Here is a 71,423-nt window from a genome sequence, read left to right on the forward strand (position 1 = left end):
TTGCTTGTAATAGACTGTACAGTATCAGTCATTTCCCTTTCTATTACTACCTTCTTCAGATGTTTCAAAAGGTTCTTTGTTCCCCTATGAATGCCTTCATGTTATTGCTGCAGTGGGACTACAATCTGTCCCTCTGGTGTAATAGTCCATTCACTTTCATGCTGATGCCTATATAACTTAGGTCAAAGTTACAAGGTGCTTATATAGCTTGAGTTAAAAGATATCAATATAACCTGATATATCTATATAGCCTGATGTCAATATAATCTAAATCATGACTTTTTATATATCTATATGACCTGATACCTATATAATCTGAATCATAGCTTTCTATACCTATATAATCTGATATAAATAACTTTCTATACAATGTAATGGCTAGTATATGGTTACGTAGTTGCTTAATACTGAATAGAGAAAAAAGAAGAAAGAAACTCACCAGGTGGATAGCTTTAGAGATAGATAAGTATAGTACTAATGAGAAATTGGCAAATGTAAAGCCAATTAGCCACAAAATAAATTATTTAGACCAGTTAGGACCAGACAGACCCAGGAACACCGTAACTGTGCATGCTCAGAAGGCAAAGTTGAAAAGTTCAGATGTGAAGATGACCTTGGAAGCCTTCATCAAAGAGCCCTGATGACCCCCAGATTGGGGAGGCACAAACGCAGTGCAAAAGAACTATCTAATAACCATGAGATCATACTATGTAAATTAGTTCCAGTGCATATGTGTTGATGTTGTAGTGACATAGTAACACTAAGCAATACTTACTGTATAAATATACCACAGCACTTGACAAAGGTGAGTTAGGTGGAGATATTCCCCTCACCTCCAGCACTGCAATAAAAAAATGCCTGCTCTATAGACACCAGTCTATGAGGCTTTATTTCCAACCTATCTTTCGGGCATCAATGCTTTGGGGTAAACCTTGACAGATCAATTTCCTTCTGTGGCACTACTGTTAAGATGCCCTTTTTTGCATGCCCCCCATCTCCTTATTATTTCATCAGCAAAATGATTCTCTAATTTGGGAGTTGTTTCCCCATTCTTATGAACTTTGCAATGCATAAAAGCTGCTTGTCTAGACTTCCAAATACACTGTAGCAGTGCATGGACCTGTTCAGTATGTTTCATTCCATTATCTTGAACACTTGGCAGTCCACTTTCCTTCCAAATGACTTCATGGACATACACAACATTAAATGCTCGCTGGTGGAGTGGAAGGAAGACGGTCAGAGCTCCTATCTACCGTCCTCCCTGCCATCCCAGGGCCGAGAGCCAAGTTCCCTGCTGTCAAACACCGCTCTGCTGCTCTCCCACTTCATCCTACTACCTCCAGACACTCTGCCGAGCACCACGACCGACACCGTGAGGGAGGAGTTACTCCTCCATCCCTCTCACCCCTGGGCCGCTGCTGCCATCACTCCAGCACTCTTCGACTGCGCAGGACCTGCCCTGCCCCCACAGCACCGGTAACTGAGCAGAGGGAGAGAGGGCCTGTGGCCAAAAAGGAACTGGAACTGAGCTATACTGATACCGAAATAATGAGAAAAAGGACTAATGTAGATATAGTAGTAGTCATGCTAAGGCTTAGAAAACTGCAGTTCTCGGACAGGCCCTGGGAACCAGCCCTGGGAATGAGCTGGGGACTGTGAAAACAATAATTAAAGATAATTAAAGAATTTAATAGAGCATATAGAACATTTAGAAACTTTCAAGATAAGGCTAAAGTATAATAATAAATAAAGGGTTCTGGTGATGGGAAAACATGCAAGGGGGATTAAAGGGGGGTAGCCTATAGTTTTGAATAGACAAGCATGCAGAATTTATGACTTTTAGGAATGATATCTACAAGATTTATGTATCTGTATTGTCTTGAAGAATGTGTACCTCTGCACGTAGACTACTTTGTAAAAAGGTATAAAAACCTGACGAAAAAGGGAACTGTGGGATCCTGACTTTGGACGCTAGTCCGCAGGTTCCCCGGGCCCTGAATAAAGCACCGCATAAACTGACACTCTGTTAGTTTGTGTTCTGTTTGGGGCATCGGGCAACAATACTGTTCTGTTTTGCTGTCAATTTTTATAGCTGTTGTTGTTTCTGCTGTTTTGCCTTGTTAGATATATTAGTAAAGAACTGTTATTCCTAACCCCATATCTCCTGCCTGAAAGCCTCTGATTTGAAACGATAATAATTAGAAGGGAGGGGGTTGCACTCTGCATCTCTGAAAATGGGTTCTCGCCTTTCCTTCAGCAAATACCTGTCTTTCAAACCAAGACACCTTTCTTATTAACAGGCATACAGGAGAAGGTATCCTTAAAATTTAGTATAGTACACCCTCTTATGTTATCTGCTATTGTCTCCCCTCTGCAAAATTTGAATTGACTCTTCTTAGGAGAATTTGACAAATAGAGAAACTGATGATCCTCAGTGTTTTCCCAATTCATACTTCAAAGGCTGGAAGAAAGGTCTTATCTCACTCCTGTGGCACTATCTACTTTAACAGTATCGTGACTCAGTTTCCCTTCTAAGGTGTTCATTAAAACAGGACTCTGTTTGCTTATAGCCTGTCTTAAGGGAGCCTGAAATGCAGCTTCCTCCTCTTCCTCTCGGATGTTTCTTGTAAGAGGCACACTGATTTTGCCTGACCAGGCACATGCCCAATTACCGGACCCCGCCTTTTCCTCTTGGGTAACAAAGACGAGAGGAGCAGATAGCATAGCCCCATTCCCATAGACCCAGGCGGCAGGGCTGGGGCGGCTGCTCTGACCAGAGCGCAGACGAGAACCGCCCACTGCCCCGTGCTCGCCGCTCCCTACAGGTAAAGCGTCTTCGAGCTCAGACCCAGAAGTGCTGTGCGGGGAGGGACACACTGTGGGGACATGTCGCTGGGGGTTTTTGGGGGTTCCCCGTGGGTCCCCAAGACTGCTTCGGCAGTCCTCAGAGACGGAGCACATTCTCAAGCCTTGCCCAGATAAAATTTGGCTCGCAGGGAGCTCTCAAAGCAGCAGGGTGAAGAGATCGGAATATGTAGAAAGGCACAAATCCATAGTTTATTCTATGAAGGCATCCAATCTAGCATATTCAACGGTTAGGGTTTTACAGGGGATTTTATATCTTTTGAGGGTTTTACATTTCACACCAGTTACCAAGGGAATTCTACATTCTAACCAATCCCCAAGGGATTTTACATTCAAAGCTGGCCTATGGATACTAAGAGAAAATTAACCACTAATACTGGAGATAGATAAGAGGGTCTACCAAGGGAAGGGAGCTGGATTCCTTTTTGTATTCATCATTTCACAAGCCATTTATCTTTAAGCTAAGGTTTTCCAAGGGGCCTGTTCCAGGGATACAGAGGAACTTTCTTCTTTATGAATGTTTTCTGCTCCCTCCACAACTCCTCTCTCTGTATTTACTAAAAAGGCGCCTCCAGCAACTTTCTTAAAACATGGAACAAAGCATGCAAATATAACTAATACAATAACAACTAAGATTAAAATCCATAAAAGTCCCTTGACCAGAGATGCGGCACACCCCATCAGTCCTGAGAGGAATGTTGAATTTGTCTTTACAAATGAGTTGTGGATCAGCCTGTAGATAAGGCTAGCACTGAGAGATAAAAGAAACAATGGGATGGATTCCACTGATTGATGAATGGAAAGCGATATTTGCCTTTACAAACAAACTGTAGGGCTGCTGATAAATGAAATTGGATATCGAAAGATGAAAGAAGCAACGGGGGGAAAACTATGAATTCTATAAGAATTAAAAATTAAAAGGGAGGGTTATACATTAGAGGGGAATTTCAGGTATCAGGCGTTCCGGGAACTCTGTGCCTCTCAAGTACCTAAGCCAATGGGGAAAGAGAGAGGGAAATGCGGCCGGGAAAATAGGATAAAAAGGAGGCTACGTCCTCCAAAAATTTGAGAGATCCCAGGGGAATGTCCCATGGCCTCTCCCTTTATTCGAATAAAGCAAAGAGGACTCCTCTGTCTCCTTTTTGGACATAAACCTCTGGTGTTTGTGGATTAATTTTCCTGACAGTCCCCATTGTCTAAAAAGGTTGTTGAGCCAGTCCGGGGTGGTTTCTACTTTGAAATCCTTCAACAGGACCTTCAGTGTCGCTGGCTGGGTTTTTGGGGTCCCTTTGGGATCCCTGAGACTGCTTCTGCAGCCCTCAGTGACAGAGCACGTTCCTGAGCCTTGCCCAGATAGAATTTTGGCTCGCGGTGAGCTCTCAGACCAGCAGGGAAAAGAAACCAGCATATGCAGAGAGGCACAAATCCATAGTTTATTCTATGAAGGCATCCTATCTAGCATATACCCATGGCTATTGTTTTACAGGGGTTTTTATATCTTTTGAGGGTTTTACAATTTGCACCAATTACCAAGGGAATTCTACTTTCTAACCAATCCCTGAGGGATTTTACATTCGAAGCTGGCCTATGGATACTAAAAGAGAATGAACCACTAATATTGAAGATAGAAAAGAGGGTCTTCCAAGGGGGGGGGGGAAGCTGGATTCCTTTTGTATTCGCCATTTATCTCTAAGCTATGGTTTTCCAAGGAGCTTGTTCTGAGGATGCAGGGAGACTTTCTTCTTTATGAATGTTTTCTGCTCCCTCCACACTTCAGTTTCTGGATGTTTGCTTGGATGGAGGTTGAACGTGAGGAGAGATTGAAGCAGCACATTCCCTCAAAGTCTTCACAGCCATGTCTGTGGGCGAGCAGCAGGATGTCGATTGCAGCTCGGTTTTGCAGGGATGCGTGTCTCATGGTTTCTTCATCCTTTAAAAGATCTATCAAAGCAGCAGATGTGACATTGGTTTGCTTACTGAGCCAACACCCCAAATAAGTAATTTCACCAAGGGCCTTTGCTGCAGTCACCCACGGAAAGAACAGGGAGACAGCAGCTATTGTGGGTTTGTTCCAATTGTGCAATTTATGGTCACAACTCTCATCAAATTCAGGATAAGATCTTTTTTCGAATTTTGATTCACTCTCCTTTTTCCAATTATGTAATGTTATGAATGATGTTCTATTTTTTCCAATTTATCAAGCAACAAGATTAAATTTAATAGTAAGTTTTTAATAGTAACAAAATGAATACAATCAAAGTATTGGAGATGACAATTAAAATATTGGAGATGACATAATTAAAGTGCATATATTTAAGAATATACAAAATTTGGCAGTAAGTAATTTAGTATAATTGAGGTTCGTATAAAGCATAAGCAAAACCGACCGGGGAGGAGCCCCCCTCCGACCGGGGATACAGGGAGTGGCTCGCCATTCCTCACGTATCAAAGCATCCAGGCTGACAATCCCACTTATATACTGTAGGCTACAGAAGTTTCTAGAAAGCTCCTCCTAGTTTCTATTCCTAAAATTTACGTAACTATACTGCACGGCGCATGCTCTACTAATGGGTTAGGGGGTGTCTCATCCTTTTGAGGGTCTTATTTCCGGTGAAGGCTCATCATCTTCATCAGTGACCGAGGTGTGACCTGCAGGTAGCGCAGGCGCCCTGTGTGACTGAGCAGATGTTTTCCATAACATGACTCTAATTAAGTCCCATGCTTGGAATCATTCCATTTTTGCCCATTTCAAGGTTGAAGCTGTATTTCTAGATGCTGCTTATCAGACCTACGTCCTTCTACTATTCTTATCTGACTTTCTTCCAACCTTCTTCTTCGACTCCCAACATCTGGAAGATGTCTTTTGTCCTGTCTCACCCATCTCCCCCCCTCACTCTGTAACAATTGTCTTCTATTGATCTAAATACAATTTTGTTAATATAGTTACAACTTAATTAGCACGAATCACATTTATCACAGTAATAAGGTGTGATAGGTTGACTTAGGAAGATGAAACTCAGAAGAGGTTCTTCCTAAGGGAATTTCCTCTGTGGGGGTTGGGATACCTGCAACAGCCAATTAGAGAAAGTTAGTTCGCTCCGTGAACACACATTTTGAGGAAGGTAATCCAGAACTGACCCTCTTAGTCTTTCCGGTGGCTGAGCAGGTAACATCAACCCGAGCTTCCCCCTCCCCCATGCGGGGGGGGGGGAGGGTCAGGAGGCCGCTTGGGCCCCGTTTGCCAACGAGGGGGACCCGATGGCCGGGGGGAGAAAAAGTTGTGTGATAAGACCTTCACGGCTTCCTCCTACACGGGCCTGCGGCTCTGGCGTGGGGGGAAGCCGACTCTTGCTGCTGCCGGATGGGCCGAGCCTGCCCGGGTGGCCATGAGCAGTGTGGGGCTGCAGCCCAGCCCCAGAAAGGCTGATTAACACCTCAGCTGCCCTCCCCAGCACGGCCTGAGCCTGGCCCAACTTTTGTAGTGGTGTTAAACTTTAACTCTTTAGTGTTCAGATAAGATTTGCAAAGCCTCCAGCCTTTCCTTTGAATATGAAAGGGAATAAGAAGATTTCTGAAGTCAGTGACGTAAGAGCTAAGTTTTAAAAATGGAAGGAGAATGAGAAGATGCTGAAATGGCTGAAAATCTTTTTGTGAAATTGTAGGAATGAACTGATGTACTGAATATTCCTATAAACCATGGAAAGAGACATGGGGGGATGGAAATGTTCCATTTAATAGATGATTTTACTAAAAAGCACCTGTGTTGAGAATTTCTGCCCTGAGAAAAGAAGGGGATTTCAGTTTTCTGAAGATGAAGCCTGAGCAGAGAGAAAGGAGACAGAGAGAATCTTTGCGGTTGAACATTTCATTCTTAAAAGTAATACCCCATGAGACAGACATGGCCCACATCTACAACTTTGGGACGGCTGTAGAGTTGGGAGGAGCGTCACGGTTGCAGGTTCCCGGGCAGATGCAAATCGTGAAAGATAAAACCACAAGAGAACTGTCTTTTTCCTTCTTGTGGGAAAAATCCCTACAACTTCAACAAGAAGAGGCTTCTCTCTCCAGAAGTGAACTGAGAAAGACTAAATTGGGCACTGACCTAAGTATTTGTTATATGTTTGTTTTGTTGTTATGAAGCTTGGGAGAGGGAGGGAAGGAGTGATCTGAAAAATCTTATTCTGAAATTTTTTTTTCCTCTCTTTTTGTTTGTGTAGTTAATAAATTTTCTTTTATACTCTCTCAAGTTTTAGGCCTGCCTTGCTCTTTTGCTCCTGGTTCTGTCTCACAAAAAAAAATTTTATTCAAATTGGCAACTCAAACTGAAGACATAAGGTAATGTTGGGGGTGAGGGTAGAAAGCTTGCCAAGGCTACAGGGTCCCCCTGAAGGCGAGAGGGGATTCCAGCCCAAACCAAATCACCACAGATAATAAACCTTCCACGGGGTAACGTTTTGGGGTGGATGGAGGATTCAGAGAGAGCATGAGTGGTGTAATTGCACCAATCTGGATAATTGTAGGCTTTGTTGATGGGTGATATGTCTTTGCTGTATGTGTTTCAAATTTGACTCAATCCAGGCCAATTTTGCTTTGGACTTTTGTAGTAAAATTTGACACAGTATGTTACTTTGGAGGACCCCAGCAAATCTAATTCTTGGGGTTCCTCAGGGGCATTTGGCAGTATTTTTGTCCAGTGGTCCCAAGTGTCAACTGGATTTGGTCTCTTACCAGTGGTGTGGAGAAGGTCTGAGTTCTGGACCGGACATTCGTCTGCTACAAAGGGAATTCCTACTAAACATTTGGAAAGTGGGTTATCAAGGTTGCCCATAGACAGGCACATGTTATCTTGTTTCCATGTCTTTGCTAAAGTCACCCAGACATTGTGTTTTGGTTGTGGACTGATCCAGCTGAAGGCATGTGGCACGGTGAAGAGGATCCAGGCAGCAGTGAGGACAGCATCAATGGAGATAATTTTCATCTTTGGACAAGGATGGGCCTTCTGATAGGGAATATAAGTAAAATCTGTTATTTTTATGATGGGGGGAGAGAGGGTTAGGGTTTTCCCCTTCATCTCCTTCCTTTGTCCCCTCCCCCCCCCCTTTTTTTATTTGCTCTAAGGACAGGGAAGTGAATACAGGATTAGAGGTTACAGTAAAATCATTGGTGGGGGGGACTAATACTAGGGTGTTTCAGTAGAGGTAGTAACATTTAACTAAAGGTCACCTTGTGGCCAGACTATGTCTGTCTTATGATTTGCCTGATGCAGCAGAGTGCTGCTTAGTTTTTTGTTTTGTCTGCTGTCTTGTGACAGCACGATCTTTTCTTTGATGTGCAGGTTTTCAGCGGCATCTTCTTCTCCAAGCGGCACTGGTTTGGTTTTGAGGAGGTCTTGTATTTGACTCTGGGGAGCTTTTGTTGTTGTCTGCTGGCGTAGGTTTTGCTGTGCCTAGGTATGGTGTTATGTTTTTTCCTGGGAACCATCTTGGTCCAGATGGCAGGGAGACGCAAGTGTACCCCCCTTCCCCAGGTAATTAATTGAAAAGGTCGAGAAACCTGATGTGTTTCAGGGTCTTTCACCAGCACTGGTGGTTTCTCAGTAAGCTTTGCTTGGGTTGGGTTTGCAAAGTGTGGGAGTATTGGGGGGTCAGGTTCTGACTCAGTTCCATTTAGGAAATTGATCATGTAGAGACCTTTGCAGAGTCTTTCCACCGGAGATAAAATTTCTGTGTCTCTCCACTGCTGGTGAAGGACTCTTTTGATGTTTTGATGAGTTCTCTCTACTATGGACTGTCCTGTGGAATTTCCCAGAATGTTCCGAATGTGTTCAATTTCCATTCACTGAGGAACTCTTGAAATTTTTGAGAGATGTAGGCGGGTCCATTGTCAGTTTTGATTTTTTTTGGAACTCCCAGAGTGGCAAATGCTAGGAGAAAATGCTTGATAATGTGAGTGGCTGTTTCTCCGGCATGAGCCGATGCAAAAACTGCTCCAGAGAATGTGTCAACAGACACGTGCACATACTTAGACTCTCCAAAAGGTGGGAAATGGGTGACATCAGATTGCCACAGCTGGCAGCTGTTCAGGCCTCTGGGATTGACTCCCGTGCCCATAGAGGGAACTTGGCCTTTCAGAATTTTTAACATTCTTATTTGGGCAGGTACATTTTGGTGAAAAAATGAATGTGACAGCTTTGCTTCAGCAAAAATGTTGGGGATGTTTGCAGTCTCGACTGGCATGGCCAGTGTGTCTGCTTTACTGTTTCCCTCTGTAATAAAACCTGGGAGGTCAGTGTGTGACTGTCCTAGGGTGATGTTATGGTGTTTCTATCTCCAATCGTGTGTCCTGATTATGTTTGGTATTATGTCCTGTGCTTCCAGGACTGACTCTGAGAGTGAAGCTTTGTTTTGTCTTGTTATCAGCTGGCTCACCTCCCCCATGGTCTATGTTTAGGAGAGGTTTTAGCTCGGCTTGCTTGCTTGCTTGCTTGCTTGCTTGCCTGCTTGCTTGCCTGCTTGCTCGCTTCTGCCTTTTTCTTTCCTTCGCTTTGCCCTTGCTTTCTGCTTATTAGTTAGTTCAGCTAGGCAGTCCAACTTTTTCCCTGGACTGTTTTCTCTTCCACCCCGTCCCCTCCCTCTCCTGGATACCATCTGAACCTGTTCCGGACGGGGACCTGGGAAACCCCAAGAAACACCGGGAGGCTACACTTTGTCACCTGCAGCAGTCATCCCCAGCGCCAGAGACTGATAACTGAGCGACCACTCGCCAGAGAGACTGAGTTTGTCATCCCTTCAGAACGGTGAAAGAGTTTTTTTGTCAGCTGGTGTTGTCTTTTTTCCCTGTGCTGGGGAGTGTCTTGCTTGTTAAATAAACAGGTTTTTTCTCCCACTCTTCTCTGAGGAAATTCTTCCCGAACCCGGTGGGGTGGGGGGGGGGAGGAGTCGTGGGGTTTGCTGTCTGGGGGCTCCTTCTGGAGGTTTTCCCCCAAATTTGCCCAAAACCAGGACAGTGACCTAACATGCATGATATGGTAAGGTAATTTTCTGTTGGAAATTAGGGTTATTAATGAAGAAATCAATTGGTGTAATTTTGGATTGGAGACTTCCTTGAGGAAAGCATGTTCTGCTCTCATAGCTATACCAGCTATGTAAGCAGAATCTGTGACTAGGTTAAAGGGTTTGTCTTTGAATTTTTCAAAGGCTCTAACAACTTCTGACAATTCCACAATTTGAGGAGATCCCTCCACAATTTTGACATCATATTCCCATTTGTCAGTTCTGGGGTTTTTCCAAGTCATGACAGACTTGCGAGAGGAACCTGAGCCATATGTAAAAACAACTAGAGCTTTGAGAGGTGATCTACTTTGAACAAGTCATGGGACCAGATTGAAGGTTGCATTTCGATGAAAATTTTGTGTTTTGGTATGTGAATAGAAATTTGGCCTGTATAGCTATCTAGTGCAAATTGAAGATTTTCATTGGTTTGGAGCAGATTTTCTAAATCTCCCATGGTCAGGGGCAGGTAAATGCATGTGAACTCACACCCTGAAAGAGAGTGGAGACAGGTTCTGGCCTTGTTTATCAAATGTGCCATGATTTCCTGAAACGTGGTAATTGTCTTTGTGGGCTGATTGCTTGTGAAAACCCATTCAAGTATCAACAAGTGGTCTGTGAGTTGAGGGTCCCATTGAAAAATCAGTCCATAGAAGCGAGGGGCTTTTCCTAAAATGATGAACTGGAAAGGCAAATTTGGCTGAAATCTGTGTGCTTGAAGTGAAGACAGGGTTTCCTGAACTTTGATGATGGATTGTTGGGCTTCCAGGGTGAGTGTGCGTGGAGAGTCCAGGTCTTCGTTGCCACGGGGGAGGTTGAACAGAGGGGTGAAGTCTTCGGTTGTGAGTCCCAGTAGGGGGCGAATGCAGTTGATGGATCCACACGGGCTGTGCAGGTCTCTTAGAGTCTTTGGGTCGTCTTGGATGGAGAGCTGCTGGGGTACAATGGCCCCCATCAAAAATCCCGACTTTGAACTCAGAGAGAAGCCCCCCATTGGGTTAGGGCATCTCTGCCCCATAGGGTGATGGGGGCTCTTACAATGAATGGTCGGATGGTTGCCAGTTTTCCTTCAGGTCCTTCAATGACGACGTTGCGTCTGCTTCTCATGGAAACGGCAACTCCCCCAATTCCAGCCAGCATGCCTGCTACAGGTTGAAGTTCCCAGTGTAGTGGCCATTCTGAGCGGGCAATGATGGTGACATCAGTGCTGCTGTCTATCATTCCTGGTTTCTGAATTTTTTCCCAGTAGCAGAAAAGTTTGCACTCTAGGATGGGTTTGTATGGAACCATAATTTTTGCCCACATTATTGTAGGATTGAGAGGGATCTGTTCCAAAGTGACCAAATTTCTGAGGTCATGTGGAACCATCACAAAAGCAGCAAAGAGAGCTTCTAAAAATTTTCTAAAAATCTGTGCTGATCTGCAGTGTTCTTTTGCAATTTTTGCCAATTCCGTTACTTTATTTGTGTCAATTGATTGCCATTCTGGTCTGTTTGAGGATCCTCCTCTGTGACCTCATTTATAAATCACAGGAAAGGCAGAGATTCTTTGGGCTAATTGCCAATTACCATCTTGAGTTGCTTGCAACTTTGCCTTGGCCCATACATCTGGTTCTTCTGAATCAGATGCATGTGAATCACTGCCGCTGTATTCAGAGGAAGAGTGGTGTCTTCTTCGGGCATGACGCTTTTTAGAACGCGAACAGGAATGTTGGAGGAGGGGGCTTGGGGGGGGAAGGGGTGTGAAAGTGCAGAAGGATGTGTTTGGGTGCACTGCATGGTTCGGCCACAGGGTGGCGCTGGCTCAGCAGCGATAGCAGTTGTGCAAGCCGCGCACCTTTGCTGGTCAGGGGCGCCTCACAGGCGGTGAAGTCGAAATCCGAGACGTGCTGGGGGATGGGTGCATGTGGGGCTGCCGCGCCGGGGGAGTCATCAGGAGGGCGCAGGTCGGGCTTCTTGGGATGGGCGCACAGTGGGATCGAGCTATCGGGGGGAAGAGGGGTTCTGGGGAGAGCAGGGATGTTTGTTGGGTGCATGGCTGGATTCGTGGATGGAACCGGGGCAGGAGAAGGACCAGAGGGACCTGCGGGGACCGAGGAAGCGTGAAGGGAAGGCGGTAAAACATTTTCGGGGCAGAAACGGGGACAGGGGAGACCTCAGGGGCTGGAGCTCCGGAGGAAGCATCCTGGGGTAGCATTAGGGAACGAGCCATTGTGGGAAAACGCAGGGTTATGTGGGGAGGTGTTGAGACTTGTTTGTGTAACTGGGGGAGTACTGCAGCCGAACAAAAGAGACAGTGCATTGCATGGGGGATGGGGTAGAGAGGGGTTAGAGGCGGTTACCAAGGGAACGGGTTCTGGGGCGGGGAAAATCGAGGTGGGAGGGAGGTTTGGGTCTGTGTGGGCTGAGCGGGGCTGGGCTATGGTGGCGGGCGGGTGAGTGACAGCTTGGGGGTGTGGAGAACTTGCTGTGTAAAGGGCGGAGTTTGGGAAGTCTGTAGCGAAGTTGGTTTCTATAGTTACATTATCAGATGGTGGGGGGAGGGCTGGCGCTGAAGAGAGAGAGAGATAGCAAGGGGCCCGTGGGGAGGGGGAATGTCGAGAGGGGGGAAGGGACGGGGGGAGTAAAGCTGGCGCAGAGGAAAAATTTTGGATCGCAGAGGGGGAAGGGGAAGAATTTTCAAGTTCAGGGGAATACGCGGTTGTGTGAACAAAGGGGTGCTCGGCTTGTGAGGGTGGAGGAGACCAGATGGGGGGGGCACTGGCTGTTTTATGGGGTTGGAGTTGGGAAGAGCTGTAGGTTGGGGAGGGCGGGAGGTGGTTAGGACGGTAAGCGTGCTTTGGGAAGGCAGGGAGTGATTTTGGGGTAGATCAGAGTGGGAACCTGGGGTGGTGGCTATGTGTTTGACTTGGGGGTTGGGTAGGAATGTTGGTGTCTATGGAGACGGCGCTTGTAGGGGCAGGGAGTGGGGGAGGGGGAAGGGTTTGTGTATTGTGTAAGGAGATAAGGGGCGAGTGGGGTGCGGAGAGGATAGGGGAAACATTTTTTTTTTAGTTTTCGTCTCGCTCTGATGATCTCTTGAAATAGAGGAATAAAGGCGGTTACAGAAAAATCAGCATTTGCTTGGCATTCATAAATTTTCGTGCCTACATTGTCCCAAAAGGAATCTAAAAGGGTAGTTTGGTTATTAAAGTTGGAAAAGTGAGTAGAAATACATTTTATAAATCTTTTTAGAACAGTCTTAGAACGAGAGCATTTTGCAAAAGAGACGTTATCAGGGGAGAAAGTTTGTTTTATTATATTATAAAGATCCCTTTCATTATGGGAGAAGGTATTTTTAGAGAGAAAATTTCCCATAATGAATCCCTTGCCAAACGAGCAGAAAAAAGAGAAAACAAAAGAAAACAAACAAACAAACAAAAAATACCCGAGGACCTAGTAGAGAGGGGGAGAAGCTTGACAATATTTACAATCGTCAGCTATCTTGGGTCTTTTGCAGCTCGTTCGGTGTCGGCAAGCTCCAGTCCCTAGGGGGAGAATCTCAGGATTGTTGAAGCCAATCGGGTGAAGTTAAGTCTTTTAAAACAAAGACTTAATTGCGGAATTTCTGTGACACTCGAAAATGGATTCAATCTTAGAGACGTCGTTTATCAAATGCACCGTTTGAGCGCCACTTGTTGCCGGTGGGTTCGGGGTCCCTCTGGGATCCCCAAGACTGCTAAGGCAGTCTTCAGAGACAGAGCAAGCTCCCAAGCCTGGCCCAGATAGAATTTGGCTTGCGGAGCGCTCTCAAGCCAACAGGGTGAAGAGATCGGAACATGAAGAAAGGCACAATTCCATAGTTTGTTCTATGAAGGTATCCAGTCTAGCATATTCAAAGGTTGGGGTTTTCCAGGGGTTTTTATATCTTTTGAGGGTTTTACATTTTGCACCAATTACTAAGGGAATTCTACCTTCTAACCAGTCCCCGAGGGATTTTACATTCAAAACTAGCCTATAGATACTAAAGGAAAATGAACCACTAATATTACAGATAGATAACAGGGCGTCCACTAATGAGAGTTTGAATTCCTTTTGGTATTCGTCATTTAACAAGCAGTTTATTATCTTTTAAGCTATGTTTTTCCAAGGGGCCTGTTCTGGGGACACAAAGGGTTTCTCTGCTTTGGGAATGTTTTCTGCTCCCTCCACAGAATTCTATTTAAAAGTTGCTGGCATGGAAGAATTCCTTCCAAGATATATCCGATCCAGTCTGGAGGGAGACTACCAGGTCCCCAGTTCTGTCTGGGTGTGCCAGAAAAATTGATGCCTTAAAGAACCTAAAAATGAAACAACACACTTTGAAGGTAATATTAGTATAAGAGGTAATATAAAGGCTGGTCTTTATTGGAAGCCTCCAAGGGGCAAATATGGAAAATGCCCAAATGCCCACCCCCGCATGGGGGTGAATACAGTTTTATAGGTTTAGCAAATTAGCATAATTAATAAAAATCACCAATTAGGAGCACAAGTGGTAAGGCAATTCCCCCCCTCCAGTTCAAGCCTCTTCTAAATCCTCCCCCCTCAGATAGAAACTAAACTTTGTTTATGAAAATGTGCCTTAAAGAACTGTTTTTTGGCCTTGATTCCCAGAATAAACAAAGATAGGATAGGGACCTTGTACCCCCCTGGGTTTGGAGCTCAGGAATATGTTTTGTCTTTCTGGCTAAGGAAAAGGTAGGGAAAAGTACTGGGACTAGCTACTAATACCACAGTCCAAGAAAGCTGAGTCTTCCAGCCAGTTTGAAGATTTTCCCATTCAAAGGCAAAATGCCCTGACTTTACTTATCAAGAGGTATGCAAAAGAAGGCATACTTCAAATCTATCACTGTAAACCATTGGTGATATTCCATAAGGGCTGTTAATAGGGCACAAGGATTGGTTACAATAGAGTGGATATCCTGAACTATTTAATTGATCACTTGTAGGTCTTGTACTAACCTGTACTTATCCATCTCAGGCTTTTTAACTGGCAAAATAGGAGTGTTATATTCTAATTCACATTCTATCAATAATCCAAATTCTCTGAAATTTTCTATTAGATTCGCCTTCTAGATTCGAATTTTAAAGGATATTGTTTCTGCCTTACCAGTTTTGATCCAGGTTTTAGAGTAATACTTACAGACTGATCTTGTTGGGAATGGCCTGGAGCTCTGTATGCCCAAAACAAGGGTGTTATTGCATTTTCTACTGCTTCCGGTATTCCTCCAGAATTGTCTGCTTCCCATGTTCCCTGCAACATAAAAGTTCTTGCATCGATAGCTTTAGTCTCGGGTACTAATAAGTGTATTTCTCCATCTTTAAATATAATCTGATCCCCAGATTTACTTAACAGGTCTCTTCTTAAAAGAGGAACCAGACACTCAGGCATATTTAAAAATTGATGTATTATCCACTGTTTGTCAAATTTAAAGTTAATTGGGTTAAAGAATGTTTGTTTCTCTGCTTTCTCTGTTGCATCAACAACATTTACAGTTTCTTGGCCTAATTTTCCCTGGTTGTAAGGGTCGGTCCGAAGTTCCCCTCGATTTTGCCTCCTGACCGTCGCAAGGAGACCTCGAGGACCCCCACCCAGGCTGACTCTGAACAATGGTTTCCTGGCCTGGCCAAGGTGGATGCTCGTGACTGTGTGCTGGTGTATTGTGTTCACTGGACTGTGCTGTTGTGGCACCAACCAGAGGTTGTGTTGTACCACCAACTGAGGACTGCCCGACCACACCTGTCTCCTGCAGCACCACACAATGGTCCATAAATCTTCCCACCTCTTGGCCAGAGGCCACTCGCTTTGGAGAAGGACTATAAAAGAGCGACCCTCTGGAAAAGACCCTTTGAGATCTCTCCACTGATGAAGACCCATTACCCCCTGGAGAAGACCCCTGAGATCTCCCCACGGACGAAGATTTGTCTATCGGATGACCCATGAGGACGCCTGTCTCGTCTGTTTGTAGCTACTTTCCCATCCCCTTCTTTCCTTCCTCTCTCCCTATACTTTGTTTCCTATACCTCTCCCCTCTACCGTAACTGAATTGTTGGCATTTGATGAAATGCATTGCTGTTGTCGAATAAACTGATTTTGTCCCCTGCATTTTGCCTGTTTGCACCTTTAAGATCAAAAGAACCATCACGACCCCCGCTCTGCATTAATAGCGGATCGTGACATTAAATTGGCGTCACGGACAGGATATTCTGGCAGACAGAAGGGATGCAAGGTTGTCTGTAGTCTGTAGCAGGGGAAGGAAGTCTTACTCCAGCCGCACCTAGCTGGCCACCTTGAAAGGGTGAGCCTGTCTAGAAAGCAAGGGGTTTTTTTCTGATTTCCTGCAGACTGCAGACACCTTGGTGTGGAGCATCCCCAGACTCGCTTGAGGGTTCTGTAGTCAGAATTTCACAAAAGATCTACTGGTGCAAAAGTGGTGTACCCCAGGGTCAATATTGGGTCCAATACAATTATATCTTCATTAATGATCTGTACAGTGGGGCAGAGTATGACCTCAGCAGGTTTACATATGATAAAGAATTCAGAGAAGCTGCTGATACATCAGAGTATATGTGCTACCATTCAGAGGGACCTCAAAAGAGTGGAGAAATGGGCTGACAGGCATCTCATCTTGCTGAGCAAAGGGAAATACAAAGTCCTGTACCTGGGAAGGAATAACCTCATGCACCATTCATGCAGGAGGCCAACTGGTTGGAAAGCCAACTGGCAGAAAAGGACCTGGGAATCCTGTTGAACAAGTTTAACATGAGCAAGCAATTAGCCCTTTTTACAAAGAAGGCCAACAGTCTCCCCAGGCTGCATTAGCAAGAGCATTATCAGCAGGTTGAGGAGGGTGATCCTTGCCCTCTACTTGACACTGGTGAGGCCACATCTGGAATACCGTGTCCAGTGTTGAGCTCCCCAGATCAGGAGGCTTTTTATCAATATGAATAAGTACCAGATGGAAGAGTACAAACAAGACAGACAGACTCTTCTCAGTGGTATTCAATTACAAGACAAAAGGCAGTGGGCACAAACTGAAATACAGGAATATTAGATATTCAAAACCTAACTGATTGTGGCCTTGAATAACCTGCTCTAGTTGACTTTGTTTTGAACAAAGTGGGGTTGGACTGGGTGATCTCCAGAGGTCCTTTCCAGCCTCAGGAATCACATGATTTTGTGAGAATAAAAGGTGCTTTCCTGAACCAAGTTCACTTATACACTGAGCAATCACCAGCCATATAGAACTTAAGAACAAGTGCCAAACTCCGCACCTGAGACAGGGTAATCCTGATTATATGTACAAATTGAGGTATGAGAGGCTGGAGAGCAGCTCCACAGAGAGGCATCTGGAGGTTTGGGTTGATGACAAGTTGAATATGAGTCAACAGTGTGTCCTGGCAGCCATTATGGGCCAACCAGGTCCTGGGGTGCATCAGGCACAGCGTTATGAGCCAGTCAAGGGAGGTGATTGTCCCCCTCTGCACTGCACTGGTGTGGTCCCACCTCAGATACTGTGTATAGTTTTGGGTCCCTCAATATAAGAAGGACATCAAACTATTTAGAGAATGTCCAGGGGAGGGTAGACAAGATGATGAAAGGTCTTGAGAGCAAGACTTGTGAAGAGTGGCTGAAGTCACTTGGTTTGTTCAGCTTAGAGAAGGCTACAACTTCCTCAAGGGGGGAAGGAGAGGGGGAGGTGCTGATCTCTCTGGTGACCAATGATAGGAGACAAGTGAAAATGGTATGAAGCTGCATCAAGGGAAGTTTAGACTGAACATTAGGAAAAGGCTCTTCACTGAGGGAGTGGTCAGTCACTGGAAAAGGTTCCCCAGGGAAGTGGTCATAGCACCAATCCTGTCAGAGTTCAAGTAGCATCTGGATGATGCTCTTAGTCATATGGTTTAGTGTTAGGTAGTCCAACAAGGAGCAGGAGTTGGACTTTAAGGATCCTTATGAGTCCCTTCCAACTCAAGATATTCTATGATTCTTCAATGACAGAGAATGTAACAGACTATCTCTTATTGTCATTGCCATTGATTAGAGAGAACCAGCAATACTTTGCTCAATTACAATTACATTGAACAGGATTTGAAAGAATGTGATCAACAAGTGGGACTACTGTCACTAATTCAAATAGGAAAACAAGCATGAACAATTCCTTGTTTTTCTGTCCTCCAGTAATAGAAATGAATAATGCTTGATTTCTACCAAGACACAATTAAGAACAAACAGCATTTCTGCAAGGAAGACCTAGCTGACAATTTCCTGGTTAATACTGTAGCAAACAATATTTGGAATTTGTCAGTAAATCATATAAAGTAATACTTTGTATTGTCCAAGCAGCAACTAGACTATCAAGCATATTATTGTCAACCTATGTACAACTGTAAGAGAGTCTACAAAGAGCTTTGTCTGAGAAACCTTCTGCGGGTACATGAAAATCTCAATGAATTTGCATCACTGTCAGCAGAAACAGCTAATCTCAGAGATTTATACCTGTCAAAGTATTTGCCTGCATGTCAAACTGCTTTTCCCCACTTGTCATATTATTTTTCTCAATCGCCAGTGTAAGGCCCCAGAGCTCTCTTGACAAGTCTCTTAAAAAGGCTCAAGATTCTTTTATGTACTGAGTCAGATGCACAGGAGAAAATACTTTGGCAAAAGCTTAAAATAACATTCAGTCAACATAAAGCATTTCACAAAACTTTAATTTAGAAAACTCTAAGCCCGTTCAACTTAGCAAACTCCAGACTATCCTAGTTTAAATTACTCAAACTTTGAGAAGAAGGAATTAGAAGAAAAAGAAAGACACAGACAAAAGATATAGAAAAGAACAAATATAGCTACTTCTCCTAGGTTCCAGCAGTATTCCAGCTGATAATAAATCCAAGGGAAGGTAGGGTCAAGACGTGCTTGTCTCGTGTTTTGGTTTAAGTACCCTTTGGCTTTGCTGGGCCCTTCCCCCAGGTAGGACTTAATGTCTGGTAGCCACTTAGGAGTAAGGTTAGGGTCTCCAGGGCCAGGGTGTGGAGCATTGCCTCTCATGTGCCAAAGATTGGTGATGTAGTGGATTGATCCTGGCTAGATGCCAGGCACCCACCAGAGCTGCTCCCCTCCACAGATGGACAGGGGAGAGAAAATAAAACGAAGGTGTCATGAGTTGAGATAACAACTGGGAGAGATCACTCATCAAATAGCATCATGGGCAAAACAGGCTCGAATTAAAAATATCAATTGAATTTATTGCTAACAAAATCAGAGCAGGAAAATGAGAAGTAAAAAAAACCTTTGTCTTGGTTTGAAAGACAGGTATGGTCTAAGGAAAGGCAAGATCCCCTTTCCTGAGATGCAGAATGCAACCTCCTCCCTTTTAATTATTTTAGGTCCAAATCAGAGGCCTTCAGGCAGGAGATGTGGGGATAAGAATAACAGTTCTTTACTGATATCTAACAAGGCAGAAAACAACAACAGCTATAAAAATTGACAACAGAACAGAACAGTATAACTCAGTTCCAGTCCCTTTTGGCCGCAGGCCGTCTCCCTGCCCTCAGTTACCGATGCTGTGGGGGCAGGGCAGGTCCCGCCCAGTTGAAGAGGGCTGGGTGATGGCAGCCGCGGCCCAGGGGTGAGAGGGAGTTTTCAGCCCGCTCCCGACCCCCGTCCCACCTTTCCTTTTTCCGGTTTCCCCCCCCCTCCCTGCGAGAGAACATTACCTTAAGGTGTAGCCACTTAGCATAACAATGAGAGAAAATCCACAGAAAGAAAAGGGAAGCATTCAACCCCCAACAACCTTAAAAACACCTTTGTCCTACCCCTCTTTCCTACCAGTGATAAGTGATAAACCAATACCCTAAACCAGCAAGAACTAATCTCAAGGTCTGGAATGTGCCCAAAGGGCTAAGACGCATGCTCCGGAGGCAAAGTTGAAAAGTTCAAGTGCGATGAAGAGTTTGGAAGAGACCCCAACGACCCCTGAATTGGGGAAGCACAAGCACGAGGACTTTTGGTTCATTTTGAGAGGAATGTTAAATTTGTCTTTACAAATGAGTTGTGGATCAGCCTATAGATAAGGCTAGCACTGAGAGATAAAAGAAACAATGGGATGGATTCCACTGATTGATGAATGGAAAGAGATATTTGCCTTTACAAACAAACTGTAGGGCTGCTGATAAATGAAATTGGATATCGAAAGATGAAAGAAGCAACGGGGGGAAAACTATGAATTCTATAAGAATTAAAAATTAAAAGGGAGGGTTATACATTAGAGGGGAATTTCAGGTATCAGGCGTTCCGGGAAGTCTGTGCCTCTCAAGTACCTAAGCCAATGGGGAAAGAGAGAGGGAAATGCGGCCGGGAAAATAGGATAAAAAGGAGGCTGCGTCCTCCGAAAATTTGAGAGATCCCAGGGGAATGTCCCATGGCCTCTCCCTTTATTCGAATAAAGCAAAAAGGACTCCTCTGTCTCCTTTTTGGACATAAACCTCTGGTGTTTGTGGATTAATTTTCCTGACAATTTGAATACGAAGCGAGAGTAGGTGGGGCTAGGACATTAATATATATTTGGCATATTGTGTAATCCTAGGCTTTTAGGGAATAAATAGAGCAGTAGTTTGAAGTTTCGGGGTGCATGCTTTGGGAGGAATTATCCCCTTGCACCTCAGCGCTACATAAATGCATACCTACTTTACAACTCTCTACTGGTTATAGTCTTTTCCGCGTGTCACAGTGATGCACGGAGGCAGGGAATTTGGGTTATGATCTGTTCATCACGTTTTTTCTCCTGCTGCTCAGGGAGGGGAGTTGTTCCCCTGCTGCACTGTGAGATCCCTCCCATGGGAGACAATTCTCCATGAACTTCAACGTGAGTCCATCTCAAAAGCAACAGGTCTCTGTGAACTGCTGCAACATGAGTCCATCGTATGGGCAACAGTCCTCCCCAAACTTCTGCCATGTGCATAATTTCCATGTGGGGCAGTCCTTCAAGGATAGGCTGCTCCAGCATGGGCTCCTCTCTTCACGGGCCTCCCAAGGGGTCACAGCCTCCTCTCAGGCATCCACCTGCTCCAGTGTGGGTCTCCTCCACAGGCTGCAGGTGGATCTTTGCATTCTCATGGACCTCCACGGGCTGCAGGGGGACAACCTACTTCATTATGGTCTTCACCACGGTCTGTAGAGGAATCTCAGTTCCAGTCCCTGGAGAACCTCCTCCCCATTCTCCACTGACCTTGGTGTCTGCACAGTAGTTCCTCTCACATATTCTCACCCCATTCTTCTCAGGCTACAATTACAACTGCATAATAACATTTTTTCTTTCTTCTTACATGTACCTGAAATGTTTCAAGACAGGAATCTCCTCCAGTCTCTCACAACCAGTTATTCTTTATGTGATGCTATAGCACCTGTTGCTTATCTCACTGTTATGCTCTATTAAACAAAAAAGACTGATAAACATGTTGTTCAAAGAAGAACTGCTCAGATGGTGGTAGGATGGTCTTATGACTGATATTCCTTTCAGTTGGTGTCTCGGTTTTGGAGACAAATTTCAGGAGGAAACGCCCTCGAATGAGTGTTTCCTCTAGAGGGAAAGGGCTTCAATAACTCCCTTTCCTTCTGCCAGTGAGGGAAATGGATGCCAGGACATAAAAGTGAAAAAAAGTAAAACTGTTTATTAACACCAAAAAAAAAAAAAAAAAGAGCAGGATGTGGGGTGTGCCCACAAGGCACAGAAAAGGATTGAATAAATGCTAGATATTACTTCTCAGAAACTTACCCACACACCCACAGCGGAACAGAAAAACCCTCAAAAATGCCTGAGGAAGAAAAAAAATGCACAGGGTGATCATGTGGCCCAGAAAACAAAATGGTGACTGGTCCCTTTTCTCTCTAGGGAGTTCACACAACAGCTGGGAGCAGAGTAGATGGGAAACCTGTTGATCCTCTGGCGTTGGTTTTCCTCCTCACGGCAGGCAAAACTGGTGGATGTTGATGTCCTTTCTTTTCCTGGCTTGGTCTTTCCCGAGGTTCAGACCAACTGGGGCCGCCTGGCAGGCTCCCCTGGCCAGAGAGAAGGAAAAAAAAAACAAACAAAAAACTGCCAAAAGAATTTGCCAGTGAAGAGCCTCCAGGCCAGGGGAAGGAAAAAAAAAACAAAAAACCAAAAACAAAACCTAGAAGCTTCTTGACTAAATTGACTAAAATTAATCCAGCAAAAGGCAACAAATTAACAATTGGTGTAGCCACCAACCATGCCGGAGAGACAGAGCTTGAACAGAGCCCCCACTTGGGCTTTCCAGGCTCCGGATCTGCCCTCTGGTCAATCCTAAAGATACCACAAACATTTTCTGGGCATAAAGAAGATGATCAGGGAAAAATGTATCATCATAAAATCACTCTAAGACATTCCACTCCTTATTCCATATTGTCAACTTAATGCCCAAATGAATAGATTTCAATTCTAAGCACACACATCTATACATATATACATATAATTATATACAAATAGTGGCAGTGATATTCAACAAACAGTGGTATATAGGCATTCTAACATTACAAGCAGTTCTTACACAAATTCAAATCTCCCTGAGGTACAAAATGTGTTCCCCAATCCTTCTGCATTACCCACCATGTGCAACAAGGTCCCTGAGCAAAGACAACCCCACAAATGGGTTTGTCTTAAGTCTAGGCATAATTGATCCAAACAATTTTCCACAAAAATCCCCTGATATGCACTACTAGAACCTTGTCTCCATCTGCTGTTTGCAAGGGCTCAGATTGGGCAGGGCCTGCTCAGTTTGTGGAGCCTCGGATGTTAACGGACCATGTGGCCTTTGCTAAATGGAATTCCCAGTCTTTGAAAGTCCTCCAGCCCAGTGCCTTCAAGGTGGTTTTAAAGCAGGCTGTTGCACTGTTTAACTCTCCCTGCAGTTGGTGCATGGTAGGGGATATGGTACACCCACTCAATGCTGTGTTCTCTAGCCCAGGTGTTTATTAGGCTGTTCTTGAAATTAGTCCCCTTGTCTGACTCAGTTGTCTCGGAGGTACCATGCCTCTAAAGGACTTGCTTTTCAAGGCCCAGGATGGTGTTCCAGGCAGTAGCATGAGGCACAGGGTAGGTCTCCAACCATCCAGTGGTGGCTTCTACCATGGTGAGAACATAGCACTTACCTTGGCCTGTCTGGGGCAGTGATGTAGTCAATCTGCCAGGCCTCCCCATACTTGTATTTGGGCCACTGCCCACCATACCATAAGGCCTTCATCCCCTTGGCCTGCTTGATTGCAGCACACATCTCACAGTCATGGATAACCTTGAAATGATGTCTGTGGTTAGATCCATCCCTCAGTCTCGTGCCCACTTACAGGTGGCATCTCTGCCCTGATGGCCTGAGGCATCACAGATACATTGAGCCAGGAACAACTCTCCCTTGTGTTACCAATCCAAGTCTGTCTGTGACACCACTATCTTTGCAGCCTGATCTACCTGCTCGTTGTTTTTGTGCTCCTCATTAGCCCTACTCTTGGGGACATGGGCAACTACATGACAGACTTTCACAGGTAACTTTTCTACCTGGGCAGCGATGTCTTTCAACTCTTCAGCAGCCCAGATTGGTTTTCCCTAATGTGCCAATTGGCCATTTTCTACCTTTCCAGCCACCCCCAAAGAGTATTGGCCATCATCCATGAATTGGTGTAAAGGTATAGCTTTGGCCACTTCTCTCTTTCAGCAATGTCCAGGGCCAACTGGATGGCTTGGAGTTCAGCAAGTTGGCTTGATCCACCTTTGTTGTAACTCACTGGATGTATTGAAAATGGTAGATTCCGTGACCCCTGTAATGTCCTGTGGTCTGGTCCCTCTCCCCTCTGGCCATGCCTAGTTGGCCAAGATCCAATTCCTTCCCGCCCCCTTAGAGACCCTAGAAAAGACCTATGTCCCCTGACCTCGCCCTCTTTTTGCTCCTGGAAGTCCACATGAAATAAACCTCAGATTCTCCCTGGGGGGGAAGAGCCTCTTTTGTTATCTTTTATTCACGTCCATGTAGTGGATCCCAGAGTCTTCTTCCAAACATATGAGCATGTCTGGAACTAGGGTGAAGTCTCAGGGACCACTACAGTTGGTGCTCACTGTGAAAGGGTCTCTTCAGATTTAGAGAACCCCACGACCGGCTGTGACCCCCATTTTCAGGATTCAATAAGCCATTGAGCTGTTCAACTACCTTAAATTTCTTTGAGCTGCATTTTTTGCAGTTCTGAGACTTTAAGGACGAATCAGGAGCCTGTCAGTACCCCAGGCAGGTTGGTTCTGGACGGAGATCCACTACAGTTTCACAGAAGCCTATGCCTGCAAGATAAAGGGTGAGTGTAAGCCTCCATTCATGGCGGGGTGGGTTTCTTTGCAGCTTTTGCTGCTTTTTTCAGCTTTGCTCGGGGGGATTGGTCCCAAAGGTGGCTCCGGCACCGCGTGGGTCTTGCCAACAAGAGCTGCGCAATTAACATCAGATCCTGGCAAACCATGCTATACACGGCAGATTTTTAACAACTGACGCACTTTTCTGTGTTTTTAACTGTGGTTGGAGTAGATATACAGGCAGATTGTTACTAAACATCATGGGGTCACAACTACCTACCCTACAAAACAGTTTAAGTTCCCAGCTTAGGGAAATATTAAGTTCAGGAGATGTTTTAATCTCTAAGAAAAGATTAGCACATTTTACAAGCTGACTGTCTTGAAAAATCGGACCTTGAATTGCAAGATATAAATTCACTTTTATTTTGGGATGAAATAGGGGATTTATTAACTTTAAAAGTGGAAAATGGAGATGAAACAGCCTCTTTATTCCTCCCTATATTCTTACAAATTCAAAAACTTTTACTTCAGACAGAAAACAACAGACAGGAGCAACATCGCAGCCCGAATTAACCTTCCCTTTCTCCAAAACCCTATAACCTAGAACTGGAGGCGACCTGGGAGTCACCCCGGGAACCACAGGGCACCCGGCATAGCCAAAGCTGCTCTGGGCCCCTGAGTCCTCCCCAGTAACCCAGTTCTGAGGATATTTCGAAAATTGTCAGCCATTCTTCCTTGTACCCTTCCCTCCCAAATGTTTTCCCTTAGGAGCAGTGTTCAGAAAGTTATAGAAGTGACTTCCCTTCCCTTCAGGGCAATGGCCACGTGGCTAAGCCTGAAGGGGCTGGGGTCAAGATCCAAGATGGCCCTGGCCATGTGGCTTGTCCCTGGGGCACTGTAGACCGCATGGTCGAGGTGCCATATGGTGGCGGCCACGTGTTTCCTCTGTCATCCCACAATCCCTTTTACCCTCTGATCCCTGCCCTTAACCTATTCCCCTCCCATAACCCAACCCCCTCCCTCCTCCAAGAGCCTGACCTGCATGACATCACCCTGCAACCCCGCCCCCATGTGCTGTAATCCTGGTTCCAATGGCTACCCCTCCCCTGCTCCGGTTTCACATGCCTGCCCTCCAAGCTACTGCGGGAGTGGGGGGGGGCGGTGGAGCCCCTGCTGGGTTCAGTGCCGGTGGGGATGGGGGTGGGGAGGGATCAGCTCACAGCCCCTGCAGAACAGATGGTGTCTTTTCGGTGGGGGATGGTAAGCAGCCTCCCAGGCTCGGGGGGGGAGGGGCGGTGCCCAGCCCTGTAAGTCAAAACCTGGGAGAAGAAAATATACCATCAGATGCTCACGTGGTTTATCTCGGTAGGAGAAATAGCAAGAGAAGTTACCAGCCTTTGTCCTATCAAGATAAAAAGGAAATTTGTAAAGTACAGAGAGAATTTGGCAGAAGTAGTGAAATTTTTAAAGGCATTATGAGAGCCACCTTTAGCTCAAACGAACTAGTTCCAAATGATATCAAGGATCTTTTCTGATGTCTGTTAACTCCCTCGGAATATGATCTATTGGAAAGCCTGTGGAAAAGATCTTTGAAAGAGCTTTTACAAGAGCTTTTAAAAAGCTCTGGCAATGAAAAAGATGCTGATGATAATGACATAACATGAACACCTATGTGGGGAAGGGGATTGGCATTGCCCCGAGAAACAAACGAGAATATTATCCAAGTCTGTCCTGGATAAAATATGCGATGTTGCAGAAAAGGCTTTTAACCAATTACCAACAGTGGATGCTAAGGTTATTTATGTTAACATTAAACAGTATGCTTCTGAGAATTTCTTACAGTTTGTAGATTGTCTTTGGGTGCAAGTGGAAAGGCAGGTGGGTGATCTGGTGGTACGAGCCGAATTGATTAAGGAGATGGCTCAGAGGAATGCTAATGAAACCTGCCGCAGGGTTATCCTTAGCCTTCCCCTTGAGCCAGCACCTAGCTTAGCACAGATGATAGAAGCCTGCACCAGGAAAGCAGGATTGCTCAGTGGACACAAGAGAAATCCTGGACTGGCACACCCAAAGACCATGGCAGCTGTGACACCAGGAGCAAAGAAGCAACCAATGCCACCAGAGCAGCTGCAGAAGATCATCTGCTTCCAATGCAAGAAGCCAGGAGATTTTGCCAGAGACTGTCCACACAACCAAAAACAGAAGAAGACCAACAAACAAAAAAACTTGCTTCCCAGTGCGCACCTATCATTAACATAATCCCACCCTCGGCTATAAATACTGCAGGCTGCACACTGGCTAAAGACTCTCTTAAAAAAAAAGGGGGAGGATGGAATACAGGGTGTGGGGATGCAGGACAATCAAAATGTTAAATGTTCAATTAACAAGGTTTGGCAGCCACAAGGCCGTTTTAGGCTCGTGACTACCAAATGTTTTCATTTCAGGTCACCTGGTTGGACAGTCATTACAGTGGACCTACCTAACAGCACACAGGACGTGACGTTAAACCCCATGAAATTGGACAGTGAATACTTTGTTGTCGGGGACACAGCACACACACCCCTAGAGATTGAGGTGGCTCCCATGACCATCAAGGGAAGCATGACCTACCTCATTCTCCTGGCACCCTGTCCTCTACCGCCATATTACCTGGTTGAGGGACAAATCCTTGCCCAGGCCATTCCCGTTCCAGCAGAGGTCCCAGTAGATGGAAAATCACCTGAAGTCTACTGGGCAGAAGTGGTGGGTGAGGAAAAACCTTCTTTGGCATGCAACTGAACCCGTGGATCAGATCACCTCCATGTGGAAGGGGTACTGGACACAGGCGCCGATGTGACGATCATACCTGAGAGGATGTGGCCATCACATTGGGAGTTACAACCTGTGGCTGGCAAAATCCAAGATGTAGGAGGGGTAAAATTGGCAAAAATATCAAATAACATAGTGCAAATTGAAGGGCTGGATGGAAAATTGGCTAATGTCCGTCCATTTGCTGCAGACTATAAATGCCCTCTATGGGGGAGAGACACCATGTCCCAGTGGGGAGTGAAATTGATTATTCCTAAGACTCCCCGGGATTTTTAGAGGCATCCACTGTACCTATAAATTAACATGGCTAGATGACACCCCAAAGTGGGTAGCACAGTGGTCGATGTGTAAGGAGAAGCTCACGGAGCTTGAAGAGCTTGTGGAGGACCAATTTGCCAAAGGCCATATAGAAGAGACAACCAGCTAATGGAATTTCCCGGTCTTTGTAATAAAGAAGCCAGGGAAGGACAAGTGGAGGCTGCTTCACGACCTCCAGGAAATAAACAAAGTAATTGAGGACATGGGGTCTCTCCAACCTGGGATGCCTTCCCCAACAATGCTTCCCCGAGGTTGGCAATTGGCTGTTCTAGACATTGTCCTGGTTTAGGACAAATTTGGGCTGAAACTTTTGAATGAGGTTTTTCCAGGGGAAAAAAAAGGAAAAAAAGATTTTAAGCAGTTTTTTTTCTAGTTGGCTCGGGAAGGGGGGGGGGGGGGGGGGGGGGGGGCGAAGAGTGCGAAAAAAATTGGAGAGAAGGGGGAAAAAAAGAAAACTGTTCATTCAACAGGCAACACACTTCCCAGTACAAAATGAACAATATTAAACAACAAAACTTTTTGCCGTTCCGAAGGGATGACAGATTTAGAAGAGTTCTTTTTGTGGGCAGTCTGGCTCACTCAGTCTGATTTTAGTTTCTTTTGTGCTGGAGAATGCTGCTGGCCAGGCCTGGTGGGCCACAGGTGCGAGCTTCTGGTGTTTTTCTGGGTTTTCAGTTTAGAGCAGGTTTAAACAGTTCTAGGGAAACAGAAAAAAAAAAAAAACAACAAAACAATCCAGGGGGCTTTTTTGCCTCAGCTAGTCAGAAAAACTAACCAAGAGCAAAGGATATCTCTTTTTTTCTGTCTACCACAGACAACACAGTCTGTGTGCAGGAATGTGGGGGAGCCAGTGCAGTCTTTGATAACAAATTCTGCACTTCTTTCCCTCCCTCTTCACTCCTGGAACCAGTCTTAAAGTTGCAGAATTTAATATTCAACACCAACAGAACAGATGATTTGGGGATATAGGCATCATACAGTCACCCCAAGACAGACATCAAGGACTGTTTCTTCCACATTCCCCTACACCCAGAAGATGCTCCACGGTTTGCCTTCTCGGTTCCTACCATCAATCGAGAAGCCCCAATGAAGCGCTACTACTGGAAAGTTTTGCCGCAGGGAATGAAGTGTAGTCCCTCCATCTGCCAGTGGTACGTGGCCTCATTGCTGTCCCCGGTGCGTGCTCAGAGAAGGGAAGCCATCATCTTACACTATATGGATGATGTGCTTGTGTGTGCCCCCGATGACTGTATACTCCAAAACACACTTGACCTGGTGGTTAAAGTTTTAACCTCTGCTGGATTTCAATTGCAGGAGGACAAAGTCCAAAGGATGCCACCTTGGAAGTACCTGGGCTTGGAAATCACTGCACAGACCATTGTTCCACAGAAATTGGAAATTAATTGTAATCCAAAAACCTTGGCAGATCTTCATTCCTTCTGTGGGTCATTGAATTGGGTCAGGCCCTGGCTAGGCCTCACGAATGAAGTTCTAGAACCCCTCTTCAATTTATTTAAGGGGGAGAGAGACCTGATTTCTCCCAGAGAACTGACCCCAGAGGCAACGACTGCAATCGAAAAGGTACAGAAGGCTTTAGGAGAGAGGCAGGCTCATCATTACCAGCCCGAGCTGCCCTTCAAATTCATTGTCCTAGGAAAACTGCCACACTTAGATGGGTTGATATTCCAATGGATCGAGGGACAGAGAGATTCAGTCTTAATCATAGAGTGGGTCTTCCTCTCCCACCAGAGATCCAAAACCATCACTAAGCCACAAGAGCTGATAGCTCAGCTGATTTAGAAAGCAAGGATGAGACTGTATGAACTGGCTGGTTGTGACTTCACATGTATTCACCTCCCACTCAAACTTTTTTAGGAGGGAAGGAACTCTCCTGAGAGATCGACTAAAGAGATGTTTGAGCCTTTGCTCCAGAGCAATGCCAGTCTCCAATTGTCTCTGGACAGCTATAGAGGACAAATATCAGTCCATGCTCTGTCTCACAAGCTGTTTAATGAGGAATTCCACCTCATTCCTTGTGAGGAGTCAGAGACCACTCAAATCTCTCACAGTGTTCACGGATGCATCCGGGGCTTCCCACAAGTCGGTGATGACTTGGAGAAATCCCCAGACTCAGCATTGGGAAGCTGATGTTGAGTTTGTGGAGGGATCACCCCAGGTAGCTGAACTGGCAGCAGTCATGAGAGCCTTTGAGAAGTTCTCAGAGCCAATCAACTTGGTAACAGACCCAGCCTATATAGCGGGGGCAGTGTCCAGGACGGAGCAGGCAGTGCTCAGGGACACAGAGAATGAGCAGCTTTTCAGGTTGCTTTCATAACTAGTTTATTTGATTTCCCATAGAGAGCATCCATTCTATGTGATGCACGTGAGGTTACACACCGATTTGCCAGGTGAAATCGCAAAAGGGAATCATCAGGCAGACTCCCTTGCAACCCCAGCTGAACAAGCACGCTTCCCAGACATCTTCCAACAGGCAAAGCTGAGCCACCAGCAATATCATCAGAATGTGCCAGGTCTGATCCGTCAGTTCCAGCTAACACAGAGTCAGGCTCGAGCCATTGTGGCCACCTGTCCAAGCTGTTAGCTCCAGACCATGCCATCAATGGGAGTTCCTGGAATTCATCCAGCAGTGGGGAGTGGAACATAAAACTGGCACCTCCTACTCCCCCACAGGCCAAGGTGTAGTTGAGCGAGCCAATCAGACGCTCAAGCAGGTCTTGGCTAAACAGAGCAGTTCAACTGCATGGATGTCTCCACAGCAGAAGCTCTGCAAAGCCATGTTTACTATCAATTTCCTGAATTGTTCATTTGAGAACATGAGTCCACCTGTGGTACGTCACTTTAACAGTGGGAAACAGTTTGTTATCCCAACATCCACCAGTCTTGATTAGGGACCCAGAAACCTGGGAAACCAAAGGTCCCTATGAGCTCGTTACCTGGGGGCGTGGCTATGCGTGTGTATCCACTCCCTCAGGCCCTCGGTGGATTCCCCAAAAGTGGGTGAAACCGTATGTCCCCAAACATCCTGCTCCAACTGAGGGGGATGAGGAGCAAGTGTCTGTGGCTTCAAAAAGAAGACCCCACCGAAAAAAGAAAGGAAATCTTCATAGAGGACGACATTCCGGCAGACAGAGACCTTTAACATGTTTTATAACATTTGTCTTTCCTTTTAGAGAAAACCTTCCCTCCACTCAACCCCGTGATGAACCCCATCCAAGTTGTCTTCTTGTTAACACTGAACAGTCTGGCAGCTGCATGGATCGTCCCTCAGCCACGTCAAAACATCTGGGTGACCCTGGCACAGACACTCCAACAGGAAATCATATGTCTGTCCACAGCAGCAGCAAAAGACCCTATGTCCACCTGCCTGGTAGGAATCCCATTGAAGGCTGGAGAATATTCATCCAGCTTTGAAACACAGATTCCCAATGAACTTCCTGAGTCACACACCATTTCATCACACAAAAATCGTAGGCAGCAAGCTCTAATGAGTAAGAATCCTATAGAGGAGTTGCTGCCAAGTTTGCCCAAAGCATCTCAGGAACCCCAAGAATTAGAGCTGTTGGGTTCCTACCCAGCACAATATTGCATTCATTTTATTGTTCAGTGTCCTGATCGAACACTCAAATCGCACTTCTTGGTGCTGAATTGTTTTCTCCATGATTCTGACTCCTAAATATTTCCAAGGAGTTTTCTCTTGCACCTTTTCTGGAGCCACCTGCAGCCCATGTGAATGCAGAGCATCTAACAGCTGAGGCTTTATTCTCAATAGCTCATCCTGAGTGGATGCTGCCACCAGGATATCATCCATGTAAGGATAAATTCGGGCATCAGGGAACTGCCACAGCTGGCGTTCAAGTGGCAGCTCCGCATGGGAATATCCACACTCCATGAGGCACTGCGAGGTTATGGCAGTGGGAATTGAGCAGGGAATTCAGGGCTACGGGGATAATTCATGGGAGCTAGCAAAGCTGACAGCGAACCCCAAATCTGTGCACGGCACAGAGAACAATCTGTGTGCTGCCCTGTCAGCTCAAGCCCCTGGGCTGGGAAGCGTTGGGAGTCAAATGTATGGAATTATACAACTCACAGCAACTGGCATCACCCAGAGGGACAATCCAAGTCCCAAACAATTCCTCCACAATCCACTCTAGGGAAAAACACCCTGTGCCTACCAGGATCTCTGATTCTGCTTTTCCTAACAGCTCCTGGGCAGTGTCAGGGCCACCATGAGGCCTTTAAAATCTAATAAACCCCAAATCCCACACAGTGATCAATACAAATAAAGAACTGCATCGCTGTCATCAAAAGCTCAAAACTCATTAAGAATTCTATGACAACAGTGTAATGGACTCCCAGGAACCTCATTAATGCTCTCGGTTTCATTTTTGTGTATTTTTAATCCCTCATTTGGCAGCTTGTAAAACTTATCCTGGAATTCAGAGGTCAGTCAGGATTGAGTTTGGATTGACCTTCACCTCTGGCCCCACTTTCTGCAAACACAACTTGTGCCAAGGTGGGTGAACTCATCACCTCAGCTTTTCCCTCCAAAATATCCCCTACTTATTTCCCTGTAGATGAACTCAGATCCACTCCTCACCTCCACTGGTCATCCAAGCATCCATTCTGTTCCCCACAGGCCCTGGTGACCCCAGGGAGCTCCCTTGGCCTTTCTCCTGCCCCTCTCCAGCCCGAGGTCGCTACACAAACAGTTCTTGTGTCCCCTCTAAATGACCCTGGGTTTTCAGCTAAATGGATGGCATGACCCGTGCCCACTGCTCATGATTCACCCAACCAAAATCAAGAGCAAATGTTGCTTGGGCTTTAAGAACTTGAAATAACTTTGAAGCAAAAGAAATCACCTTTTCCTTCTGTTTTTTTTCTTTTTTTTTTTTTTCATTTAAGATGCTGGACTTGCCTCTGTGGATGTGTGCTGAGCTCTCGCTGCAGGGGACTGTCAGGCCTGAATGGCTGCGAGTTCGTGTTCTTCTCAGTAGGGAATCAGAAATTATTATTAGACCACAGAAATGTTTTCTGAAACCTTTCCCCTTTCCTGGTACATCTTCTCTTTGTGCCTTTGAATTTACAGCTGTTCCCTGATGTCATTTCCCCTGTCTGACTTCTGTGCAGCTCCTAGCTGGGAAAAACTGAGAAAACTTAGGGGGTACAGAGGTGGAATTTTTAGCTGGATTTTTCTAAAATTTCTAATTCTGCTGAAATTATTTCCCCAGTGAGAAGAGCACGAACTCACCGCCATTCAGGCCTGACAGTCACTGCGGGAAATCTGACACAGTATTAATAAGTAACCTTTCCTGAGAGCAGTCACCACCCCAGTCCTCCAGCCTTGGCAAGTTTTTTCAATGAATGGACCCAAGTTCTAATCCTTAACCTAAATTTCTGTCAGCTTTTGTTAGAAAGATACCTGACAGTAAATCATACAAGAGAATTTAAAAATTGCTCAAAGAATAGCAGGCCCAGACCAAACCAAACCACCCCCATCACTGCTCCACCCCAGTTTTGGGAGAAACAGTGATAGTTTATAAAAACTCTCCTTCCATGCTATTCAGTCCTTCACTGCACATCCTCAGAGAGGATTTTCACCAGCTTTTGTTCCCAATGGCACCTCTCTCTCCAGCACCAATCCCACTTATCACAGACACAAAGGGAGCAGGCCTAAGACAATGGTTCCAGCAGCAGCTGCAATCCCGAGCTCCCTGTTCCCTGGATTGCTCATCCAAGCACTCCCTCACCCCAGACTCTCTGTCCTCAGAGGGAAACACAGCCTGATGGGACACAGCTCTGGCACCACATTTCCTCTTGTTCCTGCTGAACTGGAAAGCCACAGGTAAGCACAGTCCCTCAGACCTTGCACCCCTGAACACCAGGAGAGCTGGAGTTTCACTCAGATCCCACATTCCCTAGGCAGTTAATCCCAGCAGGGAGGAAAAGAGGAACCCTACATCCTCTGACTTACCCCATAGCATGGGCAGGACCAGGAGCCCTCCAGCGTAGACCTCTGGTGCTGAAGCCTCTGGGCTTTGGCTGCTCAAACACCACAGCTCTTGGCAAAGATGAGAAGAGTGTCGTGATTTTTCCTGTCCTGAAAGAGAGGAGGAAAAGAAAATTAAGTCCACTGCAGAAGGATTCCAGGTCTCACACTTCTGCTCTGATTCCTCACTATGGGGTTTTATCCATGACAGGTGACACCATTTCAGAGTGCCCTTTTCCAGCATTTTTATTCTTAACTATTTCAGATATTAAAAGGATGCTCATTTTTCTTTTAGCATTCTTTGCTTAATTTTAACAGAGCCATTTTCACCCCAGACCCCACTTGTCAGTTATTCCATCCTTTACCACTGGACATGGCACAAAGGGATACCCGTGGTGCTGCATCACAAGAAATCCCAAAGAGAAACCCTTCCAAAACCTGACAGAGAAAGGTTTCAAGGCACTCCAGAGCACAGACAGCTGTTCATGCCTTGTCAGGCCACACCAATTCTGTCCCATCCACCTGAGCTGTGCAGGTGAGGCAAAGGCTTCCCTTCCTCCTCGGGAATCACTGAGACCACAGATGTCCATCCTGGGCAGCACCTGGAAACAACGTGGGAAAGGCAAAATGAGAGTGTTTTCTATCAGAAAATGCGTAATAACAATAATAATCAGAACCTCTGGACAAATTTAGTAACATCACTTTGATATGACAAATACAGGCCATGCCTATCTTTCTAGCCCAGGTGAAAGCAGGAAGGAGAACTACAGGAAAAGCAGAGTCCCTTATTCGGTCTCTGGACACAAACTGAGGCCTTTTCCCTGTGAAACAAAACTCACCCTTCCAGGGTTCCTGAGATCAGTTGGGAGGAGGCGTTCAGCACCCCAAAGGCAGCCAGGCTTCTAAGTGGTGGAAGCTTGGGGCTGGGAGAAACCATGCTCCATTTGGAGTTTTGTCAAGCAGGACGCCAGTCCCAGGAACACAGCTTTGGACACAAATAGCAGACCTTTTCGTTGTTAAACAAAATCGGAATAAACTCTTGCTCTCTTCCAAATTTTAGCAGGAAGAAGCCCAGGCCCAGGGTTCCTGGACGTGCGGAGTGTCCGATTTTCCTGAGAAACAACACTCACCCTTCCAGGTTCCTGAGACAAGTCAGGAGGAGGCGTTTGGCCCTCCAAGAGAAGCCAGGGTTCCAGGTGGTTCCAGCTGTGGTATAGGAGCAATCCTGGTCCATTTGGAATTTTAGCCGGCAGAAGCCTGGTTGGGGGCACAGGTCTCTGGACACAAACTGTAGCCCTTTTCCCTGTGAAACCAAACTCACCCTGCCAGGCTCCTGAGACCAGTTAGGAGGAGGGGTTTGGGTCTCCAAGAGCAGTCACAACGACAGATGCTCACACAGAAGGCAATGCAGAAGAGGAAACGATCCCAGCCACAGCCCCCCAACCTGCGCCCCAACGCCCCCGACCCGGCACTGCCGGCCCGAGCAGTCCCATAAAGAACCCCCCCACCCCGCATCACTGGGACAGGCGGGGCTCGGGGTCCGCGGGTACGCAAGGGCAGTCCCCGCGCCCCGGCTGGTCCCGGGCACCCCGAGGACACCGAGCGTGCCCAGAGCCCCGGCAGGACCCTAGTGCAGCGCCACCTGGTGGCGGAGCAGGAGAGCAGCGTCGGGCCCCATGCCAGTATCGGTACCGGTGTGCCCCCTGCTGTCTGCGGCGATGCAGCTCCCGATGCTGTTCCACACCCGTCTCGCCGAGGTCCCAACCCGAACGCCCTGAATCATGGTTTTAAAAAGTTAAGATTTTTGCTAAGGGTAGAAGTAGTTTCCATGACCAAGATGTAAGTTAGGTAGGTAAATGGTAGGTTAATAATTACTAGATGCTTAGGCTAGAGGTAATTGGTATAATTTTCTGCTATTATAAACTTAGATACAGAAGAACGTAAAATAAGTAAACCATTAACCATGAAGCACGGGGCCTTGGATCATGCCAGAGGGTCACTGAGACTTGATGAAGACTCTCGTGACTTCATCCTTCGAGACCACTGACCCATTTCGAGACCACCGACCCAAATTCAGGAGAAGAACTGCGCACGCGTGAAAGACTAATAGGATCATTTTAATATGGGGTGGGGATGGGAGATGCTGGGGTTATGCATATGTATTGTATGTAAGATCTTGGGGAATAAATAGATGGCAAAGAATCTTGTTCGGGGCCGCCACGCCTTTTGGAGGTGAGTCCCGTGCAGCCTGCCGGTGAACAAACATACCACTTTCTACCTTTAATTAGTTAGAGGGTCTTTGTCCGTGATTATACCATTTTTTTTAACGATTCACCCCGAACCCCGACCTAAACCCCGGAACCCGACCCGGATCCCCGACCCTGGACCCCGACCTAAACCCCGGACTCCGATCCTGGACCCCCATCCCTGGACCCGCGACCTAAACCCCGGACCTCGACCTAAACCTGGGACCCTGCCCCCAGGCACCTGACCATGGACCCCGAACTAAATTCTGGACCCCAACCTAAACCCCAGACCCCCATCCCGGACCCTGACCTAAAGCCCGGACCCCCGACCTGGACCCCTCAACCCTGTACCCTGACCTAAACCCCAGACCCTGACCCCGACCTAAACCCCCGACCCCGACCCCAAATGCCCGACCCTGGACCCTGACCTATACCCCACACCCTTGTAAGGGTCGGTCCGAAGTTCCCCTCGATTTTGCCTCCCGACCGTCGCAAAGAGACCTCGAGGACCCCCACCCAGGCCGACTCTGAACAATGGTTTCCTGGCCTGGCCAAGATGGATGCTCGTGACTGTGTGCTGGTGTATTGTGTTGACTGGACCGTGCTGTTGTGGCACCAACCAGAGACTGTGTTGTATCAACTGAGGACTGCTTGACCGTACCTGTCTCCTGCAGCACCACACAATGGTCCATAAATCTTCCCACCTCTTGGCCAGAGGCCACTCGCTTTGGAGAAGGACTATAAAAGAGCGACCCTCTGGAAAAGACCCTTTGAGATCTCTCCACTAATGAAGACCTCCTGGAGAAGACCCCTGAGATCTCCCCACGGACGAAGACTCGTCTATTGGATGACCCGTGAGGACGCCCGTCTCGTCTGTTGGTAGCTATTCTCCCATCCCTTCCTTTCCTTCCCCTTTCCCTATCCTATACCTCTCCCCTTTACCGTAACTGAATTGTTGGCATTTGATGAAATGCATTGCTCTTGTTGAATAAACTGATTTTCTGCTGTTGAATAAACTGATTTTGTCCCCTGCATTTTGCCTGTTTGCACCTTTAAGATCAAAAGAACCATCACGACCCCCGCTCTGCATTAATAGCGGATCGTGACATTAAATTGGCGTCACGGACAGGATTTTCTGGCAGACAGAAGGGATGCAAGGTTGTCTGTAGTCTGTATCAGGGGAAGGAAGTCTTACTCCAGCCACACCTAGCTGGCCACCTTGAATGGGTGAACCTGTCTAGAAAGCAAGGGGGGTTTTTCTGATTTCCCGCAGACTGCAGACACCTTGGTGTGGAGCATCCCCAGACTCACTTGAGGGTTCTGTAGTCAGAATTTCACAAAAGATCTACTGGTGCAAAAGGCGGGACACTGTTGTTGTTGTTGTTGTTGTTGTTGTTGTTTTTTATGATGTGTGACTACTTGGTGCAGTGAAGAGACAACCTGGTGTTTTGTAACTAAGGAGTACCTCCCAAGTAGTTTGGTCTCTTCACCCACACGGGGAAGCGAAGGGGGGCACACAGCGGAAGCTGTTTCGTTGTGTGTGGTAACTTAAGCAATAGACCTTCCCCTTGTGGTTTTTACTTATCCCTTCACAAAATGACTGAGAATTCCACTGTAACAGGTAAAGCTGCATTTTATGCTCTATTAGCTAAGTATAGCGCCAGACTGTCCCAAGGTGGGGAGGAATGGGTGAACAATAATTGGTTTAATCTGGAGAATGTGATTGATAGAATATGTTCTTTGCAACATGAATCAAAGTTCAAACTGGGCAAAAATAAAACCATGCTCTGCTCAGTTTTAGGAGCTTGTCTTACGGCAGCCATAGAAACTCGCTCTGAGCGCAGAAATGAGGAAAGAACAATTATAGACTCTCTACAAAATCTTGTTCAAATTTTGCAAAAACAATTAGATCAAGAAAGGAATGAGAACCATTTGTTGCTAGACGAAAATAATTTGTTAAAAGCTGCCTTAAGAGAAGAATGAGACAAAAATTCAACGCAGGGTATAACACCAAAAGAAACAGAGGAGAAGGAAGCTATTCACATTAATCCAATACACTCTCAAAAAGAACCAATTTTGATGAAAAATTGTGGGGAACACTGCTGCCCCAACTTGAAACCTGTGATTAAAATAGAATATGGTTATATCAGTGATGCACCTCCTGAGCAACCTTCTCCACAGGTTCTGGGCAGTGTACCAGAGCAAACTTCTCCACAAGTTCTGAACAATGCACCAAATCAATCTCCTGCACAGGCTCTGGGAGTTGAGCCAAAGCAGTATACCTGCACTGGGCTTTCCCAAGGGTCTGAACATTCCCTCACTTCGGCCCACCACACTTTAGCCCAGGAATTAGAAAAGATACCCAAACCTGACAATACAGCTGTCTATCAATACATTGATGATATTCTGGTGGGAGGGGATGAAATAAAAGTAGTGGGGGATACCCAACAAAAAATAATCTCTCATTTGGAAAACCCTGATTTGCAAATTTCCTCAGAGAAAATTCAAAAACCTTCTCAGGAGGTGAAGTTGTTGGGAATTTGGTGGAAAGGAAGTATGACATGTATTCCACCTGATATTCTAACCTCCCTGGATCAAATTAAATTGCCTGAATCCAGGAAAGATATCCAACAGGCTCTAGAATTATTAGTGTTCTGGAGAAAACACATCACAGTCACTATTGAGACCCCTCCCCCTGACGGGGTGGCCCAGAGATCCTCAGTTGGGAAGTGGTATGCCCAGATCAAACATTACTGTAACATCTTCTTAGTGATAGAAAGAGCTGTAAAAAATCTGGCAATACAAGAAACTGAGAGCTTGGCAAATAGCCATGACAAACCTGCCTTGGTAAGTAAAGTAGCCACTCCTTTCTCCCCTGAACAATCAGCAAATTCTTGGTTCACTGATGCTTCTGCCAAACGAGAGGGAAAGGTGGGGAAATACAGGGCAGTAGCCCTCCCCACTTCTGCTGGTGAACAAATTATTACTGAGGGAGAAGGCAGCTCTCAGACCGGTGAGCTGACAGTTGTTTGGAGTGTTTTCCAACTTGAGGTACAGAATATCTCTCTTGTTTACATCTACACTGACTCCTATGCTGTGTTTAAAGGAGGTACAGAATGGCCCCCTTTTCAGCAGCAAAATGATTGGGAAGTTAACAGAATTCCAGTCCACGCTACACACTGGATAGTTCCATCATTTTAATCTCCTGCCTCCTGGAGGCAAACTCTGTTGTGTTTACTTTTCACAGAAGAACACCGAGGGACATGAAGAAGCACCCCCCCTTAGTGTTGGATGACAGAAACAAGGTTTTTCCTCCTTTCATGGTGACTCAAGGTGATGATGTCACAATAACTTGTAAATTAGTGGCTGGATCCCTCACCGAACCTGCATACAGTTATGGCACAGGACTTTATGGCCGTGTTTTATACTGTGAAATTCATAATTAGGACTGTTGGATAAACTTAACTGCTATACAATTTTCCTATAAAATCATGTGTGGAAAAAATGATACAAAATACTGGGGGGAACTTGATGTTAATGTTATAACACCTACTACCCAACCACCGGTTGTGCTGAGCCCTACGATTTTTTTTAAATTTGGACCATATGTAATTAGAAAAACTGGCCAACAACAAATATTGTTTAATCCGGCATGGTCTCTCAAACAAATCAAATTGCTGATGCAAAATAATGTCTCAGAAGTTCAACCAGCTTGTTCACCCTTTCTACAGACTTCTTTTGAGGGATGGACAACCTAGCTGCGGAAACGGATTCCTGCTAAAAAACGAATGGCAAGAGACATAACCGGTGTTGTGGGAACAGGATTGGGAATTTTGAATAGCATCGATTCGGAAGTACTAATGAATAAATTGGCTACCACAGCTGGAGATGTAACCAAATTACAACGGTCCCTGCAAACAGCCTTAACAGCTTTGGGGACCCAACAATGGTTGTTATCAAACACATTACCAAGTTGGGAAAAGGTAAATGTAAATGACCACAAATTGATAATCGATGCACTTGGTGCTACTCAAAATAACATCTCTCTGGCTCTCAGCTGTATACAGGCCCAGTTGTGGATGCAGTCTGTTGCTGCTTTAATTATAAGAGAAAGTGAGGAAGGCACTTTTTCCCCTGAAATCCGAAAAATAGTCTGGGACAGTGCCACTGATTTTGAAAAGGAATTCCAGTCCTGGTGGAACTTAGTAAATTTTACCTATGATCCCAGCACAAACACAGCCACAGCCTTTGTACTGACAATTCGTAATGCTTCAGTGCATTCAATATTCCCCATCATTGCATTAGGGTTGAATCATGATGGAGCTATTCTCTATCCTTTCGAGCATAGGGAATGGGCCCGTCAAATTGGTGGGAGGTGGCAAACTGTCAATTTGGAAACTTGCATTGTCCGGGAACAACAAGGGTTTATCTGTGAAAGTAATGCTATTAGAGCTCAAGATATTAGCTTGGATACAGAACAGAATGTTTGCAATTTTGAAATTCATCCAAACGAGATTCCTGAAACAGTACTAGTATATGTAGGCACTGGATGTGCATGCTTTAGAACTGCTTGTGATAGAGTTTTCATAGAAAATTTAGTAGTGAATACCAAAAATCATTCAAACTTTTGTGTCTGTAACTTTATTAGGATTTCAGGATGTGATTTTTCCTATGTAGCCCCAGTTACTTCTCACCATCTTTTGCAGTCAAATTACACACTGATCCACCATCTATTGCCCACTCCAATTGGAATGAACCTCTCTCTGGTGAAGCAATTGTTGCTCCACCAAGATCTGATCGAAATTTTGGAGAAGAACGGACAGAAAACTCTAATAGCTGTTCATCACAATGTGGAAAAAATACATCGTGTTTTGGAAAGGGTAAAGACAGATGCTGAACACAGGTGGTGGGATACTCTATTTGGGTGGTCACCTACTGCTACAGGTGTCCTGAACAAATTGTGTCATCCCACCATTGTTCTTTTGATTTTGGTTTTAATTGGTTTTGTTTTATCAGCAATTCTATACATCATGACTTGGAGAATAACGAAACGATTAACACAATTGGCATCTGTGACAGATGTACCCAGATCGGCTACTGTTGACATCCCTAGGGTTATTGACACAAGGTTTCAAATAAGATAAAATATGATTTTTTAACTAGAATTATCTTCTAATTTCAATTAGAATTGTTTAATCAAAAACTTGCTTTCTAATCAAAATTGAAAAATTTAAAGAATTGAACAAATCGTTTGAAATTGTTAGCAATAAAAAAAAAATTGAATATAATTAATCTGTTTTGTTTTCCCTTTTCTCCTTTTCCTTATCCTGTCCCTTATCTTTTTCCTACTCTCCTGTCTCTGTTTTCCAGGATATGCTACCAACTTGGACGAGTCCTGAAGACTTCACTACAACTTCACAAAGGGGGTGCTCTTGACAACGATCGTGAGTCACGGGGTGGTGTAAGGGTCGGTCCAAAGTTCCCCTCGATTTTGCCTCCCGACTGTCGCAAGGAGACCTCGAGGACCCCCACCCAGGCCGACTCTGAACAATGGTTTCCTGGCCTGGCCAAGATGGATGCTTGCCATGTGACTGTGTGCTGGTGTATTGTGTTCACTGGACTGTGCTGTTGTGGCACCAACCAGAGACTGTGTTGTATCAAGCGAGGACTGCTTGTCCGTACCTGTCTCCTGCAGCACGACACAATGGTCCATAAATCTTCCCACCTCTTGGCCAGAGGCCACTTGCTTTGGAGAAGGACTATAAAAGAGCGACCCTCTGGAAAAGACCCTTTGAGATCTCTCCACTAATGAAGACCTCCTGGAGAAGACCCCTGAGATCTCCCCACGGACGAAGACTCGTCTATTGGATGACCCGTGAGGACGCCCGTCTCGTCTGTTGGTAGCTATTCTCCCATCCCTTCCTTTCCTTCCCCTTTCCCTATACTTTGTTTCCTATACCTCTCCCCTTTACCGTAACTGAGTTGTTGGCATTTGATGAAATGCATTGCTGTTGTTGAATAAACTGATTTTCTGCTGTTGAATCAACTGATTTTGTCCCCTGCATTTTGCCTGTTTGCACCTTTGTGATCAAAAGAACCATCACGACCCCCGCTCTCCATTAATAGCGGATCGTGACAACCCTGACCCCGGACCCCTGACCTGGACCCCCGACCTCAGACCCCCAACCCTGGTCTTGGAACTAAACCCTGGACCCTGACCTAAACCCTTAACCCTGACCCCAGACGCCCGACCCTGGACCCTGAACTAAATTCTGGATGCTGACCTAAGCCGCGGACCCCCGACCCTGGACCCTGACCTAAACCCCAGACCCTGACCTAAACCTGGGATCCTGACCCCGGACCCCTGACCCTGGACCTCGACCAAAACCCCGGACCCCCGACCCCGACCCTGGACCCTGATCCTGGGTCCCGACCTAAACCCTGGACCCCCAATCTGGAGCCCCAACCCTGAACCCCGACCTAAACCCCGGACCCTGACCCCGATGTAAACCCCGGACCCCGACCCCAAATGCCCGACTCTCAACCATGACCTATACCCCGGACCCTGACCACGTACCCCTGGCCTGGACCCCCCACCTCGGACCCTAGACCCTGGTACCCGACCTAAACCCTGGACCTCTACCCAAAACCCCCGACCCTGACCCTGGACCCCAAGTTAAACCCTGTACCCAGACCCCAGACCCCCGACCCTGGACCCTGACCTAAACCTTTGACCCCTGACCCTGGAGCCCCGAACTGAACCCCCAATCCCAGACCCTCAAACCCGACTCGGACCCCGACGCAAACCCCCAACCCCCGACCCAGACCCTGGACCCCCACCCTGACCTGGACCCTGTACACCGACCCCAGACTCCCAACCAGGACCCTTGACCGCAACCTAAACCCTGGACTCTGACCCCGAACCTCCAACACAGACCCTGGACCCCCAACTTGGACCTCTGACCCCAACCTAAACCCCAGACCCTTGGCCTGGACCCCCGACCCTGGAGCCTGACCTAAACCCCGGACCCTGACCCCGAACTAAATCTCAGACCCCGACCTAAACCCTGGACCCAGACCCCGGAGCCCTGTCCATGGACCCCGACACAAACCCCGGACCCCGACCCCACACCCCCAACCCTGACCCGGATCCCGACCTAAACTGCAAACCCTGGTCCCCAACCTAAACCCCAGACCCGTGACTCCAACCTGGTCCCCCAACACCACACCCCCAACAGCTACCCTGAAGTAAACCCTGGGCCCCCCACTCAGACCCTGGATTCCGACCTATACCCTGGACCTCGACCCGAAACCCCGGACCCCGGATCCTGGACCCTGACCTAAACCCCGGACCCCCAACTCCGACCTGGACATCCGACCCAGACCTCCGATCTAATCCCCAGACCCTGACCTCAGAGGCCCGACACGCACCCCCGACCCTGGACCCCGACCTAAACCCTGCACCTCTACCCGAAACCCCCGACCCTGGACCCTGACCTAAAGCCCAACCCTGACTCCAGACCCCCGACCTGGACCTCCAAACCCACACCCCCAACCCCAACCCGGACCCCAACCAAAACCCCGGACCCCTGACCCAGACACCAGACCCCGAGTTAAACCCTGTACCCAGACCTGGGACCCCCGACCCTGGACCCTGACCTAAACCCCGGACCCCGACCTACACGCCAGACCCCGACCCCTGACCCCGACCTAAACCCCAGTCCCAGATGCAGCACCCTAACCTAAACCTTGGACCCCTGACCCTGGAGCCCTGAACTGGACCCTCGACCCCGGACCCTCAAGCCCGACCCTGGTCCCCAACCTAAACCCCGAACCCCGAACCCCCAACTCTGACCTGGACCCCCAACGCCACACCCCCAACTGCCACCTGGACCCCAAACTAAACCCCGGACCCCCGACCCAGACCCTGGACCCCGACCCTGGACCCTGACCTAAACCTTGGACCCCTGACCCTGGAGCCTTCAACTGGACCCCCAATCCCGGACCCTCAACCCCGACCCAGACCCCGACGTAAACCTCAGACCCCCGACCCAGACCCTGGACCCCCACCCTGACCTGGACCCTGTACACTGACCCGGACCCTCGACCTGGACCCCCGACCCTGGAGCCCTACCTAAACCCCGGACCCTGACCCCGAACTAAATCTCAGACCCCGACCTAAACTCTGGACCCAGACCCCGGAGCCCTGTCCATGGACCCCGACACAAACCCCGGACCCCGACCTCACACCCCCAACCCCGACCCGGATCCCTACCTAAACTGCAAACCCTGACCCCGACCTAAACACCAATCCCCAACCTAAACCCCGGACCCAGAGCCTGGACTCTTGATCTGGACCCCCGACGCCACAACCCCAACCCTGACCCAGATCCTGACGAAACCCCCGGACCCTCTACCTAAATCCTGGACCCCGACCTAAACCCCAGGCCCCCGACTCTGAACCCCGACCCCAGATCCCCACCCCGACCGGGACCCTGAACACGGACCCCGGACTCCCAACCAGGACTCCCAACCCTGACCTAAACCCCGAACCCTGAGCCCAAACCCCAGACCCAGACCCTGGACCCCTGACCCTGGACCCCCAACCCCACATTCCCAACCCTGACCCGGACCTACCTAAACCCTGCACCCCGGACCCTGACCCCGGACCCCCGACCCTGGCCCCACACCAAAACCCCAGACCCCACACCCCAACCCGGACCTTTGATCCTGGGGCCTGATCTAAACCCCAAACCCCAGACCCTGGACCCCCATATGGACCCGGACCCCCCCCCCGACCTAAACCTTGGACCCTGACCCCAGACCCTGGACCCTGACCTAAACCCCAGACCCCCGACTCCGACCTGGACCCAGGCCCCAACCCGACCCCTGACCCCCAACCTAACCCTGGACCCAGACCCCAGACCCTCAACCCTGGACCCCGACCTAAACCCCAGACCCCCAGCTCAGACCCTGGACCCCGACCTAAACCCTGGACCCTGACCCCAGACCCCCGACCTAAACCCTGGACCCCGACAAGGACCCCCGACCCCGACCTAAACCCAAGACTCCCGACCCCACACCCTGTAAGGGTCGGTCCAAAGTTGCCCTCAATTCTGCCTCTTGACTGTCGCAAGGAGACCTCGAGGACCCCCACCCAGGCCGACTCTGAACAATGGTTTCCTGGCCTGGCCAAGATGGATGCTTGCCATGTGACTGTGTGCTGGTGTATTGTGTTCACTGGACTGTGCTGTTATGGCACCAACCAGAGATTGTGCTGTACCAACTGGAGGTTATATTGTACCAACTGAGGACTGCCCGACCACATCTGTCTCTCACAGCACCACACAATGGTCCATAAATCTTCCCACCTCTTGGCCAGAGGCCACTTGCTTTGGAGAAGGACTATAAAAGAGCGACCCTCTGGAGAAGACCCTTGAGATCTCCCCACGGACGAAGATTTGTCTATCGGCTGGCCCGTGAGGACATCCATCTCATCTATTGGTAGCTATTTTCCCATCCCCTTCTTTTTCCTTTCTCTCTATACTTTGTTTCCTATATCTCTCCCCTCTATCTTAACTGAATTGTTGGGATTTAATGAAATGCATTGCTTTTGTTGAACAAACTGATTTCCTGCAGTTGAATAAACTGATTTTGTCCCCTGCATTTTGCCTGTTTGCACCTTTGAGATCAAAAGAACCATCACGACCCCCACTCTGCATTAATAGCGGATCGTGACACACCCCCTGACCTAAACCCCAGACTCCCGACCCTGGACCCGGACCCCAGACCGTTTACCCTGGACCCCCAACCTTAACCCCAGACCCCTGACCTGGACCCCTCACCCTGGACCTCGACCTAAACCCCAAACCCCGACCTGGACCCTGAAATAAACTTCGGACCATAACCTCGGACCCCGACCCCGGACCCTCGACCTAAACCCTGGACCCCCAATCCGGGACCCCGAGGCCAGACCCCTGACCTAAACCCCAGACCCCAGATCCTGGACCCCAACCTAAACCTCGAACCCCCGATCCTGGACCCCGACCTTAGCCCCGGACCCTGAACTGGACCCTTGACCCCCACCCAGACTCCGACCTAAACCCCAGACCCCCGACTTGGACCCCGGACCCCGATCTAAATCCCGGACCTCAACCTTACCCCAGGATCCCTACCTGGACCCTGAAATAAACTTCGGACCATAACCTTGGACCCCGACCCCGGACCTCTGACCCCCTGGCCCCCGGGACCCCCTGAACTCCTGGGCCCCAGGGACCCCTGGCCCCTGGGACCCCTGACCTCCTGGCTCCCTGACCCCCTGGCCCACAGGACCCCCTGACCCCCAGGCCCCCGAGCCCCCTGAACCCCTGGCTCCCTGGCCCACAGTACCCAATACCCCCATGCTCCCTGACCCCCTGGCTCCCTGGACCCCTGACCCCCTGGCTCCCTGACCCCCTTTTGAGGGTTGAATTGTTGCCTTTTCTTTCTGCGGAATTTCTCCCATTGTTATGCTAAGTATTTGTGGGTACGCCTTAGAAACTATAATGTTCTCTCGAAGGGGGGTGGGTGGATGGGGGCGGAGACCAGAAAAGGAAAGGGGGGAGAGGGGTCTGGAGCGGGCTCTGGCTTGGCTCTGGCTTGGCTCGTGGAGTGAAAGGAGGACGGCCCGTGCTCCAATCTAGCATCTCCCTTGCCATCCCATCTCTGACATCCATGCTCCCTGCCGTTGGGCATCGCTCTGCTGCTCTCCCACTGCATCCTACTACCTCCGGACACTCTGCTGAGCACCACGACCGACATCGTGAGGGGGGAGTCACTCCTCCATCCCTCTGACCCCTGGGCCGCTGCTGCCATCACTCCAGCCCTCTTCGACTGCGTGGGACCTGCCCTGCCCCTACCACCAGTAACTGAGCGCAGGGAGAGAGGGCCTGTGGCCAAAAGGGACTGGAACTGAGCTATACTGTTCTGTTTTGTTGTCAATTTTTATAGCTGTTGTTTTCTGTTATTTTGCCTTGTTAGATATCAGTAAAGAACTGTTATTCCTATCCTCATATCTCCTGCCTGACAGCCTCTGATTTGAAACTAAAATAATTAAAAGGGAGGGGGTTGCACTCTGCATCTCAGGAAAGGGGTTCTCGACTTTCCTTAGAAAATACCTGTCTTTCAAACCGAGACACCCCCTGGCCCCTGGGACCCCTGACCCCCTGGTTCCCAGGCCCACAGTACCCGACCCCCGGGCTCCCTGGCCCCCCGGCCCCCGGGATTCCTGGCCCTCTGGCCCCCTGACTCCCGGGCCCCCAGGACCCCTGACCCCTGGCCCTTTGGACCCCTGACCTCCTGGCTCCCTGGCCGCTGGGACCCCTGACTCCCAGGCTCTCTTGCCCCCAGGCTCCCGGGGCCCCTGACCCTCAGGCTCCCTGGCCTCCAGGCCCCCGGGACCACTGACCCCCAGCCCTTTGGACCCCTGACCTCCTGGGTCCCTGGCCACTGGGACCCCTGACTCCCAGACTCTCTGGCTCCCTGGCCCCCAGGACCCCTGACCCCCTGGCTCCCTGACCCCCTGACCACTGACCCAGACCCACCTCCAATAGCCCAGGCCTGCGCCGATTTCAGCACACCAATCCCATTGTCTTGATGCCCCCCCTACAGCTTCTACCCCACTTGCGGCTTCTAACCCAGCCAGAGCAATTTCAGAGTTAATGATTTCAGACATCCCCTTTGCCCCACCCCCTGTGATTTCACCTCTTTCTCAACCGACATGCTTTATTCAACTGCCAGCTCTGCTTTTCCGACTCCAGCTGAGCCTTTCTCCATCTCTGCCAGTGCAATCTTCTCCAGCTTCAAAAGGCAGCATCTCTGTCTTGGCTCCAGCCCCGCAACAATTCAGCTCCCGCCCTAGAGCCTCGAAGCCCAACCCAGTACATATCCCAGTCCCACAGTGATTTCACCTCCAGCCCTATGGTGTCCCTCCTATTACAGCCCTACATGTCCCTGTTCCATGCGCTGGCACACCACCCAGACGCACCACCAACAGCCCAGGCCTGCACCGATTTCAGCACACCAATCACCCCGACTCGATGGCACCCCTACAGCGTCTAGCCCACTTGCGGCTTCTAACCCAACCCGAGCGATTTCAGAGTCAATGATTTCAGACACCCCCTTTGCCCAACCCCTTGTGATTTCAGGTCTTTCTCAACCCACATGCTTTATTCAACTGCCAGCTCTTCTGCTTCTCTTCTGGATCCACGTTGCCCCTGCCCTGCCATGTAACGCTGTTTCTGCTTTCCATGGCAGGATCGGTTTTTTTAGCTCTAGCTCTGTGTGGTTTCAGCACCTCCTGAACCCATATTCTAGCCGTGATGTGAGAATCCTTACCCCACTAACATCTCTAGACTCCCTATCACATCTCTTAGTGATTTCATATCCAGCCACACACCTACCATGGTGCCTCCATATTCCCTAACACAGCCCCAAAGCAGTTATGTTTTCAAACCCTACCGTATTTCTCCAGCTCTGCTTCCTCAGTTCCAGCTCCTCAGCTTCAGTCTAATAAAGAAGAAAAATGTGATTAAAACATATAAAGCCTAAAAAAAGAAGAAAAACATTAAAAAGCACCTTTATTCCTGGTATTTGAAACCATATAAACTGCCCTCAGTAGAAGCAGCTGGTCTCCCAGACCCGGTAGCCGCATGCGTGCTCACCAGCTCACCCCAGATTGGCAGCCACGCATCCCGTCCTGGCGCTGAGGCACTGCTTCTCCACCGGGGCTGCTTCCGCGGGGACACCGCTGCCCCCGCTGCTGTCACCTCCACAGCCCCCAACACCCCGAGGCTGAGCCCCCAGACCCCGCCCTTACCACCGCTGCCACTGCCGCCACCTCCATAATGCCCCCACCCTCCGCAGCACACGCTATTTATGTCTAAGGGCCAGCCAGGCCAGCTAATCACAGCAATTCCGGCCCTCCTATCAGAGCCGGCCCATTCCTACCACTCTCACCGCCACCCCCTTCTGTCCTGCGCAGGTGCCGAAGCTCGCCCCAGATCGTGCAACTGCAGTCACTGCGTCCCTGCCCACCACCCCCGCCACCTCCCCACTCGCCGTCCCCGCAGGAGCTGCTACTGCCGCAGCCTGCGACCCCCACGCGCAGCACGCAGACCCCTCCCTTACCTCTGCTGCTGCGGCAATGTCCGCACCCTCCGCAGCCCACGCTATTTATGTCTAAGGGCTGGCCAGGCCAGCCAATCACAGCCCGAGGCAGTGCCGGCCTGCCTATCAGAGCCCGCCCTTTCCTGCCACGCTCAGCTCCACCCCCATCAGTCCTGTCACCACGTCCCCACCCACCGCCCCCGCCTCCTCCCCACTCGCTGCCCCTGCCGGGGAGCCGCAGGATGCCCCTAACCCTAAATATGGTGGACCACGTCAGGTCACGTGATAGCGGACAAATATGGCGGCCTGCATGAAGTTCTGATCTGCGGGGATAGGCTGTCGAGGTCCTGCCAGGGGTGGGCCGGCGAACAGACGTGGCTGGGAATGTTGGTGTGCTGACGTGAGGGGACGGACCGTGCCGGCAGGGTGGTCACGCGGCAGTGAGCGTCGATGTTGTGGACGGGTGTTCCGGGGGGTGGTCCAGTCCCGTGGGGGGGGGGGAGACGCAGCAAGGCGGTGACACGATGATGCCAAGAGGCAGGCCGGGGCCCCGAAGTTTGGGGCGGGAGAGACAGCGACGTTGGGGAAGTGACAAAGTCGGGGGGCGGGCTGACCCGATAACGCACTGGGGCATGGGTGGCATCGGGACCAGCATGGCCACGGCCAGCAGGGGGCGCACCGGTACAGACAGTGGCACAGGGTCCGGCGCTGCTCTCCTGCTCCGCCGCCAGGTGGCGCTGCGCTGGGGTCCTGCCGGGGCTCTGGGCATGCTCCTGCTGCGGCTGCTGGGAGCCGGGGCTGTGCCACTGGCGCTGCACGGCAGGGCGGCAGAGGCGATTTCCTCATGCTGACTGGAACCCAAACCCCGCCTCTCCCCGCGGTGCCAGGGAATTTTTTGTCCAGCGTAGGCAGAGAATTCTTTATGAGAATACTCAAGACTCGGGGATACAGGATCTGAGGGGAGAGGAGAGATTCTGCTATAAATTCAAAACTACTTGGGAAAACTAAATCTATGGAAAAGCTGATTTCCTCTCCCAGACTGGCTTCTCTCTGCATCAGGCAGTAGAGCCTCTCAGTGGTGTCCCAAAGGTTTCACAGTGCCCACCATCTCTGGGTGGGATTTGAGGGCTACCGGCACAGGCCCTCTGTAGTGTTCCTCAGGAGCTTACACTTCCCACTGTTATAAATGAGAGACAAAAGTCTCGATATTCAGCAAAAATTTAGATTGCTTTATTTGATATAGACAGAGCAAGCAGCGCTGGGGAAGGTGAGAGGTCACCTCCCACTCCACCCTCCACCAAACCTTGGTTTGCAGCCTCTTCTTATACTATGGTTTCTCGGTGTAATCAATAATTTTTGGGGTTTTGTTGTCATAATTTTGCCAGGTAAGCAGTGCTGGTCGAATAAACATCCTTACACAAATTTACAAAGTCTCTGGGTGATAATCAGTCACAGATAGCCATCTGGTCCTTGTAGATAACCACCAGAGAAGTTCTGGAAGAATGGCCCTTGAGATAAGCACGATTGATCAGACAGCAGAACTGGCCTTACCCACTTCTTGGAGGATCCCTCTTCTTTCTTCCTTGCCAAATTCCCACTGTCAAAACCCAGCCTAAAGCTCAGCTCCCCATCCCCTCACTCTCCAAGGAATTTGGCTTGGATTTCCCAATCCAGCAGGGCAGAAATGCTGCTGTCCTTATTGTATATCCTAAATGCAGTAATTGCTTAAGAAATAATTGAAAGAAATTAAAGGAACAAAGACAAATTAAGGAAGAGTTGCAAGCTCCAACCAAGGGATGGTCTTATCAAACCCCTTATCTTATCAATGATCTGCTTTAATTAACCAACTCAAGCAAAGCCATTAACACCACACTGATACAGTATGATTCTTTTTAATTCAATTATATAGTGCAGGATGTAAAATCCTTTCTAAACCCAGGAACTCTTTCAAGAGATATACAGGTCACAGATGCAGAGAGAGTCTTGGGTTTCAGGGCAAAAAACCCAAAGTTTTCAGTCTTAAGCATCTTCCACTACGAAACCACTGACAGCAAACACGGCTTCAGTCTCAGGGAGACACGGAGAGTTGGTGAGTCAGAGATTTTACAGATCCTGGTCTCACCTCAGCCTTTCAGCAGAGTCTGCAGGGAGAGGGAAGAAAATGGATCAGAACAGACAGCCTACTTCCAGAAAATCATCACCATCATTCATAAAGCATTCAGTAGAGCTGTACGAACTTCCCCTGTGAGGTTTTCTGGACCTCCGGGTGCTCTTAGGCACACACACTGTGGGCTTATGTTCTTTTCTAAAAAGCGAAGCAACTAATAGTTGGTATAAAGTTATTTATTGTAGAAGCACAAAACAAAACAAAGAAAAACAATGGCATAAGCACGTGGCATAACAGCATGTGGTAAAAGTAATGGCAAAATGCAATGGCAAAATGCACGTGGCATAAAGCCATGGCATTGAGCACCAGCTTTCCCTGATGTATGTTTTTTTATAGAAACTTTTTAATTAGCCAAGACACAAATATGGACCACTATGTACATGGCTTATCTTGTTTTAACTTAAAAATGTAAGCAATATTTTTAACTTTATTATGTCTGAAACTAAGTTCTTAAATCCTCTAAAAAACACTAATAGGGTTTTTAACCTTTATTAGAACATGCACTACTTCTCAGGCATCTAAGACCTTTTACTCACTAAAACCCTTAACATTTATTCCATTTACATTCTCACTTACTCACTCCATATACTCACTCATTTTATTTAAAGGCTTTAATTCAATCCCTGCACTCTGATTTCTCTTTGAAAAAATCAAAGAGACTCCAGACCCACTATCTTCAACATTCCCCAAAGGTCTTTGAGCAGGAGTCTAGCAAAAGCTATGGAGACAAGAAAAAGAAAAGTGACTTCATGCTGTTCCTTTGGAAATTATAGAATCACAAGGAGGTTTTTTATTAGCTTAGGAAAATGCTCACCAAGTTCAGTAGATACTGAATAGCAGGGTGTCTCGGTTTGAAAGAAAGGTATTTTTCTAAGGAAAGTCGAGAACCCCTTTCCTGAGATGCAGAGTGCAACCCCCTCCCTTTTAATTATTTTAGTTTCAAATCAGAGGCTGTCAGGCAGGAGATATGAGGATAGGAATAACAGTTCTTTACTGATATCTAACAAGGCAAAATAACAGAAAACAACAGCTATAAAAATTGACAACAAAACAGAACAGTATAGCTCAGTTCCAGTCCCTTTTGGCCACAGGCCCTCTCTCCCTGCGCTCAGTTACTGGTGGTAGGGGCAGGGCAGGTCCCACGCAGTCGAAGAGGGCTGGAGTGATGGCAGCAGCGGCCCAGGGGTCAGAGGGATGGAGGAGTGACTCCCCCCTCACGATGTCGGTCGTGGTGCTCAGCAGAGTGTCCGGAGGTAGTAGGATGCGGTGGGAGAGCAGCAGAGCGATGCCCAACGGCAGGGAGCATGGATGTCAGAGATGGGATGGCAAGGGAGATGCTAGATTGGAGCACGGGCCGTCCTCCTTTCACTCCACGAGCCAAGCCAGAGCCAAGCCAGAGCCCGCTCCAGACCCCTCTCCCCCCTTTCCTTTTCTGGTCTCCGCCCCCATCCACCCACCCCCCTTCGAGAGAACATTATAGTTTCTAAGGCGTACCCACAAATACTTAGCATAACAATGGGAGAAATTCCACAGAAAGAAAAGGGAACAATTCAACCCCCAACACAGGGAAGTCCAGAGATAAATTCTTTTCTCTCGGAGACAAAATTTTAAATAAATATTTACATGAAACCAGGAGTCAACAGATTGACTGATCAGCAGTCCTTATTAAGAAAAAAACCCCTGGGTATCCTCTCAAGGGACCTAAGAAGAACACCTTGGCTGGGACACAGCCTGGGTCCAGATGAGCAATCACTGTATAATAAAACAACGCTTGCGTGAAAGAACTGTGGTGTGGAGCCTATATTCAGGGTATAGTTATTGAAGAATACTTTAAGACCGCTTTTAAGCGCTAGAAACTAAAACCAAGCACACTTTCAATTTCTAGACAGATTTGAAAGTCTCAAGATTTGAGTGTCTCAAGCACATACTCACTTGTCAGATTTGCCTTTGCCCACCTTAGCAAGAACAGAGAAGATGTGGCCAGTACAGGTCAGACCCACCCCAAGTTCTGACTGAGCCCCTCAGGCCACACTTGCTGCTGATAATGCTGACCCCTCGCAGGCTCAGGCCAGGCCTATTTGGTGCTTGGTTTGTGTACTCTTCTGACCAACGAGAAGGAACCCTCCCATGCCCTGGACCTGGTGGTATTTTCTTGGGCAGATCTGGTTGTTTTGTTGTGTTTTTTCCCCCTAGGATTTGCCTTACACAGGTTCCTCACAGCTGAGCTCTATGATGCCAACAGCAGCAATACGGAAAACCACTCTGGGACAGAGCAGCAGAAAAAGCTCCCTCTAGACTTGCCAGAGTATAACAGGAGCACCCTCAGTGCAATGCCTGGTGAGTGAAGTGGAGCTGACAGCCTGACCCCTAAACAGTCTGCATTTACCTTTCAACAGAGTCAACGTTGAAACAGAACAAATCTCTCTTCTAGTCGAGATGCCTTGAGGTACACCTGTAGATCCTGCCAAGTGTGCTTGAGCAGCCAGAGTAGAATAAGGTTTCTACCATGCTGTAATTAAGAAATAAAATTTATTCAGAAGAAAATAAAAGGAAGCACCCCTCCCCATCCCTTTTCTAAAAAAAAAAATCAAGCATTAGAATTTTTTTAAGCATTCATTCTTGCTTTTCACAGTGTAAATTATGAGCGCTCATCTTTCAGCCTGAATTTGCAACAGCTCCTCAGTCTGATGGACCTTGGCAAGACCTTCAGAATCACTAAACTGTGGAAGGGACCTTCAAGCTCATCCAGTGCCACCCCCTGCCATGGGCAGGGACACCCTAACCCCGACCTAAACCCCAGACCCCCAACCCAGATCCCTGACCCTGGACTCTGAAGCCAACCTGGACCCCGACCCCGGACCCCCGACCTAAACCCTGGACCCCCATCCCGGACCCCGATCTAAACCCTGGACCCCAAAGCCGGACCCCAGACCCTGACCTCGACCTATACCCCAGACCCCGACCCAGGACCCCCGACCCTGGACTCCGAACCCCCAATAGGGACCCCCGACCTTGAACCCCCGAACTAAACCCCGGACCCTGACCCGGAACCCCTACCCTGGACCCTGACACTGGACACGACCCCTCTGGGTTTTGGGTTCGGGGTTGGGTGTGTGGGGTCAGGGTCCCAGGTTTAGGTCGGGGTCAGGGGTTTAGGTCGGGGTCCAGGGTCGGGGTTCTGGGTCGGGGTTCTTGGTCGGGGTCCAGGGTAGAGGGTTTAGGTCGGGGTCGGGGATGCGGGGTTTAGGTCGGGGTCCAGGTTCAGGGGTCTGGCTCGGGGTCCGGGATCAGGGTTCGGGGTTTAGGTCGGGGTCCAGGGTTGGGGGTCTGGCTCGGGGTCCAGGGTTGAGGTCCGGGGTCAGGGTCCAGGGTTTAGGTCAGGGTCGGGGGTTTAGGTCGGGGTCCGGGATCCAAAGTTGGGGGTTTTGGTCCACGTCTAGGGTCGGGGTCCGGGTCGGGGGTCCGGGGTCGGGGTCTAGGGCTTAGGTCGGGGTCAGGGGTCTGGGTCGGGGATCCGGGGTTTAGGTCCAGGTCCAGGATCGGGGCTCTGGGCTCAAGGTCCGGGGTTTAGGTCGGGGGTCCGGGTCAGTGGTCCAGGGTCTGGGTTGGGATCCGTGGTTTAGGTTGGGGCCCATGGCCATGGCCACACCTGCTTTTCAGACTGGGGGCATCTGTCTACTCCCTCTCCAAGTCCACGTGGGCAGCTGGGTGGGTTCGGCCACTCCAAGGCTGTTCCGAGACAGTGGCAGGGCTCCCTCTAAGCCGCGGGCCGGCGGGGGGAGGAAAGAATGCTAGGATCTTAGTAATGGGCTTTTTTCTCTTCCCCCCCCTTCCTGGCCATTGGGGCCCCTGGTTGAAAATGGGGTTCAGCTTCCTCCCGAGCCCCTCTGCCTGGCCTGGACGAAGGGCCCTGGCCAGGTTGGTTACATTGCAAGAGGCAGGAAATGAAAGATGGCCTTTTTCTGGGTTACCTTCTTCAAAATGTGTTTTCACGGAGCAAACTACCTCCTTTGATTGGTTTCCCAGGCTTTCAATAACTAAACCAACCTCCAATTAGTCCCATCAACTCACCAAAGTTCTCATGGAAAAAAGCTTGTGTGTGTGTGTGTGTACCCTCCCCCAGATACCTTCAATACATAATCAGCACATCTTGCTATATCATACTGTTGGGAAGGACGAGATTTTAATTGAGAAGTTTTGCAGATTTACAGAGAGTTCTATAGGAATGAGGGCAAGGTTTGACATATAAAAGATGCTTTTAGGGCCAGTTGTTGCTAAAACAGCTGAGAGAACAAAGGTTTAGATTATATGTAAATGTAAAAGGTATTGTGTATGATGCTGATTGGTTGTTATATAATAAGATGCACAGCAGAGAAACATATAATGCATTGTAACATGAATAGAAAGGGGCTTCAGGACACATGGCTTGCCTATAGCCAGCAGCTATAGGCTCACCCATGACCCTCAACTGCTGTAACCTCGTCTATGCAATAAACAATATTTTAAGAGCTGGCTGAAGCGTCTGTCTCTCCGTCAGGCTCTTACACCATACTTTGTTCATCCTATACAATAGAGTTATTGCTGAGATCGCTTTATTGCTGATATCATTTGATTACTGGGATGCATGACAAGGACTGTCAGTTGACCCAGGCCCATTCATCTATAAACATGAAAGACTCAGCACCATCCAGAATGTCTATCTAGCCTATGTCCCCACTGCTACAGCATGGAAGAACTGCATACATAATGAATTTATCGTGACAGCATGTTTACATAGTTGTGAAACATTATCTCTTTGGATTAGGGAATAGAGACAGACATTCCTTCCAAGCAATGCTAAATGGAGAGTTAAGAATTTCTGAGTAACAGTCGTCTATTATACAGATGGGGGCTGAGACAGCCAGTATATATTGCAAAGGTCAAACAAGAACCTCAGCATTTCTGCTCAAGTATCTCTAATTTTAGTCAACCTAGTTAGAAAAAAAAATTCTGCAATTTTATATTTCCATTTTTCTCCTAAATTCTATATTTTCTTTTGTCCTAAATTCTACTGCATCTTTTCCTAAATTCCATAGCACACTATAAAATGTCTTCACTTCTGATACCCATTTTATGGTTTTAAGTATGATTGCACAAAACACTTAAAAGTTAATCATATTCAATCTTTTAGAAGCTCAAAATAAAAAAAAACAAAACAGTACCAAATCCTAGAATAATATATTTGTCACATTTATTGCATTTTCTTCATTGCTTTGCTAACTTCCAGTCTCTTAACTTCAGTGCATAAAATCATTTTGGGTCCTCTAGTGGCAGTCTTGCCAGGCACGCCAAACTGCTGCTCTGGGAGGATTGGGAACTAGACATTACAGCTACAGATGATGTAGAAATGAAGAAAAACAGCTTATTACCCTTTTAAGGGAAATTTATTATCTATCTCTACAGTTTAAAAATTACAGGCATTTCTAGCTATGATGAGACAGTATTAGCGGCTCCACCTTATTAGTGGTTAGTTTCTTTTTTCCTCTGCCTTCGCTCAGAGTCAGGATTGAAAGCATGAGAGATGAATTTTTCTTGTTTGGACTCGGTTGTTTATTAAATCTTATCTAAAGTACAGAGAGTCCTGCAGCACTTCTAGGCAACAAAATAAAATGTCAGTGTATCTTGCTAGTTACAATGTCTTTTGAAGCCTAACTATCCAATTAAAAGCTGACATCTATATTATTCATCTTTTTAACCCAATAACCAAACACCTGTGACCCACACTGCAGTACTTTCTATCCAACCAAAAACTACTACCTGAAATCATGAAGAAGGAACAAGAAGGAAGAAGAAGCCACCAGCCAAGAACCTCCATCTTGTCCCATACCTATTACTATATTCTATAACCCTAAATTCCAAACCCTTCACCATGTGATATTACACACTTCTATTCAAACTACATACCAATGATTCTAACTCCATCACTCAAATTTGGAAGCCTTCTCCAAGGCCTCAAGTCAAAAGCAGTGTTCTTTTGAGGGTTAATGTCAGAAAGCACAGAAAGTTCAAAACTCCCAGGCTTTAGGGTTCCAACAAGATAGTACCATCAGCAAAACAAAATCATCTAGCAACATGTCATAAATAGCAACAATTTAAAAAATCACATACTGAGTAAGCATTTGACTGAGTTTGCTATTAGAAATTATATTTATGAAAATTGGCCTGTTTGTTGTCATTTCCTTGCACAAAGCACTATTCAGTGTGTTTCCTAGTAGGAAATTGTCCAATATGGAGATGTACATTTTTCCAGGGTCCACAAAGTAGTATCATCATAACGGTGACTGTGAAAAGATGAAATCCAACCAGAGCTTCATCTTTCATGAAAAATCGCTTTGATTTTGTTAATAAAGCAACAAAATGATATAATAGAGGGAAATTAATAAAGCAAAGAAGGAAACATTTGGGAATTTCAAGGACAAGCTATCCAAGGAGCAATATACACTTATGGAGTTTCAGAACCTCTACTCATTCACTTTTTCTTAATTCAAGGTAGTCCAAACTTCTTACCTTTTCCCCAAAATATTCCACATTTTTTATTATAATAAAGCTTCTGGACCTGAGCAGAAACATAAATCACAATGCTTATGACGTCCCACTCTTAAGGGGAAGGAATCATCCAAGATTAGTAAATGCTCATGGTCAAAAGGAACAACAGAAGTCAGAGTGTCCACAAAATATCACAGTTTTATTAGTAAATTGCACACCTGGCATGGGAATGTGTGGGAGACAAGAAAAGTCTTATGGAATAAGTAAAGGGCTTTTGCTCACTTTTGCTCACTGATGGTTCACGAAAAACACTTTGGGAAATATACAGCTGGCATGTAGACAAGAAAAAGTTATATAAGCTTCATGTGAACAACACCCGATCAAAGTGCTAATTGGTCAAGGGAACTTATGAACAGCAACGCAGGAGGTTATAAGGGATGTGGCATGTGGCCAGTGTGTATTTTGGAAAGAATGCTAACAAAAATATTTTTAACACAGTATAAAAAGGCACTGCATGGAGTGAGCAAAATGCAGTCTGTGGATTTCTTTTAAGGTTAGGGTTAATGTCAGAATCAAAGAACCACACACTGCTATCCAGCAGATGTCAGGTTTGATAGTTCAGAACATCGAAATCCAAAATGTTTTCAATATATTTAATTGCAAAGTGAGTAGCCGACATCCGCTTCTCACCCAAAAGCCGTAAATTAATCTTAGCAGCTTGGCAGAGAACACTTGCTCTGTTTAGTCTAGTGATTTTAACTATTCGCTGTCCAGGTTGTACACCCAGCATCTCGGCATCCCACTGTATTAATACTGAATGTTGTACTTCTGTATCTATTAGAAATGCCATTAATTGTTGACAAGAACCAACTGGCATCCAAATGTATGGACCATTATTATGTCTGAATTGATAGCGTTCCACTTGGGGGATTTCAGTCTCCCCTGGCTTATGGCCAGAATGCTCTTGCAAGTCAGCCACTGTGGAAGGCAATAAGCCCTCAGCACAGGAACCCCCTGTGCTCCTGTGGAGGGTCAAAAGGATCTAAAAGACTCCCCAGAGATAGGGCTCCCAAGCAAGTCCCCTTATAGTTGGTGGCAAGAAGAAAGCTACCCCCCCACCATGCTCTGTTTCTTCATGTTAATGGCTTGTACCCTGTTGGTCTCTTTGCCTTGTTTTGGTTTTGAACCCTCAGACTATTTGCCCTGTTGCTCTACCCTGCCCCCTGCCTTCCCCATATAAACCCCTGTTTCTCCCTAGTTCAAAGGATCTCTCATCCCTGGCACCCTTCACAGAGTGGCCTCCTATAATAAAGGCTTTTGCTCTCTGTGGAACACTGTAAGAGGCTCCTGTCCTTTATCTCTGCATCGCCCTGAGTGACTTGACAGGAGAGCTAGAAATCACTAGAACTGAAATCTCTCACCCCTAGGCCCCCCTGCTGGACGTCTCTCCAGGAAGGTCCTGGCACCCTGGGAAGACCACCATGGGACCCCCTGGACCGCGGCAAGTAGTGCCCGAACACCTCGGACTTCTACACAGGGAGTCCCTGGAGAGAGCGTCTCCTGCAGTGGCTGCAGGACTCAAGCCACCTTTGGGATGCTACTTCTTGGAGGAGACCCCTCTGCGTTCTAGCACAGGTGATCTGAGGAGCCGACTGGGACCCTCGCCTGTCACCTAAGATCAGAAGAGGATCTCTGAGGACTGGTCGATGGGCTGACCACCTCCCAGCAGACTTCCTTTGACCCTACGGGCCCCACCCTTGCCCAAAGAAAGATTGTAAGTTGACCATTTGGGGTTTTCTGCGCACTGTTTTCTATTCAGGTCTTCTGCTTTTCTTTTCTCTTTTTCTGCTGAGTAAGGGAGTGGGATTACCAGGATGGGGAATAAGCTTGGAAAGCCTAGGCTTACTCCTCCTGAGAAGGACTTATATTACCAAGTTGTGGGAACACTTGTTAGGGGAGATTTTAAGATCTCTGGGAAAAATCTTTTGAGGGGAAATCTTAAATTGTTTATTCATTGAATTTTTAAGTATTTTCCTGAGTCTAACTGGGATTCTGTTAGTTTAAACTCTTTTTGGGACTGAGTGGGAAAAAAATTATTCTGTCCAAGTTATAGGGGATTTTTCTGTCTCTAAGTTGATTCCTTTGTTTCACATTATTGTTAAGTTAGTAGAAAAATCGGTTAGTGTTTTGAGATCGGTTTTGGGATCGGGTCCTCAGTTAAAAACCCCTTTCCCTCCTTCCCCCTCTGTGTTCCTAAGCCCATTTTCCCGCCTGAGGGAAGATCAGCAAGCAGATACAGCCATTTGACAAAGGGCAGCTCTCAATCACCTGAAGCCTCCCGACCTCCTCTGTCCCTTTGCCAGAGTTGTTCTGGCTAAACTGCCCTGGATCTCCACCTCATCTTCAAGGCTGTGATGCCTAGAGGAGCTGGAACAGAGGCTACACACAGAGTTAAGGGGAATAAAATGGGTATTTATTGAGAGGCCTACAAAAGGCCACACCCTAGCAGTAGCAGTGCCACAGTCGTGGCCCCTGCCTGGATGGCTCCAAGATGGGAGCAAAGGAGAGCTTGGTCACAAAATCTCACATTTTTATAGATTTTGGTTCATTTGCATGAAGCCGCCCTCCTCTTTCCACGTTGTTTATGCTTAGGGCCTGAAGTTTGAAGAAATTGTCCTTGAGTTCTCAACTGGAATAGGACTGTTTTGTCTTCATCACCCTAGCACATCAGAAAAGCACACCCAAGCAGAATAGAAAAACTTAAAACTTAAGGCATCAACTGCACCCCATCCCCAATTCCATTTCGGTTGTTCCTCCGCAAAGCGGCATCGGCAATGTGGCCGGCCCCTCCATTTGGTCTCCCCCAATTCCTAGTTTCCCTGCCCTCTCTCTTGAACATGATCACCTCCCTGCCCCTCCTCCACCCACACAATCCATCACTCCCGGCCCCCTCCTCCCCCCTGCATAGTCTTGTGGTGTAGCTGCATCGGCTCCTTCCCTTTCTACTGGGATTCCCCCACCCTTTGCAAACCCTGTCACCCATGGTGGCACAGTGGAAGCATGAGCGAGTGGGCAGACACTCGGCCCACCAGGGAGTACCTTGCCAGCCCTGACAGCCACGCCTTCCTTTCCCCCGTTTGCCTCTTGCCTGCTCCCACTGGCTTCCCCGCCGCCACTGCCTGGAGCTGCCTCTGGGGACTCCAGGCAGCTGAGCAGTAGAGACGCCGAGCCCTTCAGCACCGGCACCCTGACCCCCCCCACTCCCGAGACCTGCACCTGCCGTGCGATTGCAGCCTTCCCTCGGCCAGGCCGAGCCCTGCACCCCGCCATAGTGCCCCTGGTCCCCTGCCGCTCAGCTCCAGGTTGCTTCGATATGCTCGAAGATGCTCCACACAACAATCAGGCACCCTATATCCTCTTCTGAGGACAAAAGCAGCTGCACCTCGGATTCTGCCTCTAAGTCTGCGGACCACTGGGCACAGACACAGAGGGAGGCCACCAGGGAGGGAGACTGGGAGCTGGCCCAAAAGATCTCAGCCTTCCCAGTTGCCTATGGGAAAGAAAGGCGGGGGGACCCACAAATATAAGATTATGGGAGCCAATCCCCTACAGAGAAATTAAAGAACTCTGTAAGGTGGCCAAGGATCACGGGCAGGGATCCCATTTCTTTAGGAACTTATTTGAAGCCACCTTCTCTGCACGCACGCTCATCCCACATGATATTAAAAACATCACTACTTGCCTCCTCTCCCCAGCTGAATATATGCTATGGGAAAGGTACTGGAAAAAACATTTTAAAACATTATATGACACCTACTCTAAAGACGTGGGCTGGCCAAATTTGACAGTTGAGCAATTAGCCGGAGAGAGTGAGCTTCAAAAACCCACTGGCCAAGTCAACACCATACCAGAAGCAGCAGGACATATCCATTGCAGCAAAAACATCACTGCTCCTTACCCCGATGACTCAATACCTACACTACATTTTGCTTATATTAAACAAGGGGTGGATGAATCCTTTATTAAAGTCATAGACAGACTAAAGGTGGCCCTCGAAAAGCAAATTGAAAGCCCAGAGGGGTGAAAGGAACTTTTAAATAAACTTACTATATTGAATGCATACAACCAATCCAAAACTATTCTAAGGGGATGACTTTTAGGCACTGAGCCCACCATCAGGCAGATGGTAGAAGCTTGCACTCATCAAACCTCTACTGAAAGTTCTGTTGCCCAAGCAGTTCCTAAAGGCATTGCAAAAAGGGGTATCCAGAGCATTTGCAGTGGTGGCTTAGAAAGATAATGCCCGCTGTTTCAATTGCAGGAAGTTTGGACATTTCCTAAAGGACTACCCAGAAAAGTCACCAACCCTGGACCGTCGCACCAGCTACTAAAGGTTCCAAGGACAGCCAGGTTACCAGCAGCGCCTGGGAAACTCCCAGCAGAGCGTCGGACAGCTCTGCACTCCAACAACAAATCAAAAGCTGTATCGCCCTGTCCAGCATGCAAAATCCACCACTGAGTGTTGGGACCAGGACCATGGATGCTCGGACACACCATCACCACAGAAGATCCCAGAAAATATGAAGAAGATCTGATACACAGAGTGATACAGGTGGGAACCCGGCTCCAGCTGCTAACCACGCTGTCCATTGACTTTACGGATGACAGGAAAGTACGGGCTGCAAGATGGTCCATGGGACATTCTCATCCTAGGTGACACTTTTCATGGTCCAAATCAAATCTTTGTTTTACCAGAAATATAAACAGTACACCCTGGACAATAAATCTTTGTCGAACTTCACTGCATGGAGACACCCTTTTACCTTTCTCAAGGTACATGGATCACATAGGCCTTTTTAGTCCCACAGAACTACCTGGAGAGGGTTTCCCTCAATCCAACAATAATATGGGTACAGATTGTGGGCTCCAACAAACCAATTATAGAATGCAGCCTGTTCTGTAAGGGGGAGAAGATCCACCAACCAGGGATGGTGGACACCAGGGCGGACGTGACCATAATTGCCAGCTCCGAGTGGCCAGCAAACTGGGAACTACAGCCGGTGGTGGGCATGATTTCTGGGATTGGTGGAGTCACAGTGTCTATGAGAAGCAAGTGAAATGTCATTGTCGAAGGTCCCAAGGGCAAGATGGCAACCATCCCGCCATTCGTGGTAAGGGCCCCCATCACTCTATGGGGCAGGGACCTTCTATCCCAATGGGGGGCTTCCATCCAAATTCCCAGACAGGATTTCTGATTGGGGCCATGAGGAATGCGCACTACCATCTATCCCTCAGCTGACCTGGAAATGTGAGGATCCAGTCTGGGTCGAGTAATAGCCCCTTTCAAAAACAAAACTGTATGCATTGGAAGACCTCGTGGAGGATCACCTTGCCAAGGGACACATAACACCAACGACCAGCCCTTGGAACTACCCTGTCTTTGTGTTGAAAAAGCCCGGCAAGGACAGGTAGAGGCTCCTCCACGACCTCTGCAAGATCAATGAGGCCATTGAGTATATGGGTCCCCTCCAGCCTGGACTTCCCTCACCAGCGATGCTGCCCTGGGACTGGATGATTGCCATCATAGACATAAAAGACTGTTTCTTCAATATCCCGCTCCATCCCCAGGATGCCCTCCAGGTTTGCTTTCTCCGTTCCCTCCCCTAACAGACAGGCCCCACTCAGAGGATACCACTGGCTTGTCCTTCCCCAAGGCATGAAGAACAGCCTGACCATATGCCAGTGGTACATCACTCACATTCTGTCCCCCATCAGAAGTCTGTTCCCAGCTGCCATAATCCATCACTATATGGAGAACATCTTAGTCTGTGTATCAGTAAAAACTTATGTGGACATGAGTATAAAAAAACCTATTAAGGCCCTAGAAAATGCTGGGTTTGAGATTTGTGAAGACAAAGTACAGTACACCAGCCCCTGGACTTACCTCGATCTCCAGATCCGTGAGAAAACCATCTTGTCCCAGCAGCTCAGCATCAAGGATGACCCCAGGACCCTAAGAGACCTTCACCAATTATGCGGATCCATCAAATGGGTACGTCTCCTGTTGGGGATCATGACGGAAGACCTATGTGGTGGCAAGGGTCTGGATTCCCCACAAGCTCTCACCCCAGAGGCCCGAGGCATCATCTGCAAAGTCCAGGAGGCCCTGTCCTCATGACAGGTACACCGTGTTGAGCCCACCCTACCTCTCCTGTTTGTTACACTTGGTAAAGCCCCTTGTTTTTACGGGTTGATTTTTCAATGGGATCCACAACTTAGAGACCCTTTATTAATACTTGAGTGGATCTTCACAAGTAATCAGCCTAAAAAAACCAATAACCACTCCTAAGGAAATGAGGACACATTTAATAAAAAAGGCCAGAACTTGCTTCCGCTCTCTTGCTGGGTATAGATCATAGAGTGCCGTGTCTCTGCACCATTCAATGTTACAATTGGTGAAGGCCGATGTGATTCGACATAGCCATAACCTGAAAAAAGCAGGGGAGACAAAAAATGCCCAGAATGAGGCAGGAAAATATTGACCAAGACCCAAGCAAAGCTGTCCAGAAAGAGAGATGGAAAGAAAATTTTGGCCGAGAGCCAGTGAAAACGTGGGAGGAAATATCACAGAAAAACAACCAGTCATCCAGGTATGGACTGAGTTCTTGAACGAATAGGAGATAGATTATGAGGAAGAATTGCTTTTTGACTTAATATCATGGACAAAAAGCCAAGGGGTAGAACCAGCTAGAGAAACTGCATTAGATATGGACAACTGGACTAAAATTGGAGAACGAATCATAGATGCAGCTTTAAAAAATGATCCAGAGGCGGTCAAGGTGGTAAAACCTTGGAGGCTCATTCTAAAATTGATAAAAAAGATAAAATCCAAAGTGCAGAGTAAAAAGGAGGATGGTAGCCAGACTCAGGCAAATGGAGGCCCAGAGAAATGCATCCGATCCCCTACAGGCAGCAGCACAGAGGAAAAAATACCTTCTCAGTGCCCAGTGTTGAAGGGGTTAGTCCGGTGTGTGGGGGAACAATGGAGACAATCCCAGAGACTGGTAAACAGTCGGCCATCGTTGGAGCAACTCCACAGAACAGCAAACCCTTGGCAGTTGGAAACAAATAGCCAGCGGAGCGCCCCACGCCATGCAAAAAAGAGAGGGGGGTAGGGAACAATGAGAACAAAGAAAGCCCACAAGATGGCGGAGACTGCATGGCCACCAGTGGGAAAAGGGAAGCCCAGCCTCCTTCATGGGTCATGGCTCCACCTCCAGCCCAGCCATGGTGAGGCGTGCCTCCTACTCCAACCACGCCCTGATGGGTGGTACCCCCCGCTTCAGTCCAGCCTTGGTGGGTGGTACCCCCGGCCTCTATCCAGGCCCCAGTCCAGCCTCAAGGGGGCATGCCTCTGCTCCAAGTCACCGTGGAAACCTCTGCCAATAACTGCCGAGAAAGGGTGAGTCCCGATGACGTCATACTAGGAGCAACTTGTGACAGACCCAGAAGTGCACCGGAATCAAGAAATGCCAACACCAAAGCTTTTAACCCCACTCCTGCTCGGAGCATCAGCCTTAATCCTGCTGAGACCATGGCGCTTTCAGTCTCTTCACATCAGAAGCCGAGAATGGAACAGCCCCAGGAAACCACAACACAGATGAACATCCAAGACACTCAGGAACACAAGTCACCCTGCTGCTACTACAATGTCAGCAGCAGCTCCAGCTCCATTGATGTTCTGATCAGAGGTCATATCTTCCTGGGACCTGACTCTCTTCTGGATCAAGGTAAAGCAAAAGGCTTTGGAATCCAGTGATTTGGAGGGGGCTGAACTAATTTCTGTGCCTATGTCTTCAGCAACAGAAGAGGACTGGCAAAAAGGGCGGGAAACAATAATGACATTCCCAGTAATAAGAGGAAATGGGTCTGTCCCTGATAAATATGTACCATTTAATTGGCAAATTCTCTCAGAATTATGCAAGCTAGCTGATAAACATGGGTTGGGATCTCCTGCTGTTGCAAATATGCTCAGATTCATAACTGCTAATGAACTGACACCTTATGATATAAAACAGTTTGCAAAATTAATCTGTGCTCCAGTGCAGTATATGATGTTTGAATCAGCCTGGAGAACATATGCAGAGGAACAAGAGCTAACAAACTCGACTCTCACAGCAGGATCTGTACTTTGGGGCAGGGGTCCCACAGCTCATGGGCTTACGTCCCATGGAAGACCCACAAACCCAAGCATGCTTAAATTCTGTAATATTAAATCAAGCAAAAGAATTAGGGATGTGAGCCCTAAATAAGGTCACAAACATGTCTGTGCCAACCCAGAGATATAGAAACATAAGACAAAGCCCCAATGAACTATACATGCAGTTCATAAAGCGTTTGCAGGATGCCATGGAAAAACAGATAGCTAATAGTGATGCAAGGAATCAAGTACTGCTGCAACTAGCACAAGATAATGCAAACAAGGACTATAGAAAAATTATAAATGCATTACCCAAAGAAAATCTATCCCTAGAAGAAATGATTAATGCATGTGCTAAGGTTGGAACTGCATCGCATAACATGGATATGTTAGTCAATTCTATTGCAGCTGCAGTAAGACTGAGAGTACATTGCTTCAATTATGGACAGCAAGGCCATGTGAAGGCGAACTGTCCTAAAAAATCTGCCTCACAGAAGAAGGCTCAAGGACAGGGTAATGTTAATTCACCCTATGACCGATGTGGAAAACCTGGACATGAAACCAAGGTATGAAAATTCAAATATCATATTAATGGTCAACTTCTTAAGGATCAGGGAAACCCGAAGCTGAGCGTAGTGGAGGAATGTGCCAAGATAGAAGTACTTCCTCAACCCCCAGCACAAGCCTTTGTGACGAGCTCACAGCAAGGACAAGGGGATCAGCCAGCCTGGGTGTTTACACCTCAGCCACAGTAACCATAGACTTATTAGAGGTTCATATGGTCCCAGTCGACGCCCAGGGGCCCATAGGGAAAGGACTAAGTGCCCTTCTTTTGGGAAGATCCAGTGTTACATTGCAAGGTATTTTTGTACACCCTAGTGTTATAGATGCAGATTTTACAGGACAAATACATGCTATGGTATCCACTCCTTCTCCACCTGTAACTATCCCTGAAAAAAATAGAATTGCACTACTTATCCCTTTTAAGTCTTGTGTCCCCAATGCAGATTCTAGGGAGCAAAGAGACCAAGACTTCAGATCAATGGGACTGCCAGAGGTATTTTGGACTCAAATCATAGGTAATGACAGACTTATTATGGAGTGTACTGTTACTATGCCTAAAGCCAAGCCTTCACAGATAGAGATCTGTTGTATTGCACTAAGTAGTTTGCCATGCATCACAGGGTTTGTGAATGTTCTATTGCACAAAACGGTTTGTTCTATACTCCCCCAAGCTATGGTGATGGTTTTGTCCTCCCCTCACCCCTCCCCATCGGTTGTATCCCATTGGTTAGGGTCCTTTTCCTCCCCTCCCCTTTCCCAGAGTTTAAAATCTCCCGCCATTTTCTGTTCGGGCTCTTCTCTCCCTCTCCCTCTCCCACCTGGAATCTACAATAAACAGTGGGACCATTTCCCACAGGAGAAAGAGCCTCCTTTGGTCTTTTGCCTTTGTCCTTGTCAGTATCCTCATCTTTCTCGGTCTGGAGGTAGCTGAGAGGACTGGGGAGAGAGGATATTACGGCAGAGATCGAGGGTTTAGTCGACACAGGATCTGATGTCACTATCATTGCTGCTCACAAATGGCCTTTGTCTTGGCCTACTACACTTGCAGGAACTACTATTGTTGGTATTGGAGGGACTACACAAAGCTATTTAAGCCATAATCCTGTGCTGATCAAAAGTGATAAAGGACAAACAGCCACAGTTTGGCCATACGTGGTTGCAAGATATACGAATGTATGGGGGAGGGATGTGTTATCAGCATGGAGAGTCTGGGTGGGGATGGATTTTTGACAGGGGCCATTGTAATAGAAGACAAAAAGCGTCCCACATTTGCTTTGAAATGGCTCACTAATCAGCCAGTGTGGGTTCTAAAGTGGTCCCTAACAGAAGAGAAATTAGAAGCCCTCAAAACTCTGGTTACAAAACAACTAGTTCAAGGGCACATAGAACCATTTATGAGCCCTTGGAACACTCCAGTATTTGTCATAAAAAAGAAATCTGTAAAGTGGAAGTTACTCTGTGACTTAAGAAAAATTAATGCTGTAATGGAAAGCATGGGTGCTTTGCAACCAGGTATGCCATCCCCCACAATGATACCTGCCTCCTGGGACATTCTGATAATGGACTTGAAAGATTGTTTTTTCACCATTCCATTACACCCAGATGATGCCCCAAAATTTGCTTTTATAGTGCCTTCCATTTATAACACTGTACCAGGGCAACATTATCAATAGTGTGTGCTCCCACAGGGCATGTGAAATAGTCCTATGATCTGTCAGTGGTATGTGGCACAAGCATTCTCATCTGTGAGAGCAATTTCCAGGAGCATATTGCTACCATTATATGGATGATATTTTGGTAGCAACCCAAACAAAAGAGGAACTCTCAGAAATTCAGCCAAGCTTGTTGAAAACATTGAAAATATTTGGACTGCAAGTAGCTCCGGAAAAGGTGCAGCAGCAAGCACCCTGGAAATATTTGGGACTCAGAATTTTGGATCAGACCATACAGCCACAAACCATTCAATTTTCAACTAAGATTGAAACTTTAAATGATGCACAGAAACTTTTGAGCTCGGTCAACTGGGTCAGACAATACCTAGGATTAACCGATTCACAATTGGCACCAATATTTAACTTTTTAAAAGGTGATCCTGAGTTAACTTCTCCCATAAAACTAAATCCAGAAGCAAAAGCTGCTCTTGAGACAGTAGAGCAAGCCATCACAAACAAACAAGTTCACTGGATATGCCCAGAGTCTTGTATCACTGTGTTTATCATCACTGTTAAGTTTCATCTGACTGGAATTATTGGGCAGTGGAATTCACACGGGCCTGATCCTTTGCATATATTAGAATGGATGTTTTTGCCTGACCAGCCCAGAAAGACAGCTCTCACTCTCTTTGAGTTAATTGCACAGTTAATTATCAAATGTCATTACAGGTGTTTACAATTAAATGCTAGAGACTCCTCAAAAATCGTTATTCCTGTGACACAAGGACAGTTTGAATGGTGCTTTGCAAATTGCACAGCCTTGCAAAGTGCCTTGCATGATTTCTCAAGTCAGATTACTTATCATTTGCCAAGCCATAGATTGCTTAAGCTAAGTAGGGAAACTGCACTGTCTCTCAAACCTCTGAGTAGCCGCACACCCTTAAAAGGTGTCACAGTGTTTACAAATGGCTCTGGGAAAACAGGAAAAGCCATTGTGACATGGAAAGAGGAAGGTGATTGGCAAACTCTAGAGGGATATGAGAGTGGATCACCTCAAATAGTAGAGCTACGAGCTGTAGCTATGGCTTTTCACCATTTCCCTCACACTCCTCTAAATGTGGTAACTGATTCTGCATATGTAGCCAATATCACTCAAAGATTGGACCGAGCATTATTAAAAGAAGTTGATAATGTACAATTATTTAAGTTACTTAAAATTCTGTGCCTCACTATACAAGCCAGAAATTGCCCTTACTATGTATTACACATCAGAAGCCACACAAATTTGCCAGGTTTCATCACAGAAGGCAATGCTCGAGCAGATAAGCTAGCTGCTCCTGCCTGGAGTTTTATTAAGTTATAATTCCAAAAGAAGAGGTTTAAAGTTTTATGGTTATAGAGTTAAGTTATAATTCTATTTTCAAGCAGTTAAATTGTGACATGTAAAAACAGAGGGTAGTAAATTTACCCAACTGCTCCTGAACATAAGCACTGCAGCTTCAGATACATGGAACTCATCACCATCTAAGAAAGCCAAATTTATTAAGGTAGGTAAAAGCCTCATTCAAATTGACCTTATGCTGTCTATGTCATCTTGCATGCAAAAGGGCCCTTGCAGGTAAGATAACAGAGAACAAGCTCCATATTTGCATTTTGAATTTTTTTTCAAATTAATAAAAAAGAAACGAGGAATTGTCACAGTACAAGCTGGCTTGTTGCTGGGCAATTGATTCGGCCATAAATGGGAGAAGCAGCCTGGTCTGATAGAGAGGCCTTTAGGGAACAATGATAGGACAGATTCGGAACCAGACAGGGATTTTACCCAATGAGTTCCAGTCTCAGCTGCAGAAGCTATTGGTCAGAGAGTTGAGCAGCCTAAACTTTCAATCAATCATAAGTGCTTGCCCAGGAACATTAAGATGGGTATTTAAGGTGAAGTTGAGAACAATAAAGGGCTTTTGGTCACATGGATCATAGAGTGCTGTGTGTCTGTCTCCGACTGGGCACCAGTCAACATTACACCCTTGGTTAGTGTTTTCCTCCTTGAGTTGACACACCTATGCTGCCAGGACAGAAGGGGGTTTTCCATCCCATCTTCTCATATCTTCCCCACGGTCACACAGTAAGAACCACAGGTCAGCTCGTGGGGTGTGCCCCCTCTCCCTAGCTGGGGGGCATCAGGCTCTGACGTTGGGGCCTGTGACTCCCACTGGTGCCACATGGGAGCTGTTCCTCCTTACCTTCTCCATCATCTCCCTAATCTCCTCTTGAAGGTTCTTAACCACAGCAGAGACATGAGCATGCATTGGGCCATTGACCATACTCTCATAACTCCTGAGCTTGTTGGCTATGGAACCCACTGTGTCTCAGTTGTCCTTGGCATTAATCATTGCAATGAAGGTGGTGTATTGGGATGGCCCTAGATTTGCCAGGTTCCGCAACATTTGTCCTGTGTGCCTGACCTTGTCAGGTTCATTATTGTGCTCTCCATCCCTTCTAAAGAGTACCTCTAGTACTGTTACTTCTCTCAGCTGTTGGATCCCTTCCTCAATGGTCTTCCAGGGAATTCTATGATGGTAGTCCTGCATTCTGTCTCTGTAAACAAACCTTTCTCTTACACTCATTAAAAACCGCTCCCAGAGAGAAAGGGGCCCTGGCTCCCTCACAAACATCGGATCAACACCCGCATCTGATCAACACTCGCATCCTGGGTCAAGGACCCCAAATTCCTTTCCTTGCCACTATCCAGTTGCACGCCTGGACCCATAAGGTCCCAAACCCAAAGTAACCAGGTCAATAAGCCTCATGCCCCCGTTGTGCAATGTCTTTTCACAGATTACGGAGACTGTCCTACTACAGGGACTAGGTGATGATTTCAGGCTCCAGCTCCCCTGCTGGTTATGAGGGTCCTGGTCCTCCATCATCATTAACTGAGCATACTGATTTGGCCTTATACTTCCTCCTCTGCACAGGGGTGACTGCTGCTGGCTGTGGCTGCCCTTGAAGTTCAGCTGGAATCTGTACTGTTTTAATATCTTAGGGTTCCACAGCTGCACCATAAGACTCTCCCTCTTTGAGACAGGGAGAGGATTTCCCACCAGCTGGGGAAGTGTATTCCCTCAGCATCTGGGGTATCTTCTCCGTTACCCCCTGTCATGATCCGCTATTAATGCAGAGCGGGGGTCGTGATGGTTCTTTTGATCTCAAAGGTGCAAACAGGCAAAATGCAGGGGACAAAATCAGTTTATTCAACAGCAGAAAATCAGTTTAATCAACAACAGCAATGCATTTCATCAAATGCCAACAATTCAGTTACGGTAAAGGGGAGAGGTATAGGAAACAAAGTATAGGGAAAGGGGAAGGAAAGGAAGGGATGGGAGAATAGCTACCAACAAACAAGACAGGCGTCCTAGCGGGTCATCCGATAGACGAGTCTTCGTCCGTGGGGAGATCTCAGGGGTTTTCTCCAGGGGGTCTTCATCAGTGGAGAGATCTCAAAGGGTCTTTTCCAGAG

The 71,423-nt window shown here is 47.5% G+C and overlaps 1 protein-coding gene and 1 long non-coding RNA gene across 28 annotated transcripts; one reads left to right on the forward strand and one right to left on the reverse strand.

The window, feature by feature from the left end:
- The first annotated feature begins 11,773 nt into the window (after positions 1-11,773).
- LOC148220389 (uncharacterized) lies at positions 11,774-16,037 on the forward strand. 3 transcript variants are annotated; one of them, XR_015798887.1, is made up of 3 exons: positions 11,774-11,859; positions 13,413-14,259; positions 15,428-16,037. It is a non-coding gene; the product is annotated as an uncharacterized LOC148220389 (long non-coding RNA). The 3 variants fall into 3 exon arrangements; XR_015798889.1 differs by lacking the exon at positions 11,774-11,859 and adding an exon at positions 12,721-12,741; XR_015798888.1 differs by lacking the exon at positions 11,774-11,859 and adding an exon at positions 12,775-13,114.
- LOC148220390 (uncharacterized) lies at positions 14,039-48,897 on the reverse strand. Of its 25 annotated transcripts, XM_088155507.1 has the most exons (11): positions 48,823-48,897; positions 48,154-48,201; positions 35,102-35,183; positions 34,540-34,615; positions 34,249-34,394; positions 33,932-34,011; positions 33,395-33,520; positions 27,919-28,099; positions 25,615-27,163; positions 24,146-24,270; positions 20,321-23,239 (listed from the first exon to the last, which is right to left on the reverse strand). In XM_088155507.1, exons 5-8 carry the CDS (start codon positions 34,344-34,346, stop codon positions 28,074-28,076), a joined length of 330 nt encoding a protein of 109 aa, XP_088011633.1. In that variant the 5' UTR covers positions 34,347-34,394; positions 34,540-34,615; positions 35,102-35,183; positions 48,154-48,201; positions 48,823-48,897; the 3' UTR covers positions 20,321-23,239; positions 24,146-24,270; positions 25,615-27,163; positions 27,919-28,073. The 25 variants fall into 25 exon arrangements, 12 of the variants coding, with proteins under 12 accessions (XP_088011638.1, XP_088011633.1, XP_088011637.1 ...); XM_088155512.1 differs by lacking the exons at positions 35,102-35,183; positions 48,154-48,201; positions 48,823-48,897 and adding exons at positions 14,039-14,232; positions 15,075-15,185 and having other exon boundaries at positions 23,100-23,239; positions 34,540-34,878; XR_015798884.1 differs by lacking the exons at positions 35,102-35,183; positions 48,154-48,201; positions 48,823-48,897 and having other exon boundaries at positions 20,321-21,262; positions 21,706-21,745; positions 21,863-23,239; positions 34,540-34,876.
- Positions 48,898-71,423: the final 22,526 nt, after the last annotated feature.

Source organism: Sturnus vulgaris, chromosome W (genome assembly GCF_052056855.1).
Source record: "Sturnus vulgaris isolate bStuVul1 chromosome W, bStuVul1.hap1, whole genome shotgun sequence".
Lineage (NCBI taxonomy): Eukaryota > Metazoa > Chordata > Aves > Passeriformes > Sturnidae > Sturnus > Sturnus vulgaris.

Bases quoted from the DNA above. Each gene is read 5' to 3' on its own strand.
- LOC148220390 (XM_088155512.1), bottom strand. From the start codon at position 34,346: ATGGTTTCTCCCAGCCCCAAGCTTCCACCACTTAGAAGCCTGGCTGCC. The intron at 34,012-34,248 runs GTGAGTTTTGTT...CGTTGTTTCCAG, and splicing joins ATCTCAGGAACCCTGGAAGG to GTGCTGCCCAGGATGGACAT. The intron at 33,521-33,931 runs GTGGATGGGACA...CCTCTCTTTCAG, and splicing joins GCCTCACCTGCACAGCTCAG to GACAGGAAAAATCACGACAC.